The 72,089-nt window shown below is 38.8% G+C and overlaps 1 protein-coding gene across 1 annotated transcript; it reads left to right on the top strand.

Moving 5' to 3' along the window:
* Nucleotides 1-16,183: 16,183 nt before the first annotated feature.
* Nucleotides 16,184-32,614, top strand: MXRA5 (matrix remodeling associated 5). The gene is made up of 6 exons (XM_040056448.2): nt 16,184-16,371; nt 18,565-18,694; nt 19,003-19,393; nt 22,039-27,012; nt 27,644-28,544; nt 30,072-32,614. Exons 1-6 carry the CDS (start codon nt 16,184-16,186, stop codon nt 31,981-31,983), a joined length of 8,496 nt encoding a protein of 2,831 aa, XP_039912382.1. The 3' UTR covers nt 31,984-32,614.
* The last annotated feature ends 39,475 nt before the right edge of the window (nt 32,615-72,089 follow it).

Here is a 72,089-nt window from a genome sequence, read left to right as displayed (position 1 = left end):
AATTTCAGTGAAGGAGGGGGGAAAGAAGGAGAACACACCCTTCACAGCAAATTTTGGCTGTAACCAATTTGCTTTGATTATCAGATCCTCTATACAAAATAGCTACCAAGCCAGGTCAGTTTTGGGCAATAATAATTTACCACAGACCCTGTTGCCACAGACCCACATCCCAGAGATGTGATGCCACTAGAACATGCTTCTAGTAGAAAAACACACAGCATTGTATGCTGACTATATCTAACATTCTTAGGCAAATCCAGTCTTTCCAGTCTTCTAAAAAACTATATCCTGGAATAGACAAGGTTTAATGTTTGGTACTGGTGCACCCGTTCAGGAATTTCATCTCAGTCTAATTCTCCTAGAAGGAGAATATTTGGCAGAAAAGTCATGACTGTGTGCTCAAATAGACTGAGGAAAAATAAATCATTTTATTTTCATTTTATTTTCACATTCTATTTTACTTTTGGCAGCATCTATTTTTGCAGATAATCCCTGTTCTCTGGCGCTCCCTATCAAATAAACAAGACGTAGCTGGCATCATTGGTGAAACTGAATAACAGAGTAAGTTTCAAAGTCTGCACATGAAGAAGGGAGGTTGCTGTAGGATAGGACAGGACAGAACAGGATAAGGCAGCAAAGGCAAGGCAAGTCATACTCTGTTCTTTAATGTTAGTTAGATGTCCATTTCCAGCATTATTGTAATATACATTCTACCTTCCATTTGCAGCAAAAACTAAATTGCTTAGTTAATTTCCTTCATATGAAATGCATTTCTATTGAAAAAATAATTGGCAGGTTCATTGCTATGAATCTGACTCACCTAAGTGGCTGAAAATTATGCCACTAACTTGAGTTGGACAGGACCAGATTCTTATTAACATGTGCTTTCTTACGGACTCACTGCATTTAAATTGTAAGTGCCACCTATAAAATTGTTCTGAGGGCATTTTGTGATGCCGTGTCACACTATTGCATATAAATTGGTACAAAAGTTATACTGAAGAGCAATATCAGGAAACAGTAATAATGTGTACCTAATAAAATCTGACTGTATGCTAGGGAACTGCTTTCTCATTATGAGACTAGTTTTTCCTCACAGGAAAACGAAAAAAGTCCAGAAAGTGGCCTAACCACAATGCAGTTCTCAAGAAAGTCATAACACAGGGAGTTCATATACTTTGGAAGAACACAATATGTAATTCCACAACACTCTGCATCCCATCTAGATAATTTAACTCTCTGTCTGATGATCAAGGAATGACATGATAAATCACTAAGATGGCTGGTTGCTTTATGAAGTAGTTTATTTCTGGTGTATTACCTCTAGATACTTGGATGAAAAATATTTCTGACTGAAATTGGATTTTAAGCTTTCCCCGCAACTACTCATTTACATTCCTTTATTCCTTTCCTTTATATCCTGAGGTAATTGGGATTTCCTTTATTTTCCATACAGTTCTGTTTCCATACAGCACTGTTGCATGGCCCAGTGTTTCCAGATCCAGTGTACTTGCAACAGAGGAGCAAGACTTTGATCCATTCACCTCTTGAGCAGTGCATTGGACAGCAATCAAAGCTAGGTGCTTGCACATTAATATCACACAGAAGGTGAGTCTAGATCGGAAAAAAAATGTACAGGTTTTGCATCATAGTGCAGGTGCTGTCATTAGTGGGTACCGTGGAAGAGAGAATGTTAAATACCCCTGTGATATCATTCAACAGAAAATCATGAGAAGGTAACTACTTGGTGTATGTCAAAAGCTGATTCAGTTATTCTCTATGTTTCAGCAATGCTCAGTAAACACGCAGTGATATCCTTAAAGTTCACAACTCCTGATACGCAGCTTATATTTGGTTTCCATTAAATTTATGGACTATTGACATTTCCTATGCTGCCATCCCCTTAAAAAAGAGCATTAAATGTTAAAAAATCACAGCTGCACTCCTGTCATTTGGTTTTTTTTTATGTGCATGTGTTTGAATGTGGCTTCCTTCCCCTACACTTCCCCATTGCCCAGTTTCCTCTTAGATAATGTATACTTTCTACAATCATTAAACGGTACCTAACTAGACAGAAAAAGAGAAAAGGGGCAGATGGGACTGGATGCATCTGATCATTCATATTATACATATCTGTATTAAATGTTGAATTTAACCACCAGTACATCACACACATAAGAGCACTGCAACATTAAGCAATGAAGAGATCTACAGGGAGAAGTTCATTGAACAGATATTCCACAAACATGGGTTTGTTAATCATGCCTATTATATCTGAACCACATCCCCCTTTTTTAAAAAAGATTAAAAACAAGACAAAAGCAGAAGCTGGGAGCTATTCAGCCATAATAACCACAAACCCTTATTAAAGTGATGTGATCTGGGATGTACTGAAGCCATAACTGAATTTTTTTTTACTTTAATGGGGACAAGATTTCACCACCAAACATTCAGAAATCTGTAAGGGTTAAAAAAAAAAAAAAAAAAAAAAAAAAAAAAAAAAAAAAAAAAGTGAAGGCACTCAAGCTTCTTACACTTTGAGCATTAAATAACAGCAAACCATGATGCTAATCAGGTTTGACTTCCAAAATGTAGTGTCTATGGAAAGAAATTTGAACATTAAGGAATCCACAGTGAGGACTATTCAAATCAAAATATTTTATGATGCTTTAATTACTTTGGGTTTGGTTAAGATTTTGCCTTTTTTCTCAGGACTGTCAGCTGCAGTAGTGCTGGGTGCAGATAGCTCTCTCAGGATAAGGACCTGGAAATAGGGAATGACTGATCTTTTTTATATCACAATAATATTTTAAGTGTTCTAAACATTACAGTCTGTCTTTTCAGTTCTGAACCATATCTCTTGAATTAAAAAAATGGTACTTGACAAGGCAAGGAAATGGATTTACAAGTCCAAGAAAAAATACTGGGTTTTTTTTTCCATAAATTATCCAGTATCAATTTATAATAGCCAAAGGTTTTATATTGCAGGTGGGCTGCCATAGACCTGGTGAGATTTGGACCCTTAATTACTCTCAGAAGCCCCAGAATAAAAAACATGACATATTATCAAGTAAGCTGCAAAAAGCAAAGAAAGTTGGGTAGATCAGGCCTCTACAGACTTCCATGTTCTTGGCTCATAAATATCCCTCCAGGTGGTCTGCTGATGATCCTGTAGCTTGGAGAAGGGACTCTAAGGAGCCAGGCAGGGCTTTTTTTTTAATTCATGTCTTCATATGTCTAAATGCATCTTCATTCCTGCAGTTTCAACAAATAAACATGTTCCATGAAAGCAATATTTCCTCAAAAAATTTCCAGTCAGTTGGAATGCTGTTTTCATGCTACAATGCAAAATCATATGCACAACTGTTATCCTACCCCTGTACATGTCTTTCTCCTCCATTTCTGTGCTCTTTTTCCAATTTGGTGAGTTTAAACTCATAGTAGAATATACTCAGGTTTTATATTCTGTTTATTCTTCTTGAATATTATTCTGTTTGACTCTTCACTGTCTGTCTCCAAACTTGTTAATCCAGTGTTTTGCCATAAAAAATTCTACAGACTTGGAATTTTGGTTATATTTTAGTAAGATTCTTAGTTTCAACACCCCTGTACTACACTACCATCTAACAGTAGTGTATTTTAATGTTATTTCCTTTACATTCACTGTACTGTCTAAAAATATATCTGTATTAAGGTGACTTGCAAGATAGTCTAACAGAAGTTCAACTAAGATGGCATGCAAGAGGCCATGTCCATTTTTTTGTACTGCCACTCATATGTACCTTGGGCATCAGACATCTGTAAAATGGAAATACCAGAAGCTTTATAAAAATCTTTGAAAATAGTTTTTTAATATTTTTTCAATTGTTCATAACAACTACGTTATTACTTTTCAATCCTGTGCTTCATTAAACTACAGAGGTGTCTAAATTACTTCTATAAAAGCTATTTGTGAGCAACATATCTATTGCTGGTTGGCCAAAATTCTTCCCCAGCTTTCAGAACATCCATGAGAAAATTGTCAAGATTTCAGAATGTGAAAATGTTAATTGGCTCAGTTGTTTAGAGCATGGTGCTAATAACACCATTCTTGTGGGTTCAATCCCCACATGGGCCATTCGCTTGAGAGTTAGGCTTGATGATCCTTGTGGGTCCCTTCCAAGTCAGAATGTCCTGTGATTCTGTGAAAAACTGAATAGAACAAGGAAAAATAATGTGTTCATTAATTCACAAAACAACTTCATTCAGACAGCCTCAGTTTGTTTTCCAACTTAGAGCAGACTGTTTAATACCTACATCATAGAATTTGCATTTCTGTTAGAATCAAAGACAAGCAAACACCTAAAATATCAGCTGTGAAAGAAAATCCACAGCTTCAGACATCGATGGTGTGAAGCTCCCAATCCAAAAATGCTGTGTATCTGGTTTTCAAAGAAAGCTGAAATCCAAAGATTCCCTTAGTTCAAAGTGGAAATTATCCTTAAAAAAATGAGTTTAACATTTATCTGAATATCTAAATATGACTTAAAAGCCTTAGCCAAATTTTTTTTCACTATGGAGACACCATAACACATCTAACCTTCTCATAAATTTTAATATGCCAGAGACTATTTGATCCCTGGGAGGCAGCATGGAATTCCTTCCAGTCACAAAAATGGGAGAGCACTAACGCTAGGCATCCCTGCTCCAAGCATGAAACTTTGATATCAGGTCAAAATTCATCAATTCTTTATTAGCTCTTCCTTAAAAATCAAATTCATTAGAAAGTAGCAGTTCTTATGAAAATCTTAAAATACAACAAGCCTGTTTGGCAGTGAGGGCTCCTTATAACTGACTTCTATATTTTATATTCACAAAATATGGAGTTGTTTGACTTCACACCTAAAACTCATTAGGCCCACAGGTCAAGCCCATTCCTCTCTTCAAAATTCTTTTACTAGCTGTCTAGTTTTTATACTCTCTGTTGGGCTGAACAATTTACTCCCCCCATGCTGGTCTGCTAAACTCAAGAAGTCATTCACTTTCTTTTAAGGAACTCAGGGAGCTTGATACACTCAATTGTTGATAGCTGGTTATCTAAACCAAAGGTCACTCCAGTCCTAGTGTTGGGAAAAAGTCAGTTTCTTTGCAACATCAGAGGTCAGCCTTATCTTGCATTATTTGTTGAAATTCAGTCACATTGTTCTTGCCCATCTTCTCTGAGCCTTCTCTCATTTTATGGATTTATTGGTCAGCCAAACTCAGAAAGGTGACTTAAAATCTTTTTTATATTATTGTTTCAGTAGCTAGAGATTATATAATACAGTGATACCAGAAAGCTCCTTCTATGCTCCAGGTGCATCTTAGTGTGTGCCAAGAGGAAGAAATTCAGCAGGCCAAGTGGGCTTCACCACCTTAACTACCACTGGTAAGAAGCAAGATCTGATTAAAAGAGACCTCACTGCCTGCAGGGCTAATTTTGTACCCTTGGCAAAAAGCCAGCTCCATGCCCCTGGGTTGTTTAGGCTCTACAATCCATAAAAGATCTTGACAAGCTTTTGACAAAATTTTCACATTCCCCAAGTGCAGAGAAGTTATTCTTCATGCAGTCTTCAAACAAGCTGACACAAGAGAAGCCTGCTGGGGTTGGCTCAGTTTATCTGTAATGAGCCGAAAAAGACAGAAGCCAATATTCCACTCTATAACTGGAATCAGCAGCTTATCGCATTAACTATTCACAATGTAGCTGCTATGCTTGAGGAAGCTGGATAATTCTCCCTTTCTTTAGGTGAAAACATTTCACTCGAGCATTGTGAGGCTGCAATTTACCCTCAGTGCAAGCCTGCTATGAAGTAATTACTTTACTATTTGGAAAAAACCTCTTGACCACTTAAGAGTTTTTATGGTATTTTTAGCTAAAGATGATTCTATCATTCCAAAACACAGTGTGATGATTTCCATTTGCTAGTCAAAGGTATTTAAAATCTTTACAATGTCTGAAAGCATGGATGAAGTTCTCAAGGCACATCTGTAAGTTCAAAAAGCCACATTGAAATCAAACTAGCAATAAGTGTTTCTTGACTGATATCTCAGATGCCAAATTGTATTCTGGAAGCATTTTTATAACAAGATTCTGAGCTTTGAAATACGTTTTTAGGTTTATAACAGAAACAATTACAAAAGCAAGGCCAAGTCCCTGCATCTGGATTCAATGGTTGCACCATTGGTCTTGGAAGTTCCAAATCTAAGTCTGTGCAAATAAATGTTAAGAACTTCAGTAGTGTAGATACAGTGGAGGTATATTTCTTTTTCTTTAAGAAAATAAAATGGTAGTAATAAGCAGGAAATCTTTTTAAATGTATTTACCTTTCCAGTAGGAAAAAATATATTTCATTTTTCATAACACATTTCTGAAAGGATTAACCTAGTACTTTCAACTCAGCTCTACATCTGTGTTAAACCCTCTCCTAGATATGGCCTCCAAGTGTCACTTGTAGGAGAAAGCCTAGATTTTGTTGTCTGCTTATCAGAGCAGCCATATGAAAAACACTGATTTCTAATATTCTGACCACTGGATTTCATTTAGCTATTCAGATCACACAGATCTGTCTAATGCTGCACTACTAAAAACATTATAAAACTGAGTAAGATACAGCAAAACATAATCTAAATCTGCACTTATCTGTCCTGACATGCTGAGCATTAGGAAAACATACTTTCTCTTTGATCACATGCTGTAATGCTACTTACACAGCTCAGATATAAAACAATTACATTCTGCAAATCTATACGTGAGTAAATTAAAAAAGCTGTTCATTGATAAAATCCTCTAACCGCTAAGATGATACATTGTTTTTTGCTGGGTTTTGTTCAATTCTTATAGAGGGCATTAAGGTATCCATGGCCTATAGAAATACTGAAATGATGGAGCAGAACACATTATTTCTCCAGGGTCTGTGGATGTTTTGTTAACACTCCTAGAGTTTTGGTAATTAGCTGGCACCAACTATACAAAGCCTATTTCAGTATAGTTAGTGCTGAAATACATTCAGGTGTCAAGTCACCTGGACATTGACTTTAGCATTCAAGGTTTGCCTTCAGCTATGCAAAATCCAGTGACTCTGAAGTGATGCAGAAATACAGTGTGAGAAGACCAAGAAGGGAAGCGTTTCCAAAGGCAGAGATAGATAAAAATGGAGCTGGAATAGCTGTCTGATGAAAGAGGGAAAACATCTCTGATTAGTGCTGCTGAGGACCTTGTTAAGTTTCTGGACATAGTTGTACATCAGGATAGCCTGTTTTATTAGGAGATTAAGTTCATTCGTCTAAGAGTCACATGTGCTTCCTAGTGAGGTAACAAGGACTAAGTACACATTGCAGTGCTTCAAGTGTGAACCAAGAAAAGTGTAACAAATCTTGGAGCTTAAAAGGAAGAGCAAAGTATTTGAGTCTAAGTTTCATTGGCAGAAGGGACACGAACAGCTGAGCAGCAGTTTGGCAGCATTCTTAGGACAGAATCTGTTCTTCAACTTGAAATGTTGTTTTTCAGTATAAAATGAACAACACTGGCTGAGAAGGTTAAAATTGAGGAAGTGGAGGAACTTTTTGTAATTTTCAATGCCAAATAATATAGTGCAAACCACAATAAAGTGAGGGAGACTCAAGTGGAGAATGTTTACTGCCCACTGCTACAGATTTTTTTTTTTTTTTTTTTTTTTTTTTTTTTTTTAATACTTCAATAAAAGTTGAATTCTTAGCTGAGGAAATAAAGCAAATGAAATAAAGTTCTCGTCACCTCTTTTATTTCAGCTCTTTTTTTTTAAAGAAGGAAATACTTTTCTTTCTTTGGCTAATTCTTTAGCTGACAACATAAAGAAGAAAATTTGGCTCTTCATTTCAAAGATGTGGAAGTGGCATAGAAAATGCCTAACACCAGTTTCCATGTTATTACTTTCAGGTTATTAACAGTCTGATAGAGGTATCTTATGCAGTCAAAAGAAAAACTTCTTCACAACATCTCGCTGGGAAAACAGAAATAAAATGAGTGGAATAAAGAGATATTGGCACAGAGTCAAAGGAAACTAAACCTATTTCTTCTAGTGGTATCTCTCATTACAGATTGCAGTAGATTCTTTCATTCATCCTTTCAAACACAGTACCTCCTCATTCCTTCATTTGTTAATACTTTAAGAGGCTACACCATTTCCTGCCCTTTTGCTTTGTCATTTAGAACAAAGGTAAAGCAACACTGCCTCTCTCGAGGTAACAAGAGGAACAAACTTGCCCCATGGGTTTTCATCCAAGTCACCTCTCAGATAAGTCAGGCACAAATGGGCTACACTGGTCTGGGGGAAACTGAAGAGCCCTGTGTAGCTGTGGCAGTGTATACAACACTTGTCTGTCCTGCACTCAAAAGTCTCCGGATGCAAGTCAATCCAGAGATGTGTGATGGGCAGAAGTGTTAGCCCAGCGCTGTGCTCAAGCAAACAAACTCTGGGGAAAGGCAGACATGGGATCAAGCTAACACAGCTATACAATCCCCGTCTGGAGCTGCCCTGCAGACACAGCCAGTGGGCTCCAGCCACCCACCAGACATGCCCAAAGGCGGTGGAAGCAAGGACAGCTGTGTGACATTTTTGTTTGCACTGGCACAAGAAACAGTTCTGTTTTGCTGATGGCAGCTGAGGGCCCACCAAGGCTGTGGCAGCCCCTAACACCATCTGTTACTAACTCCCTGCCTCCTCTGTTGCCTGTGTTTTCTGCATACCTCAGTGAGTCTTGGCCTATCATTGCTTTCCCTCCCATACTGCTGACCCTCATTTTTTCTTCATTTCTTGCTAATCAGCACTTACTCCAATTAGTTTGTGACATAACTTGTCAGGCATTATAGTTCAAACACATGAAAGATCAAAAGTAAATAAAGGAAATACTGACACTGGCAGTAGACCCAGCATGCTGTCCCAATACAAATACTCAGCGCCTGAAGACAAGTAGTGAACAAGTCATGACAGCACACGGGTATTATTTCTGTAAGTTAACAGTTTGTTTTTCTGCATCATTAAGTTGAATGCAATCCACCAACTTTTCTAGAAGTCTTCATTTTTCTGATGGAAGTTAAACAAAGTACTAATTCATCTGCAAAAATTTATTCCCCCATTTGTTGCCAAGTGGCAAAAGTAATAGTTAATTTATTACCAGCTCCAACAGAAGGCATTCAAAAACTGCTTCTTTTTCGTGTGTGTCACTCATTGGCCTTTCAGTTTTCTGGGCTCTTTCTGCTCTTTTGGAGACAGCTGTCAGGAAAGTCAACCTGTCCATCAGGTTTATTCATCAGCAAGATTGTGATATCTATTCCTCTCTTTGTTGACCCATAGCAAATAAAAGAATCAGTTTCAATCTCAAAATATTTGTCCTGTTTAATAAACAGAATCTCAGTGCTCTCTCTCCTTACTGTATGAGGCTGCTTGACAAGAGAAACTGAGAGAGAATCCCAACTCATCACTGTGAGAAGGATGGCACTGGACAGAGATACTAGGGGAGGAAAGAAGACTGGAAGTTTAATTCCACATACAGCTATTCTTTCAGCAAGAACCATGGGATAAAGCAGTACACTTTGATATACCGAGAAGCAGAAGCTGGGGCAAGAATAATCATAAAATATTAGAATAGATTGAATTGAAAGGGACCTAAAAGACCATCCTTCTACAGGCCATTTTACTCAGAGACCCATAAAACCTGGCCTTAAAATCACAGAAAAGAATCATCAAATCATCAGGGTTGAGAAAGACCTCCAAGATCATCAAGTCCAGCTGAACACCACTATGCCAAATAAACCATAGCACTAAGTGCCATGTCCAGTAATTTCTGGTAGTCTTCCACAGATTGTGGCTCTATCACCTCCCTGGGCAGCCTGTTCCAATGTTCCTTATGTCCAGCTGGGTGCTGAGCCACTCTGCCTCCAGCCTGTAGTGCTGCATGGAGTTGTTGTGCCTTGAACACTTTCAGGAATGGAACATCAACAGCTTCTCTGGGCAACCTGTTCCAGTGCATCATCACACCCACAGTGAAGAATTTCATCCTAATATTCAGTCTAAATCTACTATCTCTCAGCTTAAACCTACTAAGAGCAGCTAAACCATGGGGTGGGGGGGGGTGGAATTAAAACAAAACAAAAAAATGAAGGAAAAAAAAAAAAACAAACAAAAAAACCAAAACAAAGGGAAAAAAAAAAACCACAAACAAACAAAACAAAACCAAAAAAACACCACCAAAGGGGAAAACATGAACGCAAGGAGGAGATAAGTTCTCTGAAGAGGGGTACGATACAGAGAAGAGCCCTTGCAAAGGGCAGCAACATACTGGCACTGCAGCTGCAAAGAGAAAAACAGATAGCTAGCTCCTAGAAGACCCAAAACTTCATTTCTGAGAGAACAGTCATGCTACAATAGTTTGCCAAAACCCTTTTTTGATGTTGGCTCTTACTGAAGGTAGAAGGTAACTTCTCAGCCTGTGAGCTAACTGACCACAATGAGAGCACTGGTGGTGGAATTTTCCCTCAAACACTGCCAATCTGAACAAAGTGAAGGCATTTCATAATTACTGAAGTTCAGTGAAAATAAGGAAGACAGCTCTCTCTAATAATAGCCTTTCTCAAACTTTCATGTTTGACTTACCCTTACAGCTGCCTCCCAGTCCTGTCAAAAGCCTGTCATTTGCTGCCACCTACAACAAACAAGGTCTTGTTCATGTGAACAGCCTTTTACATTCAGACTAAGTTTCAGAAATGGCTGTATTAGAAACCCACTTGGTGTTCCCTACAGCTTGGTTTCCCTTGTTTCTTTGAAATATTTTCCTACCATTTTGTAAATTCTGTGTAAACAGCAGGTACCACAGCTGAAATGGCAAATATCAGTGACATGGATGATTTCCTTCACCATTTATTTTCTCTGCCGGTCCCTATACATAGTGTAAAAACTTGAAACAGTTTTTAAAGATGTTTTTGAACCATTTACTGTACCAGATACCAGACAACCTAGCATCAGAGAAATTATGCTGCTGCAGCAGCTATCTGGATAACCAGTAAATGCCTCCTCTTGAAATATAGCTGAAACCTCAAAAAACTAAAAAAATTGCTGTGACCACGGGGCTGTCCAAGCACATGTAGCATCTACAAGTTCTGTATCACAGACAATATTTACTGGTAACTCCCTAACTGTAAGTACTAATCAATTTAAAAAATCCTGTGCTTAATACCTTTCATTCCCATAATTTCCATTTAAAAAACTGTAAAACTGTGCAATAAAGTAAATATATATATTAGAACTGGATGTGCTTTGTTGTCAAAGTAGTGTTCTTTTACCCTGTGAATGTTGATGCATTTATTGCTAATACAGGGTTGATACAATATGGCTTGGTATTGGCTTTCCTTGGCTGAAAATATTATGCTGAAGACAGTCAACATCAGTTAGTGGTGTGATTTATAAATGTCTGCAATATTTTATTCTGGCATTTATTTAAGAGCAGCTTATATGATGCTGTGTTTTAAATTTGTGACCAAAGCAGTGTGGAAAACACAAGGATGCTTTATCTTACTGCTGATCAAGGCTGGTGTGGTATTTGGGTGTTTTCTGCTTCTCACACTGTCCTGCTAAGAGAGCAGGCTGGGAATGCACAAGCAGCTGGTAGGGGACACAGCTGGGCCTGCTCCTTGGATCAGTCCCCAACTGATCCCATGGATATCCACCACATGCATGGAAAGCTGGGATAAGGAGACGAAAAGGGGGGATCTTTGCCTTCACATGTCACTTTTGTTCATGATGAAGACCAGCTTTCCTGGAGGTGGCAGAACACCTGCCTGCCCATGGGAAGCAGTGAATGAATTCCTTGTTTTGTTTTTCTTGTGCTTCACCTATCAAAGTGTCTTTATCTCAACCCATGATTTTTCAAACTTTTCCCCTTCCAATTCCCTCCCCCATATCAAACTGGGTAAGGGAGAGGCTGTGTGGAGCTAAGCTGCCCACCACAACACAAAAAAGGTTCTGCAGCTAAAAGGAGAGATAATGAGCTTTTCTTTTGAAAGCAAAATTTTATTTGCATTTGGAATGCATTTGGAAGATATGACTTGTCCAGATTCTGACTAGCTTATTGCTAACAGTTGAAGAGGTTTCCGCACCAACCCTTTTGACAATCACACCTCTCACAGGTTTTAAAGTCGAAAATGGTTAATCCATTTGGATTCTGATTATTTCCATTAATTTGGTGATGATCCACTTGCTACACTTTACAGCCATGAACATAATACCATTCATTATATTTATTTACCCTGGAGATGGAATTTGAAAGGTCCATACCAAAACTCAGAGGAGTTCTTAATGACTCAAGATGCATCTGTGCTTATTTCTTGTGCAAATTTTTTGTGCTTTGAAAGACTGAGTTCTTTGGCTTTTTAGAACAGATGAGAGAAACTGCAGCGTTGCCTATCTAGGGAACAGAAAATTGTGCATATCCAAATACCACACAGTGGAACCAATTAGACACTAGTGCATGGTCTCCTGAATCACGCATTTTTCACTGGACTAGAGATAGGCTTTCTTTTGTGTAGTAAAAAAAAAAAAAAAAAAATTTGCTAATACCAGAGAGAAATTGAGAAGAGGGATGTCAATGATTTAATGACTTTAAACAAAAGTTTGTTTCTCTGGTGGATTTTAAAAGTAAAAGGCAATTAATGACCAGGTCTGCATTCAGTCTGGTTAATTACTGGCTCCTGTCTTTTCCTCTTTTGTTGTAATTTCCTCTTCCTCGTATTTCCGTACTGAGATTTTCTGTTCGCATGCATTTATTGGAGTGTCTGTCCTTGAGTTTGATTGCAGAGACCAAATTCCCACATACAGACAGGATACAGGTCTCCGCAGCAGAATTGTGCCAGTATGAAGTATATGGATTAATGTCAGGTTGGTTCTTTGTGTTGGGATGGGAGACCTATATCAAAGAACTATAGAATCTTTAAGGCTGGAAAAGATCTCAAAATCATCGAGTCCAACTATTAACCCTGCACTGCTAAACCCACCACTAAACCATGTCTCTAAGCACCGTATCACTATGGGAAGAGAAAGAAACCCAAACTGGTCGGCGCAGTATAGGGATTATGTGCCGAACTCCTGTGTATACGTGTGTGTGAACGCACGAGATGCGTAGCCGCACATCTGAGTGCTTCAGCAGTGTAGACGTGCCCAGGTCCCAGACACAAACTTTCCGTAAGCTTCAGGTCCCGAACCCACGCGAAGCGGCAGCTGCCGCGACCCCTGTCCGCCGGCTCCAGAGCCCATTTTACCCACCCCCCGCCCCCGGCGCGGGCCCGCCCGCAGCCGCCCCCTCCCCGGAGGAGCCGCCCACCCCGCAAGAGGAGCCGCGGCGCCGCGCCCTGCCCCTGCACAGCGCGCGGCGCGGGGAGGCGGGCGGAGAGCGGCGTCCCGGTACCCGCGTCCCTCGTCCCCATGCGGCGGCGGGCGGCGGGACGCTGCCGCCGCGGGAAGAGCTGCGCGCCCAGGCAGCCCGTCCGGCGGCGCGGAGCCGCCCGCATCGCCCGCCCGCCCGCCGGCCCACGGAGGTCCCGCAGTGCCCGGCGCGACGCGCTGGGCTCCCGCCGGGGCTGAGGGCTTGCGGCGTCCCGACTTTCGGCGGGGTCGCGGGACGCCCGGAGAAGGGGAGCGCTCGGAGACAATAGCGGTCAACACAAACCGGCACCCGGCGGTGCCTGCCCGGCTGCCGCGCATCGCTTATGCTTGTTCGGGGGGAACCCAGCCGCGGCGGCGGATCCCGCAGGATGACGGGCGATGAGGAGTCCTAAGTCGGCGTCGAGGCGGGCCACCGCAGGCGGCGATGAGCCTCGGCGAGCCGGTGCCGGAGGGGAGGCCGGGGTCCAGGTGACCGCCGGCCCCGCGCCGCTGGCCGTCCGGAGCGCCCCGGAGCATCGGGAGCGGCGGGCAGCGCCTGCTGAGAGCGCCTCGCCCGGCCGCAGGTAAGGAGCAGCGCACGGCCGCCGCTACCGGAGCGCGGAGCGGGTTGGGTTTGGGGGTTCCACCGCAGCACTGCGCGGGGGCGGGGAGGCGGGTAGTCTGCGCGGCTGCCCGGCCGGCGCTCGGCGGGCGTCCCGCAACCCGTGCCGCCGTGTGTCGGCGCCCGCCCTTAGCCTGAGCGCTCCCGTCGCCCCGTCCGGCGGGGACATTCTTCTCTAATGGGAAGCATCTGTCCTCCGGTACCGCAGAAAGAAACACGGAGGCGAGGGGGACTACGGCTCCCCCGCAGCCCCCTCCGCCGCAGCCGCAGCTGGCAAGAGGCCCGGGCCGCGCAGACCGACCGCCCCTCACGCCGACCTCGCCGCCAGGCGCCGGGCGGGCAGCGCCGCCACTCGGGCCCCGCCGCGCCCCGCCTCCCGGGGGCGGGCCCGCAGCCCATTGGCCGGCACGCTGCGCGGGCGGTGGAGACGGCCAATGGCGATGGCGCGGCCGAGAGCGCCCCCGTGCGGCGGGGCGGGGCGGTGCGCTGAGAGCCGCTCCGGCAGATCCCGGTGCATCCCGGAGGAGCGGCTCCGGCCGGGCGCGGGCAGGGCTCGGCTGTGCCTCCGTCTGACACGGGCACAGCGCGGTAAGTCCCGCCGGCCGGCCCTTCCCCAGCCCCTCACAAGTCACTGCAGTCTCCTCTTGACCTCAGTGAGCATGTCATGAAAGGGACCTTTCACAAAAGGAATCAAAATGAGTAGGCTGATTTTTAGAAGGAATTTTCTTTAAGGAGAATAAAAGGAAAACAGCACCTGAAAATTCTTAAACAAATTACAAGCTATTTGACTCATAAAGAATGCTAAGGGTCTCGTTAACTTGACCACGGATATTTGGGAGAATTCTTCATCCCAGCAAGCCTGTCCTTTGAACTGTAATGGTTTGCACATGGTAATCTTAGGGAAAATAATTTGCATCTTGTTGCTTGCAGACCTAGGAAGATCTTCCTTTTATGCTACAAGCAAATAACTAATGGAACTAATAATACTTTGTACAAGTGAATGCCTTTCTGTCATTGTCACAGTGTTGTGCAAAACCAAAAATATTAAATTTCTGTTCCTAATAGCAGCCGGTATTCTTGTATGGCATTAATTTGAAAAACTTTCAAACTCTTCTGCTGGTAGGAATAAGAATAGGAATGTTTTAAACATGTTTGTCCAGAATTAGGTGCTTAATCAGTAATAAGACATTGCATAAATTATTTGATTTTCAGAAATTACTAGTGGTCAAGGTCAATAACAGTTGTGTTTTCTCGTCTGCACTTCTTTAAATGACTCTCCATGGTTCTAGCCATGCAGACTAAGACACACAATTCCGAAAATCTGAACTTGAGTATTGGTAGACATATAATGAACTTTTCCTCTGAGGTCTGTGCTTATGTTTTTTAAACAAATTGTCTAGTTTTATAATTTCTGATCAGTCATAATACCTATTTGGTTTAGATTGCAATGTAAGAGTATATCCAACATTACAGAGCAACCCATGGCAAAGGATGTCAGAGAACTATGGCCAACCAATTCTTTCTTTCACTTTCAATCATTTCCCATATCTATTATGAATGAGACTCATTGAGCCACATTTTACCCTACCAAAAGTTATTAGCCTGTCTAAAAATTAGGCAGCTAGGTGAGGCAAGTTTGCCAATTTGGGACATAATGAAGCTCAATTGTACTATTTTTAGTTATCTAATGAGGTACATACCTGATATTATTCATCTTCAAGTGAGTATGGCTTGGTAGCTTTTTCTTCTTTCATTGACTGCAGAGGGAGCCCTGGCAATTTGCTTGAGCTGGATATGTGCCTAAAATTTTCTAGTTTTTCTGTGAGATGAGTACTGTACTTGATGTACAGGATAAGCCTATAAAATTTATTACCATAGGGAGATAGCATAACTTTTTTAGAATAGGTATTTAGTAGAAGTGAGTAATGGGGGAAAAATTGACACTGAAGTAGAAATTGACATGGAATAAAGAAAATGGCTTTCCAATTGATCTTGGCCTCTAGACAATGCAGGCAATCACTAGGTATATAAAGGGTTTAAAATATATAAAGAGTATATAAAAGTTTTAAAAAATCATAATTTCTTCTCTCTTTTCTTCCTCCCTGCCCCACAACAATGCAGGAGGAGCCAGGCGAGGGGAGGTGACAAGATGGGGGAGTGGCTGTCAGCTGGAGCGCTGTCCGTGGTGCTGATGCTGGGACTGGGGCTGCCTCTGGGCTCCCTGGGCTGCCCCCAGCCCTGCGCCTGCTACCTCCCCACCGAGGTCCACTGCACCTTCCGCTCCCTGGCAGCTGTGCCGGCACGCATCCCTAAACACGTGGAAAGAATCAACTTCGGGTTCGTATGGCAGCTTGGAGTAAACAGTTTTATGCTTTTAGTGCAGAAGCCCGGAGTGCTTCGCGCAGGTGTGGCAAACCAGGACCTCTGTGTGTATATGTTCTTAAGTATAATCACAGAGATTAGTACTTACCTGTCAGTGCTGTATTTCAAACACTGCCGCTGCTGGAATGGAGAAATTAGCTTAGCCTTTTTTGTTTCAAACAAAAGTTACTATTATTTTCAAATAAATATTTATACCATGGTGTGAGTTCTTTTTTGGCAAATAGAACATATAGTCATTTAGCCTAGAGGGTATAAAAAAAAAAAGATAGTTAAATAAATCTGTTATGAGAGTGCTACAGAATATGGAATTTTATACCTGATGTAAAAAAAATAATTCTATGAGGTAACCCAGTAGCATTTTGGAGAACAATGAGATATATCATATCTTAAATGAATACAGTGGAAAGAAATTTAATCCATTGCCTTTGGAGTTGTGGTTTTGTTGCAGTTTTTTTCAAGCAACTAAGCACAATATAAGCATGTTTTAGGAACAGATTGCTCAGACTCCAGCTCACTTCCCTCTACCAGGATATTGCCAACTCACATCTGTCAGATTTTGACACAAGAAGGCAGAAACTGTTGGTGGGCTTCATATCACAGAGGTACCGTGTTTGGGTCACTGTGTGACACAGAACGGTGCAAGAGTCGCAGTCCTCTTCTGCTTGGTGTCAGGGCTCCCCCACTACCCATGATAAACACACCCAGGCGACCTCAAGGCCTGTAAATTTTTTATTCACCTAAAGCCTAATTTTAGTGTCAAAATGCTCTTGTGCTCAGAAAAGCTGTGTTAAAGAAATATATTCTCCAATCCCTGAATTGCTTTTGAAGATGGAATGTAGGCTTCTAAGTTACTGAGGTGTTTGGGCTGTTTTTTTAGTAAAGTACATTATTTGATATACCATTAGCATAAAAGACATTTCCTCTCTTCATATTTTATCAGTACAAATGACGTTTTCTGAGTTGTGTCATTTCCCAGGAAGAAGCAGTCTTAAATGTCTGTTGTTGCACTTTCACTTTGAAAGAGTGCTTTTATCATATAACTATTTTAAGTCCTATGCAGTTGGAAGGTGAAGATTATTATTCTAATTGAAAATTATTTAGGAGAAAATTTATTTAAACACGTTCATTTTTTTTTTGAAGGACTGATTTTGAAATAAAGAATTTTAATAAGATGTCTGCTATAAGCTTAGGGGATATGCAGAACGACTGAAATAATACACTGTTATTAATTTTTTAACAAATTAAGTCATTATATAGATAACAGGGTTAAGATTCAAAAGTATTTTCTGCATATTCAAAGTATTTTAATTTCATGTTGTGTCTTCCCTTGCTTTCTAGAAAATATTATTAAATTGGGAAAATCTCTAAAATTCTATGCTCGGTTTTAAGACTTCATGCCTAAATTAGATAATGCATTTAATTTTCTGTATACATATGAAAAACGCAAATACAGAGCTAGGCCACCAAATGTAAGTCTTCCAAATTGGCAAATAAAGCCTGGTTTGATTGTCCAAAGCAAAACTGATTTAGTTTCAGAGAGTAGATTTTTCTGTAATCCTTATCTAAGAGGAGTTTCAAGGCTCAAATAATGTAATTGGAAGGTCAGTTCCTAGATCTTATGTATTCAGTTAATGCAGCCAATTATATTAAGTAATTGTAACAGTAAGTGAAGCAGGATGTGACTTACTGCTTCTTGTGCTGTTTGGGAGATAACCCATTTTTAATGTTTACTCTCCAAATCTCTGTTTATTTATTTTTAAATGCTGCTTTGGCAACACTGCAGCCTGTCTAGTTTGCCAGGCTCCATAGCATCATGGTTTGGCTACAGGCCATTGACTTATTTCCATTCTATAAACTGAACTGCATGGAAAAACATACTGACAACTATTAGAACTTAGATGCCTATTTATTACTTTTATTCCTAATTTATGGCTAAAGTGCCACAAAGTAAGTTAAAAGAAATCTTAATGTAAACATGGCCTAAATATGCTTGGGCCTTGTAAGTCTTTCAGTAACTTCTGGCCTTTTGACAATGCATTAAGGTCCCTCCAGTTTTTCCTGAAAGTTAGGTTATACTAATTTTATATTTGCAGTCCATGACCATCAGTGTATAAATTGTAACTGCATGTGTGATTTTTTTTTCCCCAGGTTCAACAGTATACAGCTGATATACGAAAACTCCTTTGCAGGACTTACGAAATTGGAATTGCTCATGATACATGGAAATGACATTCAGAATATTCCTAATGGTGCTTTGAAAGATCTTGTGTCTCTACAGGTAATGCTTAGGTTTTCCTAAATTTCAAAATTAAACTTCCATGAATAACAGAAAACAAATATAAGTGATCTTTATTAAGCCTTTTTAGGATTAACATGCCATTTTCCCCCAAAATACTTTGGTTATCTATTAACTATGCCTGTGTCTAACTTGATAATGCTAACTAATGCTCAATTTTATTCTGCCTCTGACCAGCATATCATTTTTCAGTAGTGCAAGAGATTTGAATGTGGGAGAAAAAAATTTGCTTCATTGATATTCTATTTAGATTTTTTTTTGTTATGTTTTGTTTTGTTTTTTTTGTTTAGGTTTTCAAAATTAGTTACAACAAATTGAAAGCCATAACTGGCCAAACTCTCCAAGGACTTTCAAGCTTAATGAGACTGCACATGGACCACAACAGAATTCAGTTTATTCATCCAAATGCTTTTAATGGTTTAACCTCCCTAAGACTTGTCCACCTCGAAGGAAATTTGCTCCAGCAGCTTCATCCCAATACCTTTTCAACATTTATGGTCCTTGATTATTTCAAATTGTCAACAGTAAGACATCTCTACCTATCTGAGAATACTCTTAGGACCTTGCCTGCAGGGATGTTTCAAGGTATGCCACTGCTGGAAAATCTTTACCTTCATGGAAATCCATGGGCCTGTGATTGCAATTTGAAGTGGCTCCTTGAATGGAATGAAGTTTCTGGAGGTAGGAGCATAATCTACCAGTGTTTATTGAACTCATAATGTTGAAATTTTTTTCCGCTTCTCTGTGTGGATGGTTTTGTTATTTCCTGAATATTATTACCTATATGATGTCTGTGTGCAGTATTAAATTCTGTTACTGTTCAATAAATGTGTGTATTTAAAAAACACTGTAAAAAGAATGCAGTTTTGTTTCATTAGATAAAAAATATGTATTTAACAGCAAAGAAATTAGCCATTACATTTGGGATAATGGAAGAGGTAGTGAAGTTTATACCTGGAAAGGGGTATTAGCCTTTTACTGCATTTGTTTGCGCAGCAGTACACCTTTGGCTAAGGGCTGCAAATTGTCCTCAACCAACAAAGCTACTGACTATATGCTCTCATAGAAGGTAGTAACATTGGATTTGAACTTGTCTGTCTAAAGATGGAAGGAAATCAGGTTACCAGATTCCTAGTTAAGCCCTCTAATTTTGAATCTATTAACATTAAGACTGTAGTATGCATTCTTCATGTCCATCCATGTTTCTTCATTGACCACAACTTCCTTTTATGATGGAGCAAATCTAATTTAAGTATTTTCAAGTACTTGCAATGTATTTATTTTCAACCATGTAAATTTTTTCATAAATTAGACTCTCTATCTTCATTCAAGCTTGAAGATGAGGAAAGTATTACAATTCTGGTCTGGAACGCTTCTGATTTTTTGCAGAAGCGAAAAAGAGTTTTATAATGCCTCTGTGTAAGGAATACACTAAATGAGGAGAGGTTTGAGTGTCAGTTTAAAGTCTAGGTATCTCAGTTCAGCAGAGGAACTGATGTCACACCAAAGCTACTGCTAAAATATTAAGACGGAATTGGCATTTAATTGTAGCTGAAGATGTCTCAAATGAGTGAAGGAGTCACAAGGTTTACATAATGATTCTGGAGCACATATGATGAATGATGGTGGGTCTTGTCGTCTCAGAATACATAATTCATTGCAATTTTGCACATGACTGTAGGACAGTGCTTTTTAAGAATGTGTGATGCTTGAATGAGTAATATAAATCTTCTGGACTAAACAGAACTTGAGTCATCTAAATGAAATACTGTATTTCACTAGCCTATATTTTAATATTCTTACATTCTGTTCCTGATCCAAATTGTGTGTGTATGTGTAATGGGTGTACTTAAGTTTTACTGTAAGGTATAATAATGAGATATTAGCTGAACGTTCCTTCCTTAGTGCAGTGTTTGGCTTGTTAGCATTTTTATTCAGTTAGGTTATCTCTTTACACTAAAACAGTAGTGATTTTTGGAGGGAGGAATAATTTATCCCTGCCTTTTTCATGCATGACAGATTTTGTATCTGTATGTGACTATAACATTAGCTTCTTTGGGAATTCTGTCCAGAAAGAGTTATTCAATTTCTTCAGACCAGTGTAGCCAATGCCAAGTTGATTGTGGGCCAGTTTTTCCTTATCTTTGAAACATCCTGTTTCAATCTGCAGGTGATAAACTGTATATATGTATATGTGTATTCCATTTGTAACGCCTTTTCAAGAAAATTGATTTTCAGACTAACAAAGGATATATTTTCAGTTTAAACAATGGTATGAAAATTTGCTGTGCATTTTCCTTTCTCCTGATATTTTACCTTATAACCCACCAATATATTGTTCATTCATTCAGAGATCACCCATTCTTCAGGATGATACTTATGCCTAGAATAACTGTAATATGTTTTATTTATTTTATGCTTCCAAACTAAGGTAACATTTGACATTCAAGTGAGCAGAACAATGTAATAAATATATGATTGTTACTTTGCAGACAAGAGTCTGCATTGACAGAAAAGAGGACTCAAGACTGTAATTTCCTAGTCTAGCTTTCCCTCTCTGATTTAGCTTTTTTTATATTATTACAAAGTTTACAGTTGTTTCAGAGGTCAGGGAAGAAGTGGCACCTTTTTTTTTTTTTTTTTTTTTTTTTTTTTTCCCTGCTGATGAATAGCTTGTAAGTGCAAGAACTAATCAGCCTGTTTTGGTAGCTACAGTAAAATGTTTTGTGTACTGCCAATACAGTTCTTAATCAATAGAGGGAAAAAAATAAATATAAAAACAAAAAACAACAACAACACAAAAAAAAAAAGGAAAAAAACCAACAAAAAAAAAAAAAAAAAAAAAAAAAAAACACCCAAACCACAACAACCCTTCCTGGATTATTTAATGAGGGAGTCCAGCATTTCTCTGGTGAATGCTGTATTTTTTGAAAGCTGAAAGGTCCCACTCCTCTTCATATTAGATCCACAAGTTAGGCTGTCACTGTACAAATGCAGACTTTTTGAACAGAGTAGTTTGTTACTGATTTAAATGTTGCCCTGCACACTTCAGTTTCTAGGCATTTAATTCAGATGCAGTGAATCTGAATTTTAGACGGATAGAGTATTCAGTTCTCTCTTTAAAATCAGAAGAAATCATTGTCAGATTGAGAATCGAGTGCCCATTCAGCTGTAAAACAAAGAGGTGCCATTCTATAAGTCTTGTGTGTCATGTGACATAATGCAATCCTCATGAAGTTTATTTCATACTTCTGAGAGTTGTCTAAGTCTAGAACAGAGTTTTTTGGCTTATTTATCTATTTTTTTTTTCTTTTTTTTTTTTTTAGGTGTTTTAAAATGCAAAAAGGACAAAGCCTATGAAGGGGGACAGCTGTGTGCTAAGTGCAGCAGCCCAAAACAACTACAGAAAGAAGATATTCAAAACTTGAAAGATATCTCCTGTAGGAAGCCTGTCATTCAGTCTTCACTGAGGCAAAATAGCAGTACTCAAGATGAGGAAGATGATGACAGTTACGAACTCCCTCTGGAAGAACTTCAGTCCTCGCCATGGAATATTTCACTAAATATGACTGATGAGCATGGCAATGTAGTCCACCTGAACTGTGAAATCAAAAAGCCAACAGGTTCTACCAAAATTCAGTGGAATCAAATCCAGACTCAGGAGATAGATATAAATGCCACAATTGCACTGGATTTTGAATGTCCAATGAATCGAGAAAACTATGAAAAACTATGGAAGCTTATAGCTTACTACAGTGAAGTACCTGTCAAATTAGAGAGGGAACTTATGCTCAGAAAAGAGCCTAAAATAAGCTATCAGTACAGGCAAGGCTCAGATTATGATGCTCTTTACTACACAGGTGTAAAAGCTCAAATACTGGCTGAGCCTTCCTGGGTCATGCAGCCTCTTATAAATATCCAATTAAATAGGCGCCAGAGTACAGGGAAAAAAGTGGTGCTATCTTTTTTTACTGTGTTTTCTCAGAAAATTCATACCAAAACCACCAGGCAGCAGAGAAACTGGGTAATGATAGAGCAAAGTCAGAGCACAAGGACAGCACAGAGCGTGGTGGAAGGGTCAGAGTGTCAGCTGAGCTGCAGTGTGAAAGCTTCTGAGAGCCCCTCCATTCAGTGGCTTTTTCCAGATGGAACGAAACTGCAGGCACCTTTTAATGAGAAAGACAGTAGGTTTTTCATTCTTAGTAGTGGCCAACTAATAATCAAAGCAGTGAGTTACACTGATGGAGGTGTGTACCACTGCATTGCCCAAGTGAGAGATGATGTGGACATAATGGCTTACAGAGTTGTTGTGCAGCCTGCAGCTATTCAAGTAGGTGATTCAGATGTAGCGAGAGTTGAAAAAAATGTTGGAGATCCAATAGCTTTGCCATGCAGTGCAGTTGCCATCCCAGACCCGCAGTTGAGCTGGATACTTCCAAACAGTCAGGTACTCAATGAGTTATCAAACTCTTCAAAAGGCTATATGCTGCCCAATGGTACTTTGCTTATTCCAAGGAGCCATGTCACTGATAGTGGCCATTACAGATGTGTGGCTGTCAATCAGCAGGGATCAGATCAGTTTGTTGTAAGGGTCACAGTAAACAAAATGGTTTCTGACAGGTCATTTAAACGAATAAAACTAAAGAAGCGCCCAGGCTCAAAAGGTTTGTCAAAAACAAGAGGGCGGGTCATAGATGATGGAGAGGGATCAGGGGCGGGAGGGGTGGAGGAGTTCCCACGAAGAAAGAACCGTCTAAAAGACTGGGAAATACCTTTTAAACAAAAAAATGACCAAGTGCCAGAGAGTCAAATTAAAAAGGGGAAGAAGGGCAGAAGGAAAATGAAAATCTGGAAGAGTACTGATGAAACTCAAGACAGCAATGTTGCAGAAGGCCGGAGAGTATTTGAATCTCGAAGGAGAATTAATGTGGCAAGCAAACAGATTAATCCACAGCATTGGGCTGACATTTTGGCAAAGGTCCGTGGGAGGAATCTTCCTAGAACAACAACAGCTACAACCATCTCTGTAACAACTTCACTGCCATCAGTCATGCAGGAAACTACTCCTGCCCCTTATCCCTTAGCCAGCCCTCTGCCTTCAGAGACAGGAGCTGATGTGGTAGATTCCTCTGCTGATGCATCACCTGTGGGTGAAGATGAGCAATTCCCAGTCACTGTTTCACAGAACATGGAAGTGTTTTCGGTCCAGTCTGTATTAATAAGGTCAGAAACTGAACCGTTCTCCAACCACGGAGCTTTACAAACACCTGCAAGTACAGACACTGTAGAAATTGCTTTATCAGGTCCATATTTGACTCCTGTCTCTGCAACTCCACAACTTCAAGGGGAGCAGCATCTTGATGTCAGGACAGATGATTCAGTTGCCCTTACTGAAGAGCCTCTAGCCGAACAAATTGTGACAAACTTTCCTAATGTTCAGAGCAGTTTATTCACTGTGAAAAATATAGATAAAACTGTATCTTCTATATCTGAAGAAAATTCTGCTTTTGCTGAGCTACCACTTGATACTACTCTCCTTGCTGAGTCTCAGACTGTGGATCTTCATAGCACCTTGGAGACAAGCATGAAGTTAAATGAAGTGGGTCCAGTAAGAGTTGACACCATAACTTCGGTACCTTCTCAGTTTGATGAGATCATCTCAACAGATTCTGTAGGCACTACTGCTGTTCCCTTACCTACTTTTCCATTTGCTAGAGAAGAGAGCAGTGATGCAAGATACCAGCTCAAAAAAATATCCACAACTCATACGGCAGACTTAAGTAACAGTTTTCCAGCTGTCACACCCATCAGGGTTCAGAGCAAAGAAGAACCTGAAACTCATAGGAATACAGTGACTCAAGAAAACATGTCCAGCAGTTATGCAGACAGTTCTCAGACAGAGGAACATAGAAACCTGGCTATTCCAAAACAAGATCCCATATTCATTTTGCATAGTGCTTATGCTCCTCAGAAAACAGTGGAGGGGTTAGAAACGGCTTCTTCCATCAGTAGATTGACCACTGTGGCCACTACAACAGCTCCATATAGAAAGACCATGCCTTCATTTATTACTCAGCACGGTAGAAAAAGGCCTTATGGAAGAAGGAGAAGGCCAAACAGAATCCGACAAAGACCAAAGCCTTTGCCCCATGTTGTTTTAACCACAGAGGCAACACCTGTAATTCCAAGGACATCCGAAATTGAAGCTGTTACCAAAACCTCTTCTGCAATTCTTGAAAGTCCTGATCTCAAAAACATCAAAATACAGGCCAGGAAGGAGGAGCATATGGAATCCACTCTTTCCTTAATTCCTGATTCAGGTGTCACAGAGAAAATTACAAAAATCAGAGATGTGATCTCAACTTTCACTTTTAGGCCTACTACTTCTTCACCTGAAGCTAAACACATGACACACCCTACTACCCCTGAAACTTTGGAACTTCCAGTGACTGCACCCATCACAATTTTATCATCATATGCTGTACACGATGCACTTCCCACAAAAGAGTCAAGTGTACCTCTGAAACCAGAGCAAAGTGAAGTGCCAGCATACCACTCATTAGACAATGACTCTGCAGAGAAGGACATGAAAGCAGATTCTAAAACTGTGGATCATGAGGCAGAACAATCAAGGACAACAACTTCTCCTGCATATAGGGGCAGCTCAATACTATCAACAAAACCAAAGTCTCAAGAAGAGGCTAACCTATTTGATTTAGAAGTTGTGGCTAATGAAACAACTGCCAGAACATTCCAGCTGGTATATCCCACTATGAGTGGCTTAAGTATTCCTGTTGGCACAGTCGAAGTTTTTAAGGACCTCTCAGTTTCAAAAGAGCCATGGAAGCCCACAGTATCTATAGAAATGCCAGCAAAAGCTGAGCCACCTCAGCAACATGAGATAATTACTTTATCCTCTTCTTTCAGCTCTGCAGAAACTCAGACTATTCCAGTTAGAGAGACAAAGAAATCTGTTACTTCCCAGGCTGGGACAGAGCCATCTTTCTTGGATAGAAAGGAATCTATGTTACATGTGTTTCATCATTCGCAAACAACTGAAAAGCCTCCCATTACATCCACTGTTTTTATTCCATTTATAAAACTTGTCACTCTTCCCCCTTCCATTTCAAGCACTTCACAGCCTTCTCTTCATTATCCCACCAAGGAGAGTAATGCCTTCAATAAAGAAAGGTTCTCACAAGCAAAACAAGTTGGAGCAGATGGTGACAAAATAGTGATCACCTCAAAACACAATGTTCACCCAACTCCTTCCTCAAATGAAAACAGGATTAGCATACAGTCAAAAGAGAAGCAATTCGAAGAGTTGTATAGTAGCAAGTCAAACAACAGTTTACTGCTAAATCCAAATATTCCCCATCCACCTGCTGGAATGATACCAAGCATCAACCAAAGACTACCTGTTGTGCCTCCAAAGCACATTCCAGTAAGAGGCACAGTGAAGCTTCCTGTAACGCAGGGACCACTTCGCTATTTTATAACACATCAGCCTCTTCACTACACAAACAAACCAGAAATAACAGCATATGCAGCACACACCACCCAGGACAGAAAAACTTTTGCTTCCCAGAGAGAAACAACTACCCCAACACAAGCCTCTCCATTTAACAAAACAAATCTTTTAACTGAAAGCAAGTTCAGTAATCAGGGTCAGAACAGATACAATATTAATTCAAGATTTTTTGGAAATAACCATGTTCCAGATAACAGAGGCACAGCAGGAAAACTACCAAGTCAAGTGATCCCCTATTATCCTGGTTCCAGAATACCATTCCTGTTCAACAGAACAAGGATATTCCCTCACTTAAATATGCATCCTAAACCAGATGTTTCTAGTCAACTAGTGCCAAAAGACACAAATGAGAAGAAGGTTGTTCAGGTGCTACCTACTGGGATTACAGTGCAGAAAGCTACAGCTGTTCTAGTGCCTCCAATGCCACATGCCACAACAACCACATCACCACCAGTGACTTTAAAGATCACCCCTCCAGTCTTTCTCTCTCAGCACACAAAACCACAAATAACCACTACAGTTCATCCTTTTAAAAGTGTCCATCATCGTCATCAAAAATTTCTGTCTCTTCCTTACATGGGAGGCATTATGCCACACAATTCGACTGTAATTCAGTCTTCCACTAATTTTAGGGTACATGGAGAAAGACCTAAAATTATCACAAAAGCATCTCAGAGCATATCCATCCTTGCTGAAACTGATGCTTTTGTCCCTTGTGATGCAGTTGGGGAACCCAAGCCTTTTATTACTTGGACAAAAGTCTCTACAGGTAAGACAGAGAAAAATGTGTTCTCCCACACGGTTTGTAGGGGTATTGCACGGAAACGCAACATGATCACAGGAGTAATTCAAAATACTGAAAAATAGTTCTTGTCACTTAGTAATCATTGTAGAGAAAATCATTAAGTGCAACTAATCATTACGAGTAATAATAGATTTGGAGTGTTTCTTGTAGTAAAAGAAAACCTCTACCATTTAATTAATTTGTTTTTGAAGAGTAATTTTTGGCTGTGAAAAGCAGCCAACTCTGCTTATTCACAGCAGTTAGAATTTATTATGGCAATACTTGTGAGTATGGGTTTGTTAACACTGCTACCTTAAATATTGATGCATGTATCATCTCCATATGCAAAAGGAACAGAAAAGTTGCATAAAGATTTAACAGGGATCCTGAAACATAAGGCCTTCAAAAATTTCCACACTGTCTGCATTTGCAAGGTAGTGGTTAGTTCTGCAATAGAAACAAGGACTAATTTGAGCAATGGAGAGTATCAGAAGATGTCATATGGGCCCTCTGAAGTTGTAATTGGTGTTGACTAAACCTAGAATCTCACTTAAGACTTCTTTATGCATTATGCATTTTAAACCCTTTGACTTTCTCTTTCCTCTCACCTTCACAGGAGCTCTAATGACAGCCAACAGCAAGTTACAAAGGTTTGAAGTCTGGAAAAATGGTACTCTCCTTATCCGAAATGCCCAGCTTCAGGATCGTGGACAGTATTTATGCACAGCTCAGAACCTGCATGGTGTAGATAAAATGATTGTTGTGCTCACAGTTGTAGCCCACCAGCCCAAAATTTTACTTTCCCGTTATCGAGATGTCACGGTCTACTTTGGAGAGACCATAGCAATGGAATGTCAGGCTAGTGGGACTCCAAGCCCATTAATTTCATGGATTTTCCCAGATAGGAAGATTTTGCAGACAGTTACAACCACAGAAAGCAGGATAATGCTTCATGAAAATCGAACCTTGTCTATCAAGCAAGCAACTTTTTCAGACCGAGGAGTTTACAAATGTGTAGCAAGCAATGCTGCAGGAGCTGACAGCATTGCTGTGAGGCTGCACATTGCAGCCTTACCCCCCATCATCCAGCAGGACAAGCAAGAGAACATTTCCTTGCCCCTTGGCAGCAGTATTAACATCCACTGCACTGCTAAAGCAGCACCTTCTCCCAACATCCGCTGGGTGGTGTTTGATGGCACACAAATCCGACCTTCTCAGTTTGTCAATGGGAATTTATTTGTTTTTCCCAATGGGACCCTCTATATTCGTAACGTCTCCCCCAAGGACAGTGGGAGCTACGAATGCATTGCTGCTAACATGGTGGGAGCTGCCAGGAGAACAGTACAACTCCATGTGAAGAAGCACGCATCTAATGCCAAGATCACTGGGAGCTCTCCTCAGAGAACAGATGTAACATACGGTGGCATCCTGCATTTGGACTGCAGTGCTTCTGGTGACCCTTGGCCTCGGATATTATGGAGGTTGCCTTCAAAAAGGATGATTGATTCACTTCACAGGTAAATTACTATTTGGGGTGTTGCAGGTAAATTGCAGTATAGATTAACTTAGAGAAAAGCCCAGTCATATATGTAGAAGTTTCATTCCTGACTTCTGCGGGTTTTGAATGATCCACTCAATCCTTAAGAAGGAATTTGAAATTATATCAAAAGAAAGTCAAGTTATATCTTAGCATAATTTTCTTGAAAGCAGTATTACTCTTGAAAAGTTAGCTTCAAGTTTTTAGGATAAGCTGCCAGTCTTTGTCTTTTGCAGCCACTTGTAAACACAGTAAAAAGTCCAGATATACAGCTTGTGTACTGCTTGTTCCAATAGCAGTGCTTAGTCTGAGTAATATTGCACAGGTGTCTGCTTTTCCCCAGGAGAAAAGGAATCACTGAACTTTATCTCTTAGGCAAATCATTACACACACTAAATACAGGGGAAAAAAAATCAATTTATAATTATTGAAAAAATCACAATCATTTTATTGTCATGTATAAATGAATGTTACCACACAATAATGTAAACCTGGTTGCATATAAATACCTGAAACAATACATTCTCCAATGTTTGCAATATCAAGTAAAATATCACTTCTACAAACGTATAACTGTCCTAACACTTGGCTGAAAACAAATTTCTGTTCTATAAATTGTTCATAGCTCACCTTTGAGCACTATAAACAGATGAGAAATGCACTGTAATTAAAATGCATAAATGCGTAATTTGGCACAACTTTCTTCACAACTGAACATAGTAATAATTTCTTATATTGACAAAAAAATATATTTACGCAACCTGTAGATAGCACAAAATCCAGATTGCATTTTATGCCTTATAGTGGTAGCAAAAAAATTCTGTATTTCTTTTTCATTTTCCTTCATGACTTTTATGTGGACTGCTTTTCAAATACTGGAGATCTTCTGTGGGAAGAAATCTGTGGCTGCTGAAGAAGTTGGTTTTGACCACAATATACCAATTCCATAGTGAAATGGAAAGGACTAATAGCTTTTATAGCATACTGGAATTTTTTTTTTTTTTCCTTATTTCAAAGCTTAGCAACATTTTGCTTCATTTTGACTCTTCTAAAGGTTTAATATTTATACTCAAGGCCAGAGGAAGTTCCTCATCATTATTTGCTTTTAGCTGAAGACCCAGGTACCAGATTCCATTATGGTCCATATAGCCATGTATGCATGATATCATTCAGGGATCTTATATTTCAATGTTATAGAATAATGTACATGTAGTCAGAAGAGTCAAAACCACCATAATTTGGTATTTAGTGGATGTCTATGTTGTGGTGAGCAATGGTCATTTAATGGTCAGAAACAGCATTATAGCCAGTAAATACAGAAATACTTGTTTACAAGTGAGTAGAATTAATTTTTTCCATTTTCCTCTCCTATTCCTTTTTTTTTTTTTTTTTTTTTTTTTTTAAATACTGTTGAGTTGTTATTTCCCCCCTATAGATTTCTCTCAGTAGTTAATACTCAAGGTGTGATTTTGTAGCTCATGTTAGGTTCTTTTTTCTTTCCTTACAGCACTTTGGAGACTAGAATCAAAGTATATAGCAATGGGACTTTGGTTGTTCATTCAGTTACGGACAAAGACGCAGGAGACTATTTGTGTGTAGCCCGCAATAAGATAGGGGATGACTATGTCGTCCTCAAAGTGAATGTGATGATGAAACCAGCAAAAATAGAACATAAGAATGAGAATAACCACAGGGTCAAGTACGGAGGGGACCTGAAAGTTGACTGTGTAGCCACAGGTCTGCCAAACCCAGAGATCTCCTGGGGCCTTCCGGATGGCAGCATGATCAATACTTTCATGCAGTCGGATGACAGCGGCAGCCGGACGAAGCGATATGTGGTCTTTGATAATGGAACCCTGTATTTCAATGATGTTGGACTGAGAGAGGAAGGGGACTACACCTGCTATGCTGAAAACCAGATTGGGAAGGATGAAATGAAAGTGCGGGTCAAAGTGGTGGCAGAGCCTGCAACTATCAGGAACAAAACATACATCACTATTAATGTTCCTTATGGTGATGTTGTCACAGTAGCATGTGAAGCCAAAGGAGAACCCCCTCCCAAAGTGACCTGGCTTTCCCCAACCAACAGGCCTATTCCTGCCCTGTCTGACAAATACCAGATTTACAGAGATGGCACCCTCCTCATCCAAAAAGCCCAAAGGTCTGACAGTGGTAACTATACTTGTGTAGCACGGAACAGTGCTGGAGAGGATCGGAAGATTGTTTGGATCCATGTTGATGTTCAGCCTCCCAGAATCAATGGGCATCTCAGTGCAATAACATCTGTGAGGGAGACAGCCATCAGAGACAGCCGAAAACTTATTGACTGCAAAGCTGAGGGCATTCCTGCTCCACGTGTCTTATGGGCTTTTCCAGAAGGAGTAATCTTACCGGCTCCCTACTATGGGAGCAGGATCACTGTGCATCGCAATGGTACGCTGGACATCAGAGGGGTGAGGCAGACAGACGCCGTGCAGCTCGTGTGCATTGCTCGGAACGAAGGCGGAGAGGCGAGACTGCTTGTGCAGCTCCTGATCACAGACCGTTTGGAGAAACCCTCCTTCAGAGACCCTGTCAGTGAAAGGATCACTGCCATTGCTGGGCACAGCATCAATCTGAACTGCTCAGTGCAGGGGAACCCCAAACCCAGCACAAGCTGGATCCTTCCCAACGGTTCTGAAGTGCTGAGTGGCAGTCGCCTGCACAGATTTTACCATAAGAGGGATGGGATCTTACACATCAGCAGCTTATCTGCTGGGGATGCTGGGACTTACCGCTGTACAGCCAGAAACCCCGGAGGTTATGTGGAACGAGTAGTCTTCCTGAAGGTGGGACTCAGGCCAGAAATTAGCAACCAGTACAATAACCTGGTGAGCATCATCAATGGAGAAACTCTGCAGCTTCATTGCATCACCCAGGCAAACCACCGGGCGCAGATCTCCTGGACACTGCCCAATGGTATGGTTATGGATGCCCCCCAGGCTGTGGGCCGCTTTTCCCTGATGGAGAATGGCTCACTGACAGTGCGTGAGGCTTCTGTATTTGACAGGGGCACTTACCTGTGCAAAGTCTCAACAGAGTATGGCACTTCTGTTATGACTGTGCCTGTCATTGTGATCGCCTATCCTCCTCGGATCACCAGTGAGCCAGCACCTGTCATTTATGCCAGACTTGGAAATTCAGTTAAACTGAACTGCATGGCCATTGGGATTCCTAAAGCAGAAATAACATGGGAGCTTCCAGATAAATCACATCTGACAACAGGAGCTCAATCCCGTCTATATGGAAACAAATTCCTCCATCCTCAGGGGTCATTAGTCATCCAGCAGTCCACTCAAAGGGATGCGGGCTTCTATAAATGCACTGCTAAAAATATACTAGGCAGTGATTCCAAAACAACATACATACACATATTCTAACATTAAAATAAGTGCTTTTGACTGGATATTGGTGTTCAAGTCACTGCCAAATGAGTGCAATGCAGAAAGTTGTGCTTGCAACAATGGCTAAGGAGAGGAAAAAAAGGAATTAATCTGCATTTCTTTTGTACTCAATATGGTAGTAAATCTGGAATTGAAAAGACTAACATTGAAAAAAGTCTTCAAATTGTTAAGACAGTGTAATGTTTTTCATGCTATCCAATAGCATCTGAGACCTAAAGTACTTTATTTTCAATAGTTGAAAGCAATTTCTTGTTCTAACAAGCACCTTAAAAGTACCAAAGAAGTATTAACTGTTAATAAGTGAGCTGCAGTGATACAAGTACTTTAGTGAATCATAATTTTTTTTATACCCTGCAGTGCCTTTACATAATCTAGGCTTATAGAATATGATTATTAACTTTTCTGTTCATGCTTCTATCAGCTCTTCAAAGTCAAAGACTAAATTAGCAAATAAGAGTGATCTATTTTAATAAAAATACATGCAGAGATTAGCTGCCTTGACATATGAACGTACATTTGCCAGCTACTAAGGACGCTATGGTCAATTAATTCATTATATATTTTATATGTATTTTTTAATCTGACTATGAGACTAGAAAGAGTAACAATGAACTTGGTCTCATTTTATAAATTATTGGTCTTTACAAGACTCTGATACATAACATTGTTTTATAATATTAAGGTCAATATACTGTACATTTTATAATAAAACAATATTTTCCAAAGAATGTATTCACTGGTTTTCTCTTTTTTTGGAAAATAAGGAACTCCAAACAGTGGGAGGATGGAGTTAGGTGATAAAACTGAAGTAATGTAGTGTTATATCTACTTGTATTTGAACCAGTTTCTGTTTGATTAATTTATAGATGTTTTAAGAAAGACAAATTATTATGATTGCTTATCTTTTTAAGTGATTTATTAACAGAAATTTATGTATATTTCAGCATATATTTACAATCTCAATACTTCTTCTGCAGTCAAGGATTGTTTACTGGATAATGTGCATAATTTTATTAAGATTTATCTCTTGTGCTATAGCGATATTTGCTACAAGGTGCTGAATGTGCCCATGTTTTAACAAACTATAACAATCAGAATTTTGCAGATGTTAACTTAGCTTTAAACATATGGATTCTCTCAGATATTCCTGAATTCCTAAAGTTCTGCTTGTTCATAAAACTTATGCTCATGTTTCAGAATATGGGTAGAATAAAAGCTTTATTTTCTCTGTTGAACAAAACATGTCGGTAATGTAAAGTATCTTGATAATATTTACATTTTGCAAAAGCTAAAGGCAAAGATTTCCTTGCCCCACAAGTTTATCCAGTTTAGAAATCATAATGGTAAACAGAATGGAACTACTTAAAGTAAAAAGTATTTGATTAGAACAAGAATATAAAATTAATTGAGAAGGGCATTGCTGAAGATAAAAGGGTTACAATTTATATTATAGAATATTTTATAAAACTTATTTTCCAAAAATTCAGTGCAGGCTAAAAATCTGTAGTTTGTACACAACCTTATTAAAGTTGTGGATATGTTGCCTAATTAAATAGCACTTAATTATGTCTCTTTTATGGTTTAAACCCTTGGGCACTAAATCACCAAGCAGTGCTCAAGGGGAAGCCTGTCCCTAAATACCTGGCAGGGATGTAGCTGCTTGTGAGAGTAGTTAATGAAGAAAGAAAAGAGGCATTTAAGATTTTTAACTAGATTGTCCATGTGGTACTTTCTAATCTGGCTATTTTCCGTGAACATATCAGATATATCTTTAGATATTTTAATATTATAGTAGTTTTCCAATTTGGAAAATGGTCATACAGTAAATAATAATAATAATAATAGTACCTCTTGTAAAAGAGTCTGAAGTCAGCGTTTGGCATTGTAGTAGGAGTCAAGCACTTTTAATCATTTTTCCACCCTTCACTTAGCAGTTATGTGAATTTAGAGATATTCTTGGGTGCTGAATTACTTCTGTATATTCCTATTAAGTAGATTTCTTTTTATGTTAAGGGAAGGAAATAGAATCCAAACCCAAATTCAAACATTTGATCTTTTAGGATCAAACAAAGCATCTGATCATATTTTATTCCTCAGTCCAGAATTTTCATAGCTGCCAATGGAAGTTTTGGAGGCTAAGAAACGATAGATTTGGCTCTAGACATTTTCTTAAGTCAAAACTTGCAGGCCTGCAAAATTCCTTTAAAAGTGGACCTAACATTTTTTAATGTGTTATAATTTCCATTATGTTTGCCTTTATCCCTTTTATGAAAATATACTCTCAATGAGAGTATAAAATAAAATTTTCTTTCAAAATAAATGTAACTACAATTTAAAAACATCAAATTAATGCTTTTTACACTCAAGCAGTGTTCGGCCGTAAGTTGTGTCTGTCATAGTCTTTCTCTGCTAATATGCCAGTTGTCCAGGATATCTATCTTGAGTCCCTTTTGTAGAAATAAAAATGTTCACAGGGATAGTAAGCCTGTTCTAGGACTTACATTCTTGGGCCTGAGTATACGTGTCATTCCATCTCCTGAATCATCCATCAAATGAAGGCAGTTGTAGGACACTGAATTTAAATCATAATTCCTTCCTTTATTTCAAGGTATTTCTTGCAAGTTGTATTAAATAAATCAATGAAAAATTCACATTACATCAAGGGTGCAACACATCTTTTTTTTTTCTTCAAAAGTCTTCACTCATTCTTCAGACCAAGCAGGACCCATGCATTTAAAGGCAGTGTAGTTTGATCTTTTCTGATTTGGGGAATGCTGGGAAAATAAGTCCTTGCTCATGGTTTGAGATTGTTTCTAAGTTTTTACTTGATCAGTCAAAGCAGGTTCTAGATAGTTTCCATGGGGAAGAAAATAATTCCTTGCTTTTGCTTTGTAAATGGAGAAGAAAGGTTTGTTTATCTTCTATTTGGAGAAGCAGAATTACAAGATGTCTTATTAAAACTGTGCAGATTGAAAATTACTGCAGTTGTAGATATATTTTTTTGCAATGGCCTTCACAAAAACAGGTTCACTATGACCATATCCAGAACTCAACTAGCAACTAGTAACAAAAATGGGTGTAGGAATATAGACCAGAAAAGCAATAAACAAGGAATTTAACAGGGTATTCATGTCTAGATTTAATAAAATTCTTAAAACACTAGAGTTCACTTGCATGTTTTAGTGATTATCTTCAAAAGCTTGTGAAGTCCAATTGTGGTACATGAAGACTGGAAAAAAATACCAAAGCTGTAGTTGAGAAAACATGGAATAGCAAAACTCTGGTATTAAGAGAGGTACTTTGTGTAACTCATTACTAAACAATAAATTTGAGAGTGTCTGTAGAATAATGGTGATAGGAGGGAGCTGCTCTGTGTGTTTCTGTAACAAATCATATAACAACAATCTAGTTGCCTTCTCACACAAGTAGTTAGTCCAGAGTATGGGAAGAGAGGATTGATATAGTATGTCTTACTTTAGCAGCTTTTTGGTTTATTTGTTTGTTTTACGTAGCCATATGTGATGTCCTCATGTCCAAACTAAAGAAATGTGATTTATCTTTTGTAGCTGGGAAGGTAGATATTACAGAGAAGTCATGAGTAACTGTTTCTCAATTAGGAGAACATGTCAACTGAATCCAGCTAAGGTCTGGAGACTTCCCACATTTGTTAATGGCTATCAGTTTTAAAGATGACATTTCAAAAATATGCAAATATTCTGAAACTGAAAAATATTGAAGTACATAGGACCAAATTACAATTCTGAGGGTTCTTTCCAAATGGGCAAAAATGATTGGAAATAAAAAATAATCACTCTCCCCACACTAATAAATACAAATGTTATTCAAAAGGAATATTTATGTTATGTTGTGTTATTTATGTATATGTTATACAAATACAAATTATATTCAAAAGGAAGACAATGAATACAGAATTCAGAATTCCTGAATACCATAAAAAGTGAAGAAAGTGTAGGAGTTGTACAAGTTAATAACATGACATTCCAAACAAAACCTTTTCACTTTGAAATCTGTTCAAGAGGCTTGTGTGAATGAACATAATGGACATACTCTTTGCAGTCAGGCTCAAATACAAATAAATTGGAAAGAATCCAAGGAAATAGTTTAGAAAAGATAACCTATAATGCTAGTTGAAATAAGATGAGCTTGTTCTGCCTAAGGGGGAAAAAATAATAATAATAAAAAAATCCAAATATTAAATACAACAGTTAAGAAACTGTGTAATCTTTATAGAAACAGTGATGAGTTGTTTTTCAGGCTCACTGAGGTGAGTATGAGAAACTTACTCGGAGCAAACTCTAAGCTAGATATTAAGAAAACAAACTGTAAGAAGAGTTGAACAATGTGTTATTTTTCTTGAGAAAATTTTGAAATTCCCATCTTTGGAGACAGTTTAAAAAAGTTTAGTCTGATAACTGCAACAGGTAATCAACATCCTGGTCCAATAAAATGAGAAATCTTGCGGTTTCTTTACATTTAGGGGGGGGGTTTAATACATTTATTTGGGATTTCATTACATTTCTATCTTTCCTAGATTTTCATATTAATTGGATGCATTTGTAAAATATTTTTTTGCTATCTTTAGTCTGGACTTGTGATTTTTATCTATGTAATCTTCATGATAATCTATGGGGTTGTTAACCATTTAGTACATAACATATATGCAAACATGACAAATAGGTCCACTGTAACAACAACTTATGGTGGAAATCTCGTGGAGAGGTTTCTAGAAGCAGCTATGTCCTAGGATCTTTTTCTCATTCAAATAGTTTGGTTTACAAAGGCATCTCACGCCACATCATTCACAGGTTTGCGCAGAGCAGAAATAAGGAACTGCAAGGACTTTATATATTTCTTTTACCTAGCCTGGGTTTTATTTATGTGTGTGTTTTCAAAAATACATCTACAGTCTTTCAATGCAGCTAGCTACCATGAAAATATCCTAAAAGCTGTATGAGCATATGTACAGCTTTTAATATAATTTCCTCTCTTTTATTGTTTGCAAATTGACCAAAGCAGGTTTTGAATGATAAAAGGCAGTGTAAATCCTCACAGAGAACCCATTAATCACCGCTCAATCATGTTTCCTGAAAAAGATGATAAGACAGAAGCCACTGCACACAGTGGAGAAGCACATGAAGTAGACTGTGGAGGATTATCATCCTGAGGAAGAAATAGTGGTTTGTTAGAGCTGTTGCAATTTCTTGATGTCTAAAGTTAAAATTTTCTTTGTTTGTCCCAAAGGTGTGTATACTTTTTGCATCTATTTCTGTTTGTCTAACAAAAGTACTGTATTTTCCTGAAAACCTTTTCTTGCTGGTTCAGTCCGTTAGAAGAAATCCTAGTAGCTTTTGTGATTAACTGAGTTAGAATCTCACCTGCCATAAATCAGTTGAACCTGGCTCAAGAGCCACCCATTCTGTGAGCATCCTCAACTTTTCAATTGGAAGGAAGTTGAGTTGAGGTGATCTAATAGTGAGAGAAAGAGAGTGCAAGCAATAAAGAGTGGTAATTGAGTACACTCCTATTTTTCAAGTCTCTTTATTACATGGGAAGTTCTGAGCCTCTGCTTACTCTTTTGAATAAGCAAATTTCTTCGCCTGGGAGGTAGACCTCTCATATTTCTTTCTTTCCCATATGTAAAACCCACTGCTACTTTCATATATGGTGAGAGTGATGCTTCTGACATATGGGGTAATGCAACAAGAAAGATGCTTTAGTGTTGGACTGTGGATGTTATGACATTGAACTGCAGCTGTGTACCACCTACTAAGCACTTCTTTGAATGTGGGACCTCCACAAAGGGAAATACATGTTGGCAGCAGTACTGTTGCTTCTCCCCTTCCCTGTGACCCCATTCATCAAGCACAGCTGGCCGTTGTATCAAAGAATTCTCAGACTGGCCACATCTGATGTGCCAGATCACTGAGTGGTTAAAAGGCATAAATATATGATGTCTCACAGCTGCCAGGAGTGGAGATGGCAGCTAGCAGTGTGATTCTTGACAAGTGAGGGGTAGCATGACATGAGATGGATATTCAGATTATAAAATATAAAAGAATAAGTGGTGCTGTCACACCTAAGTACCTCCTGTGGTGCTCTGTATCATTCAAAGCACACCTGATATCATATGTATATCCCATAATCCCTGAATCAACAACACATGTATGGGTTTCACTGTTACCTTTATTCCCAGTGTTAGTTAAAAAAATAATTCAGGCACTGACTCAAAACTAGATTTTTTTTTTCCTTTCTTCTAGCACAAAGGGTCAATGGATTAAGCTGCTGTATTCGCCTACTGAGAACTACTCTGTGCTTTTATGAGCTTCTCTGGAATATTAAAATAACTGACATAATGAGGAGCATTTTAATAAACCCCTATTTACTAACCTGAGAGAAAAAAAAAAGAAAAAAAAAGGCAAAAACAAACAAACAAAAAAAGGGTAATCAGGGATGACAAATGCATGCAGCTCCTGCAAAACTAGCAAACGAAACATCTTAAATCAATGGGAAAGTTCCTGGACTCCAAATTGTCTAGACAAAGAAAGTCTTAACTGTTTCTTAACCGAATCATCTTTTTCAGTAAAGTGAGCTTGGGAACTGATAAGCAAATTAAAAATTTGAGTATTTTGAAAGAGCAGAGGAAAAGTACAGCAACTGGGACTTGAATAAGTGTTGCAAAGGGCCTTTCTTATATAAAAGTATAGGTTCTTATATAAAAATGGAGGAGTATATCTAATTGTATACTTCTATAAAGCTAACATCTTGTCAAAGTATTTTGGTTTTTTTACAGTGTGCAAAAAAGGCATTAATATCCTGTTCAGTTGGTTTTAAAAATTCTGCTAATATCTTGGTTAAAATCTGAATAAAATTTATTACTAGGCAGGCCTAGTGGCAATATTACTGTGCTGTTATTACAGCATGTGTACATAAAAAAATATATTTAGTTATAAGAAAACTATAACCGGAATTTTATGCCACACTCTTTGTATTGTAAGCTGCAACACTGATATAATTAAAATTTATTTCTCTTCATCTTTAGGCCTGTCATCTGTAACACAATAGGGGGGCAGTGGGTGTGTGGATAAGAAGATTGCTTACAGTGCAGTTACGCAAGGTGATCTATTAGAAAGCTGCCAAAAAAAACCCCAACCCCAAACCCACACTCTCCTTTTCCTGTTTCAGCAGTGAATTTCCCCATGATCTATTTATACCTGTTCTTTTATGAATGTGTACTATGTCTTGTGCCAGTTCAATTCATTAATTTGCTAAAAAAATAATCAGGAGGGGTGGGAGACACATGGAGTGTATAGTTTTCTGCCTGGTCCATAAGCTGAACTGGCTCATCCAGGTTATTAGTGAGAAGTACATGAGCAAGAAAGCGAATATGCAGCAATGTGAAATGAAGCAAGGAAAAGCAGGATCACCTTCTCCAATAGCAGTAAACTGTTAAGCTTACCCTGACATTTCTCTTATACCTAAATTGTTCAATGTGCATGATTGTGTACAGCCTTGTGAATGTTTTTGTGGAACATACGTGAGTGTACCTTCATAACTGCATGTAATGATGCTGGCCAGGAGATCACTGCAGCTGGGGAGCTGGTGACCCACATCACAACTAACCTGAGCAGGCGCAGACCTGTGCAGAACTTGCAGTGCTGTGTGACACATACAACATGACCCCCAGACTCATCTTGCGCTGCTCACATCCCTTGACTGTAAAATAAACTCACATAGTAATTCTAAAAGGGAAGCCTGCAGGAGGCTCCCACTCAGTGCCAGTGATTACCCTGCCTGCATGGCCTTGCCTTGATCTCACAGTGTAAGTTCACACATGCATATCTTCTTTCTTTGACAGTAGAAATGATGAGCAGAGTTTGCTTTCAAAAAACAGTTCTAATTACCGAACTGGAGCAACTCTACCATGGATGGGCTCTGCCCAGGGTCTGCCTCATCCTGATCAGAGGCCCTTTTTGGTATTGCACAACTCAGAGTTTCCAGAACCTGAAGGGAAGAAAGGTTATCTATACGTCTCTTTATAATGCTAGCTCTAATTAATGCTGATTTAAATACCCTTCACCGAATGCCTTTCTTTCTGCAATCATGATGAACCAGTACCTCCTGGTGCAATGCACAGCGTATTCATTCCTCTCAATTGCATGATAGCTGTGTATTCTAATAATCGTTCTAGAGGAGAAGTATTTTTCTTTATGAAAGGTAGAATTGGTAAGAAAGCGAAAATTTAGGCAGAATCTCTTATACAAAAATTTTTATTGTTTTTTAGAAACTGACTTAATATGCATTCTCCAGTCTGTAAAGGAGGAGCTCTTTCAACTGAATTTCTGGGTGCTTTCTAAGACCAGAGGAATTTGCGCAGAATTTTCTCTGTGTGCTGGACATCTTGAGGACTTGCCCTCAAATGGACCATATCCTCAACTTTCTCATAACCTTTCACAACAAAAGGAACATTAATCTATTCCCTAGTCACCTCAGCACACTGACAGACAATTATGCTTCGTAACGGCCATGAAGACAACAATAATGAGAAAAGCAAGAGTCTCATTCCTTTTCCCCTCATTAATGAACATTTTGTGTACCCTGGGAAGCACTGTAAGACACACACTTACAACAAAGGTCTGCTTGGCCCCATGAACTTATGCTATATGTCATGCTGTTCCATTAATCATATTGTTTTGACTCATATAAATGGATTCTTGCTGTGTCAAGAGAAAGACATGCAAAGGGTTAAAAGTGGAGGAGGCATGAGGTGACCTTCTGTTATATGACCACACATGACCAAAATTATCTGCAAGAAAAGGTTTGAGGGACTGAATTTTGCGTTTTCTTTATTGTGAATTTTTTTGGTATTTCAGAATTCACTTTGGAATGTATTTGGGATATGTTGTGCCAAACCTTTAAAACAAAATATATCCTGTTACAGTTTTTTCCTTCAGCCTTCAGTTCCATTCTTAAGCTGTTGGACAATGTTTCAGAGTATTCAGCTAACCGAGTTCAACTTTTAGAAAAGACTTATTATTAAAATAAAAAAAAAAGTTCTGGTGATTCATTCAACATGACAGTGAATATGAGGGAGATTCCCAGCTCACAAAAAATAAAGCAAATAAGAAACAGACTGCTTTTGCATAATCACATGCAGCAAATGGTGACAGGCTTAATATTTGCTAGTTAAGGGAATCAGAAAAGTTGTGGTTTTTTCTCTCTGATTAACCTCACATAAAACATGGTAACAGATGGGTACATAACATTTGAAAATATAGGAAACAAAACTACTTGATCATGGGAGATTTACTCAGCAGATTATCTTGAGCCATTCCTCATTAGAGATATCTTCATACAGGCTGATGTAGCCAATCAGCCAAATTCAATTACTGAAGAGTTGAACTGTGCTTCCTGACATTGCATGGGGTTCCACCAAATGGAGGAAAACAAAAACTTGCACTAATTAGAGATGTCAGACCACTCGGGAGAGCAAAATGTAACTCAGGGTAATTTCATATACTGAGTCATACAGACACTGTCCCACCCTTGCTACAACCTCTCTGAAATTTAACTGTAGTTTATAAACATACATATGCAGCAAGGTATTAATAATTACAGGCTGAAATGCAAAATTTTGGTCCCAGGTATGGGGAACAAAAAGGCTAAAATCTGCTTCCCGTTTAACAATGTCCAACTGATTTGTGCCATCTCCCTGTCTCAGCTGTTCTGTGAGTTTAAGTGCCCATGGAAATAAAATGGGAGTTGATATGCTGTTACTTATGGTCAGTTTCTGATAGCCTGGGTCATAGTGGCTTACTCCAAAAGTAATCCCATGACATGCTGTTCATTGTGGCTGTCTGTATCATAATTTGCTTTCGATCTTCACTTAGGCCAAACAGCCAAATAGAAACTCCACTATTGTACCATTGTATCAAGTTAATTAAAAATTAAGTGTAACATTTTGTACATACATCTGCTTTCTCCAAAGGTGCAGATCCTTATATGTGTACCTGTGTTTGTGTATCTTTCCTTCTTTCTTTAGCTAGATATGTATATCTTTGTGCATGCATATATTTTATGTTTCCATACTTTTTCCATACATATTTTCTCTTTGCATATATGCGTATATCTGGATGTGCAGGTATAAATTTTTGTTTAAGTACACTCTGGCCTTTCTCTGTAAATAAAGGATGAAAATAAATTGTAGAGAGAACAAATTGATTGTGTCCAAATTTGTTTGGCCTGGTAAGAAAAAAACACATGCTTTTTCTTTACTGAGCACAAAGTACTCTACTGTCATGTGGAATGAAATCTTAGATTTGAGGAAGACCAACCAGTGCTCCACAAGTCTGAAATATCACACTTAAGCTAGCTGAGGGAACACTTTTTATGATTTTGGAAGTACAAAGATATTCCACCTCACTACGAGGCTCAGTTATTGCTTTTCCTGGCAGGGAAATAATCTTCCAACTCAGTCTTTTTTTCACTCTTCTCAGCCAGCATGAGATGCTTTGGAAATTGGTGACCCAGCTGCAGATGCTACAGTGAAACAGCAAATTTTGCAGTGCTTTGATCATCTCAGGAACTCTGGAAATCTTTTATCTTATATTCTGCCAGCATGATCCAGAGAAGATACTAGCAGTAGCAAGCAATACCTAGCATCTGCTAATTGGATATGAATGAGATTTACATTCTAAATAAAGAAAATAGATTTTAAAAATTCTGTTGTGATTTTCCTTGGCTTAATAATAACACAAATGAGCAGGAGGATTACACTACATATTTGAAAATATGTATATTAGAATGGTATTGATGAAACTTTTAATTTTATGTTTTCTTAGTCTTGCAACATTCTCTTAGAAGTTTTCAAGACTGCCAAAATCTATATCCAGCGCAGCAAGGGAGAAACAGTGTCTGCTGAACTCAAGCATGCTTGGATGGTACTGGATATTTATACAACACTGCCTATTTAACCTTTCCCTCTACTTTTGTACTAATCTGCAAGACATGCTGAGAAAGATAATATGCAAGATTACAAGATACAACAGGCAAGACATGCAGAAGTTATCAAAAGAACTATTGCTGTTATGGGCAGGCTGATAGAGAATAGAGGCAAGTGAATAAATACTGCTTTGTTTCATGTTGGTATAATCCTTTTGACTTTGATGAGATTAGATAGTTAAAAATTAGGAAAGATTTTAGTTTGTGTTCAGTTCTGATGCATGAACATAGCTCAATCCTTGGTAATGATTTCTCCATTGAAGAAAAATTAATATGACACAGAAACCTAAGGGATCTCAGATATCAGGTAGCAAGATATTTTTGGGGTGGTTGATGGTTACTTTTTGTTATGATTATTATAGTATCAAGACTATCCTCCCAGCTTTTAGTTCAGGAAATGTATGAAACAATCATTATATTTGGCACCAATTTTCAAATCACAGGACAGCAGCTGGCAAGTCTTTGTGTAAGAACAGTAAATTAAAAACAAGTACTGAAAATTTTGGAAAGAATTTTACGAAATAGAGAACTGAACGTAGAAGATGGACAAGAATAGCAACAGAAACCACTGGATTGTTTAAACCAAGTTAAACTTTGAAAGATTTGTTTGCACAGTAGTTCAAAACTGAACTGAACTGAACTGTCCAAATAGCCTGTTCTTGCCAATGTCTGATTATTTTACTTCATGTGTTCATTAGATTAGAACAATACTCAGACATATTAGAACAATACTCAGACACTGAGTCTTATTTCTACATTAGCTGCAAGAAGAGACTGAAAGAGTTTAAATAGAGACTATCAACTAAGTAATTCTGCAACTGTGACTTTTTTAATTTTGGAAGATCACAGGTGGGGTATTGTGTTATAGGTATAGCAAGTAGTAATGTCTAAATTAAGACTGTCCAACTCAATGGAAACATGAAAATCTTCAGCTTGCAGATATTTATAACTTGGTCAAACTAATTGCTGGATTTAAATTTTCCATGCCTGTTCTTTATTTATGATTCAGGATTTATGGTGTGTTCAGTTTTTTGTATTTTTTTCTTTGTAATTCTGAAAGGGTATTGCTGAAAAAGGCTGTCGTTTCCAAAAATGAAGCTAAGGAAAAACTTTCCGCCAATATCACAAACACTTTCCAACTATTTCATTGAAGCATTTGGTGAAGGCTATGATGTTTGGAAGAAAATAATTCTAGGATCAAAGGAGGTGTGTGTGTGTGTGATGATTTAAATCTCAATCTCAGATGGTTCCTTCTTACCCCAAATGACGCGTATATGGATAGAACATCATATTGGTTAATGTGACTCCCAGCAAGAAACTGCTGCAAACTAAATTCTCAGTGGTGCCCCCACATCCTGTAAGGATTACAGACTCCATCTTGGGGAATAAGAACCTAAAATTAAGTTGCCACATGTACAGATGTTCAGCATCTTTCAGAATAGGCTGGGCTTCTTCACTGTGCTGAAATAAACCTCAAGTTAAATTGAATAAGGATTTGATCTTCTTATGAAATATGGCAAAATTTTATAATGAAGAACTGAATTATAAGAGAAGGAAAAAACCACCACCACCATCAAAACTAACAAAACCCAAACATCCACACAGGAAAGCAAGATGAATCCATGCTGGCACAGAAACGCAGTTTTTAAATTACTTGACTTTGATGAATGTAGCTTTATTGAGATCAACTTTCTGGTTAAGAGATCATCACATTAAAAAAAATCAAACAATCTAAAAGTAAAATAGAGATATAAGTATGAGAAAATCATAGCCTTTGAAAAAATGTCCTACATCTATATGGGAATGAAGGTACATGTTATTCAATAATTTTACTCACAGCAGTTCTGGAAACCTCAAACTGGGACAACAAGATGAAATAAAGTCCTTAGGTTCCCAAATTGTTCGCTAATTAATTGTAGACACATATTGTCATGTTGTAAAATTCTGGGTAAGCATGATATGCCTTGAGAACATATTCAATTTTTTTCAGACATTTGAGAAATTATTATTTTGGCAGGATGTCTCTTTTTGATGATTTTATGTCTCCTTTCAGAAAAATGCAACCAACTATATGTCAACTGAGATCTTCCTTTGCCCCACTTTGATTTCCAGTGAGTTTGAGGGCTCAGAAATAAAGAACTACTAGGGTGATCAAATACCTCCTGCTTTATAAAATAATGTGCAATTAAAAAAAAAAAAAAAAAAAAAAAAAAAATCATTGTCTAGACTTACCTGCTGGGATTCACTGCAGTGAAAATCATGGTTCTGTCTCCTGGTCTTCCAGCTCAGACATCTGCCAGGGATCCCTGTGAGCTCACACATCCAGGCCTCCTTTCTATAAAAAAAGACTTGAATATGGAGCAGAATGGTGGGTGACATGCCAATATCTTTCCTCAGTATGAATAACGGATACTGGGAAATTGGAATGCTTCCTAGGCTCAGTAATATAAATAAATGTATTCATTGTCCAATAGACTAAGAAAAATATATTGTCCTTTCCGGTTTGTCTGGTTTCTTGTTTTTGTTTTAATGTTTGTTTGTTTGGTTGGTTGTTGTCGTTGTTTATTTCTTGACCTAAGATAAGATCATGTTGTAAAAAGGGGTGTTACCCCTGTCAATCAAATTACATGTTGCATGTTACCGCAGTCATTCAAATTACACTTTTTTCTAGGATTTCTAATGTAGCGTCTCAGTTAAGTATCTTTACCACACAGCAATGGTGTGTGGTAAAGGGGTCAGTATGAATGGGGTCAGTAATTACTGAATTGGGCTTGTATTCTCACCAATTGGTTTAAGAACAGTCAAGAAATATTGCTGGCCATATGCGAACCAGTTGATTTTTTCTTTGAGGTCTTGCTGTCTTTGGGACTTGGATGTAATCACCTAGTTTACCACCCCTGAGATGATATTAGACACAGGCAGCCAGAGGCTGAAATGACATGATGTTCTCAGTGTATGGCCTCACTTGTATACTTAAAACATGAATTTGTTTATGTTGTATAGCTTCCTGAGCATTTGTCACCTTAGCAGTTCAGCCCTGCTGTCAGCACTTTTGAAGTATTTGCTTTTTTATACACTGTGGATGCCTATGGGCTTTTCCTCCACTTATTTTTCATTGAGACAATCCTTGGAGCTTTCATTTAAATTTGTTTTGATTTCTCCTACTGTACCTGATGAAAGTGGTGTCATCTTTGGTAGCCATTGATTTTGTTTACCGCCATAAAAATGTCCTTAACATTGCATGTCAAGGGGATTTATGTACTTTTTACAAAACTTTTCTCTCCTTCCACAATATAAGAAAGGATTTTAATAATGAGTATAGTCAATGACAGGTTCTCTTCTGCTATGAACAAGAATTCATTATATAGACATATATTAGGGTTTAAAATGCTATCACAAGTAAAGGTAAACAGAATGTATGTTGTTCATCCACAGCAATAAGGAAAGATTCTTTTTTTCATTTTCTGGGCTTTTGTCTTCAGCCTAGTTCTGAACTAAAAAAAAATCAGATTATTATCCTTAGGAAAAACAATTGAGTTATTAGCTCATAACTCTAGGTAGGTGTCTAGTCAACCATTGCAAAGACACGTTTAAGTGCTTTTCTGGATTGAGGCCCTAAGCATTTTTCAAGTCATCTGCCAGGACTGCATTTAATACACTGCAGTGTGATAGCCTTACTAGGCTGAGCTATCCTTCCCTGATTTGGAAAAAAATCCCTTTCTTTACAGATTTCCTTGGCAGAGTCAAACTTTTCAGTTCTTACCTCTAAGTATCTCTAGGAGAACTAGCAGTTTGCATCAGGCTATGTTATCATTTCACCAATCAGGCTGACTGACAATAGACTTCTCCTCTCTTGAATTTGTTTCCTATCACTCCAGAATAAAAAGCAAATTTGGTGAAGGAAATGAGATATTTTTTATTTAAAAGAGAAAAGACATATAAATGCAAGCAAAATCAGAGCCAGCTTAAAGCTTAATTAAATTTTACATCTTTACCTATTAAGGCACACTTTCTCAAACTGCAGAGTAGATCTACTGAAGGATTTAATATACAGTCCTAACTTATATTTTGCATTACTTCATTACTAGCCTGCAGCTGAGAGGATGAAAATTTGTTATCAGGATAAATATTTGATCTATATTTGAGAAAACAGTTTTTCCCTAGCTGACAGAAATTCTGTGCAAAGCAAACTCAACATGAGATATTCTGTGCAGTTACAGTCTATCTCAATTCTTGTCCCAAATCAAAGCCCTGCTGGCTCTGAGGACAAATAGTCATTGAAGTTTACACAAAGCCTAAGGAAAAAAATGAGATGGGTAAGCATGGTATCCTTGCATCCATCTTCCCTTGTCTCCTGCTCCCTCTCCTTCTTTTACTCTTCAGTGAAAACATCTGTAATTAATCAAGGGAATTTTCTGTCTCACAAATAGGAGGCTTGGTTCAGTATTTCTCTCTTGCAAAATAGGATTATAACTATACCTTACAAGGGCTCTGATTCAGGTCTGCTTGGAAACGGTGACTTTGTGTCTCTCTTAGAGCTACTGTAGTTGATATTACACAAGCTAGATATTTAGGGATCTCAATTAGAACAGGTTTTACTGCAACATCCTAAAATGTGTACTACTCACTTTTCAACTGGATTTTGCTCCTGCTGTCTTATGGGGAGGATGTTTCAATATTCTCATGGTTAGAAAGCTACTAACATCTATCCCATTATATGATTTTCATCATGACTCCAACAAGTTTATGTGTGAGTTTCTCTTTTCAAGATTATTCTTTATATAACTCATGTTGGATATTATTAATAAAGATTTTTTTTTCATCTCCAAATGCTTCCTTTGAAAGTTTTTAGGCTTTCAAGGGACCTATTCAATTTGATTTTTCACTATTTCCTTTCCTTAAACTTTTTATTTCCTTAAAAAGAAGATTTCTTTCATCAGTAATTTGCACTTTGTTGCCTCATTTGATAGAATTCTTCCTTATATCTATATTCTTTCTTAATTAGCTTTTAAGACAGTTCTGTCAAAAATTCTTCCTCAGCAAAGTTTTCCTGTGATTTGAATATGACTTCAAATAGAGGAGTTTGGTGGGTTTCTCTTGGGTTTTTTTTTTCAAGTCATTGGTGCACAAATGGGGATGTACCCCATACAGGTTCCTGATTTTTATCTTTTGGTCAATTTCAGTAAGTATTCTCACAGTTTACCAAGGCTTAATTAAAAAAAAAAAAAAAAAAATTGAATGTGAGATTATTTATACAAAATTATTTTAAATACTGAATGTCAAATATTTAAATGTTTATTATTGAAGCTTAGATATTTTGTAATTGGGGAGGCTTTTTTTTTTTTTTTTAAATTACTTTTGGGGTTTTGTTCCACTTAAATTCAATTGTCTTTTTTTAGGTTCCCATCCAAAATTACTTTGTACACTGTTTCTGTACAGTGTCTTCACTACTTTCCAACAAATCTCAAACAGCTTCATTTCTTTCCAGATGTATAAGTGATGAAGATATTATTTCCTTCACAAACATTACTATTATCATTTGCTTCTGAGAAATTGATGTTTTCTGTAATTGCATAAATCTCAATAGTATTTCCCTAGCAATAGCTGAGAAACACACTGACTTCCAACCCAGAGGAAGTAAAGCAAATTCCCATATCAAGCTTTGTTTATACTCAACTTTGAGCCAATTGTTTAGTTTTCCATGTTTTCTGTTAATATCCCCAGATAAGATGCATGACATAAACGTTATTTTTTACATTTTTTGTATTTTTAAAGATTTTCTTGTGACTTACATTCCATGAAGAGAGAACCTATATTGACTATTAATTTTGTTTGGTTTAGTTTTAAATCCTGAAGTATCTAAGATATTACTGACTCTTTGATTTCTTTATAAATATCTCTTCATCAAAAGAAATGATGAAATTTTTTCTTTAAAAGGAGATAACGCTCATAAAGTGAGCAAACTTCCTGGCTCTGGCATAAATTTCACATTCTTTCTACCTTCTACTTCTTCCTGCTAGATGTAGATTATGCTTTCCTCTTGTTCTTGCACAAGATATCCTAAACATCAGCATCTTTTTCCTTGGGGTCCTGTCTCTGGTACCCTTACGTCACAGCTCTGCTTTCTTTCTTATGGCAGTAGATATCTTCTTTCTCTGCTTTACATCTACATTTTCCATTTCCTTCCTGTATCCATTAGTATTACCAGAACCTTTCTACCACTCAGTTCCCCACTGTAACTTCTGTGCCCTCATCATCCCATGCTCACATACATCAGTGTGATTGTTCAGGTAACAGAGCCTTCTGCTCCTCTCATTCAAGAGACGGCTGCAAATCCTTCTGGCCATCTCATTCATCAGACTTCTTCCAATCCAGTTTCATTTTTCAGATGTCTATTCCATATGCTCTGTTAATGTAAAATGTGCAAATGTTGCTCAGAAGATTCTCATATATGCTTGACACCAGCATCTAGCCCCTTTTGCTGTCTCTTTATTCTTCAGGATCTCTCACTGCTGCTCATGACTATCACCTTTGAAAAAGTGGGAACTGAATGTTTAAGACTGTGTTTCCTGCTTTCAGGATGCTGGTGTTTTTGTTTGAGTCTTTCCCATTGGGTAGTCCTGTTGTCTGAAGAGCTTTGAAATTAATGACAAAGCAATAGTAATGCCAGAGGGCTCCATTCAAGTGCTGAGCCTCAGAATCTCTAAAGACAAAACCCCCAAGAAGACAACAAAATCATAAACTGCACAAACTGCATCCCTTGTAAACTGCATCGTTTACATCATCCCTTGTAAAATTTGGGTGGACAATTGATTCATTGCCAAGATAACAACAAACACTGTTGTCTTTCCCCTTCAAAAGGAGATTTTACATAATTTTTTTATATTTTCTCTGTGTGCAGGAGAGAAACATCTATGATTATTGCTTACGCAAATATTTTACATGCTAATACTTGAAGTCAACAACAATACTTCCATCTTGCCTTGCTTTCCCTATCCACTGAAGTCAACATCATAACTTCTATTGCTAACATCATTATGAGCATATTTTCTCCAGAACCTAGGGATTACATATAAGTTTTACATATAAGGTTACATATAACCAGTCTGATTACATATAAGTTTGTGTCACACATCATGGCCACAGGGTACAGATCACTCATCCAAGGCAAATGTGACCAGAAGATTTGAATATGCTTAGGCTAACATTTTAAACTGTATCAGGGATCATCTGTTCATGCACATCTAGATCCAAGCTGGGACAAAAGCATGCAACTAGCTTAAGCTCTTTATCAGACACTGTAGATAATTTGACAGTGCATAAATGTTGGCATGTGCTTACACCATGACCTGGATTGTATTTGTGCTAGAGGGTTGTGCAGGGTGAGGGGGAGCACAGACTGGGAAACTCCAGTCTGTTTATGCAAGGAGGAGAAACTTCAGTGGGTGGGAAGGAGGATATTGTCCCTAGTCCTAAGCCATATTGGCCCAATTCAACAGTCTTCCCGGAGTGGTTTGGCACACCACATTTTTCTCTCTCAGTGTTTTTGGGAACTAGGAAATACTCCCAAAAAAGAAAGACAGCAGCAGTCAGCAGCTGGAAACAGCTGTCTCTCACAAATGTATCTCAGTAATATACTGGCTGCTGGCTCTGCTGAATATCATTCAGAACTAGTTTCCCTTTGGTCCCACTGCCTTTGTTGATGACCCTGCTCTATTTCAGAGTTTTGCTCAGAATAAAGCATGTAGGGGTAGAGATGCACTGAAGGAGAAGTGGATCAAGTATTTCATACCTTCCTTCATGTGTTTTGTAAGGAGGGACAGAAAGTTACGCCTCTCTAGCACTAAAGTCTCTAACTGCAAATGATGGGTCAAGACAAATCCCAGAGGAAGGAATTATAGAGGGAAAGAATCAAATCTCATGTTTGGAGTGAGACTCAGAAAGCATGGTTGTCTTCATCAGAATCTGATGATTGCTTTAGTAAAAGTATATTCCTGGCTTTGGCAATTTTTTAAATTTATAGAGTTTCTAGTTAACTCACACAGGGCTTTGATTCTGTATTCAGGATAACTCTATTTGTGCATGGAAGTCTGCTTGCTTGATATAGAAATGTAGATGAAAGTGAACTTGACTGCACTTTTTTGTGCATCCCAGAAGTATTTGACTATTCTGACTAGTCAACAACCATCAGAAAACATAAATGAATTATGATAAAACGCTTTTCTGTCAGCATTTCTTTGTAGGTTTTTCTGGCCATGGAAGCCTATTTTTGCTGTGGGAAATAGGAAAATAAATCTCTAATTTTTTTGTAATTTAAATATTTTGGAAAAAATGTTTTACATATCTCAGTGTCCATCATATATAAGACCAATTTCTTACTGCATGCATATCTTTTGTATTAGGTGAATTTAATTAACACTTCACATATTTGAATTTGATAAGTTACCTTAAAAATCATATGGTGATTGTAGAATTTCATTTGGTGTGAGTAATAAGTTTGGTATGTACAATAAATCAGGCAATTCCCTACTTTCCTCACAAGAGCTAGTAAAGTCACTCCATATTCCGGCTTTCACCAGTGGACTGGCTGCCATATACTGAGCCAGTGTGCTTGCCACCACTTTGATAGGACCATCAGTTGGTGGATTTCAGCTGGTAATGTTTTAGGGCTGAGTTAGACACGTGGAGCAGAAGATTTTAACCAAATATTAAATAGGCCTCTTCCCTCTCGCTCACCCCCAGCCAATAATTTAAAACATTTTGTCAGTTTGGGGTTAGACAAAAGAGAGAGAGACAGAGATGTTCGTTTCAGTTTTATACAGGACTGAATAGTTAATTGAACTGACATGGTGCACAGCTCGAGCGTATGCATGGCAATCACACGAGCTCCACTGACCCTGGCCTTTCATGTGCTACAGTGAATTCTGAAATTAGGCTAGGGTCTGAGGCACTAGATCAAAAACCCTTATCCTAGCTCCCTGTGAGAGTTAGTTTGGATTTGACCCAAGGTACAGCTCCAGCTGTCCTTCCCTATTCCCAGCAGACCGGAAACACAGAAATCTCAGTTAATCTAGACTAAGCACAATGAAAATACTACTGTATCATAGTTATATATGGAAAGCTTTCTCTTTGCAAAGACACCTACTTTATTAATCAAACAAGATCAGGTAGTCTTGTATGAAACATTTCTCTGTTGTCTATAAAGTGTCTTTGTCTTCTGCAGAGATGTATATTAAACATATCCACATAGACTCTCTCCTTGAAGCTGTAGTATGTAAAGGAACAATTTTATAATATATTTAAGGCAAATTACCTGTTAAACTTTTCTTTGGCTTTTTGCACCTTTTCGTGCAATCAGAAAAAGAAACATTTCAAATTCTGTTCATAATGGTAAAAACCCCATTCTGTCATTCTAAAATTATCTGGGTCTATGGCAAGTATTACCATGTGTAGGAGGAAACATCAACCACAGCCAGAGTCAGTACAACAATATCTGAGGTGGGGTGGTATGTCCGGTTGTGTCCCCGCTCCGGGTGGGAGCTGACCCCCAGCTAGCTCGGGTCAACACAGACACAAAGTTTCCAGTTCGTTTCGGCTTCTCGGCTTGGCAGCTGGACCCAAAGGTGACAGTCAATAGCAGCAGAAGAGAAAAGGCTGGCTCTCAGCTTAGCAGGTTAAAGGATGTTTATTAGCAGAGATCTCCAAGCTCCGAGGCGAGCGGCTCGGAGCTTCCAGGCTGAGAACCCCGCGGCTGAGAGAGCTTCTAGGTGGAGAACCCAGCGGCTGAGAGCTTCCAGGCTGAGAACCTGGCGGCTGAGAGAGTTTGCTCCTCCCTCCCACCCCCTATAAGCGGGGGAGGGTCCCAGGGAGGATACAAAAAAGACCACAAATCAGGGGTTTCAGGGGGTAACAAGGTGTGCCCACTCCCAAGCTTCAGACCACTAAAATCCAGAGCCAAAGGAATTCCCCCCAGGCTGCCTATCACCTGAAGCTCTCTCACGGAGATTTCACAATCTGGGAGGGACCCCGGGAGTGATAGGCAAGCTGCCCCAGAGAGGGGGGTTGGGGCAGAGGGGATGTTACATGTCATGTGAGGTATGGGATGATTGACACAAAATACCTTAATATACAGACAACACAAAAGGGATACAGAATTGGGGATACAGTGAAACGAACCATAACATAAACTTCTTACAAAAATCTAATAAAACAGTTCTGCACCACCACAGTGTGGTGTCTGGACAGATGGAATAAACCACAAAAAGAAGAGGCAAGGAACTAAACATTGTAGGAGAGGCTGCTCTAGCAGCAATCAAGTCTGTCAGGAATCCATGTCTTTCAAAGAAACTGGTTGCAAGATTCAACAGGAAATAAAAAAAATAAAAAGACACATGGATACTACAGATAAACATTCAAAACAAACTTTACAACCCTGGGAAATTTCCTTGTCTCAGAAGTCTAAGGACACAGCCCTATTCCTATTTTCAAATGAAAAAAAACAGCGCTTCCACCTTAGATAAGCTGCAGAGTATGCATCTCACCACCTGCCACAACTGCCTGCTGGACAGTTGCCACAGTGCAATTGTTGTCCTACCTGTGGAGCAGGGAAACACCGTGTGTTTCCCAATGGGTTTTCCATACAATATATTCCATCACTGAGTGCCCCACTATAGATGTGATCCCTCTGTTTCCAGCTGTTCTGCAGTTCCACCCTTGCTTCCAGGGCTTAATAACTCCATCTCAAAAAAAGGCTTCACAGGCTCGGTTTTAGCAAATAAAATCTCAACACAAGTAAACATTGCAACGTGAACTTTAAATAATCATCATGTTTATTTTCCATTATTTGGATGAGGTATTTATTGTTGCTATTTTTCTAAAGCAGCAAGTCAGAATTTTAAATTGTGAGCTTTACTTTTACAAAAGGACCAGTGTTAAAGACATAAAAAGTATGAGCTCTTCTCATGTAGAGTATTAATTTCCTTTTATTTATTTCGGGACTTATTATGTACATTGCTATCTGAACAAAGAGTTTTCTCCTGTTCTGAAGTTACATTCTGTTAGGGTTAGTCACAACAGCAGCAATATGACACGAAAACACATGTAGATTACATGTTACTGCATGTAGATTTGAATATATATACACATTTCTCCCCTTCTCTAAAATTTGTTTTGTTGCCCTAATTATCATCAAACTGTCTATATTACAGCATTCCCATGTGTATTGTGGCCATGTCTCTATTGTCTCTTGACCCTTGAATTGCTGCCTAGAGAAAAAAAAAAAAAAAAGTACATTTCACAATCCAATAAATGTTTCATAAAAGTCAGGGCAAGATATTATAGCTTTATAGTTATTCTTTTGGTGGGTTTTTGTTTGTTTGTTTGTTCGTTATTTTAATATAATCTCTTACAATTCTCTTCAAACACTGATCTTATATTCACATATAATTCAGAAAGATACTTTTGTCTGTTCAAAAGAAATCTCATTGAATTAATAAATTAAAAGGATATATTTATGACACCTCAGTTTATAGAGAATGAATGTCTGATGCATATATTGAAGCATTCATATTTTTTTCCATAAAATACTTTTTTTTTTTTTTAGACATGTAAGGAAAATTGTACAGAGCTTACAAGAAACATGCAGAGAGCCCAGTTTACAAGAGAAGGTAGTGACATGGTTTCAAACTGAAAGAGAGTATGTTTAGATTAGATATCAGAAAAAAAAAAAAAAAATCATTACTGTGAGGATGGTGAGGCACTGGAACAGGTTGTCCAAAGAAATTGTGGACACTCCATCTCCAGAAGGTCAGGTTGGAAAAGGCTCTGAACAACCTGGTCTAGTGAAAGTTGTCCACGGCATGGGGGTTGGAACTGGATTATCTTTAAAATCCTTAAATGTTTTCTGCATTTAACAGTAATTTATCAATAAACTGCAATTTTTACTGTAAAAAGATTAGGTAAACAAAACTATTGATCAATTGTTCTGTTTACTGGTTTGTTTCAACTTAAAATTTCATCCTATACCTATAGATATCCTCTGAGTAAGGCCCTAGATATTTTGTCTCCATTGCCACAGGGTTTTGGTTTCGCTCCCTGACTAGTAGAGCCAAGCTCTACAGCTGTTCCACCCACAGTGAATTTTGGTTCCCTGTTTATTGGAACACATTTTGAGACAAAACCATGACTTACAGATTTGGAATCTGCTGTCTGAGAACATTTATTTGAACAAAAGTTTTCTCAGATTATTCTCAAATGTTAGTGTGCAACAAAACTCTCAATACAGACTGAAGCCACACCTAGAATCTACTTAGGCTGAAACGCTTCTAAAGAATTCTTTGTGCTATTTCACCACTTCTAATCCAACATACTGTGTTTTTTCTCTCTTTTTTATGTACTTCCTTAATTTATATGTTTTATTAACATGGTTCATCTTAAAATAGTTTCCCTCTTTGAACCATTTTGGGTTTTGCTATTTAGATCAGCCAAGTTTAAATGCATTAAAAAGAAATCACAGCAAATGTGAGGAGAAAGGTGTAACTTTTAGACTCAGGTTTGTATGATGATGCAGTTTGGAAGGGAATCACATACATCTTTCCTAGATAGTATCCTGTCTATTTCAGCTATTTTGTATTACATCAGCCTAGGTTACATTATGGCAGTCACGTAAAAAGGGGTGGAAAGATTTCCTGCACTTCATGCAGGCAGCAGCCTACTGTTGTGTTTCATGGACTACATGTCCCATATCACTGAGGATAATTTCATTTAAAATAAATTTAATTAAAATTTAAATTAGCAACAAGACATAAGAGCTTATTTAACCAACATCTGGATGGCATAAAGATGAGAGGAATTTTTTCCCTTTAACAGAAATGCTTAATGTCATCAGTATATAGAAAAAACCAGCTTCAAATTTTCCTCTTTTTTTTAAATTCAGATTGTAGATTTTCAAATTCTCAATAAAAAGCATTCAATGCTTTAGGTTTCAGTTTATTTTTCAGCATTCCTTCCCTCAATGGGGAACATAGAAGTATTTAAGATAAGTTATTCTCAAATTTTTAAAGAATATTTTAGATATATGTATAACAATGAAACACCCTGTGTTTCCTCAAGCTGTCTTTCAACTCATTAAATTTTTTTGAGTTTTATTTCCAGTATATTTGCTTTGAACAAGATGTACTCAGTGCTAAGTACATCCAGATTATCCCCACCAGCATAAAGTATAAATAACAGCTATTAGCATAGCTGCTTGGTGTTATTTTTAAGAGGTTGAGACTCATGTTTGATAAAGTATTTTACTTTAATAGTTTATTGTGGTTTTTTTTGTTTTCTTTTTTAATTTTGTCCTCAGGACAAGTTAAGATTTGCAATTTTTTTCCATTTTTAACTCCATGCTTCTATTAATTAATTTTACACTCCATTTCTTATGAATCTTTGCTCAACAGACAAACATATATCCAAATTCCACTACTTGGGAAAAGGCTGTTACCATGAATATGATATTCATGTATAGTTCTGGCTGGCTAAGCATCCAAGGGCGGACGAAGGCTAGAATGACCTTAGGGGTACATTGAAAGCATAATCATATACTGCATAGAGCATCCGCCATACCACAGTCCCCATCTGGGTATTTTTTATGTGCCATCAAAAAAAAAAAAAAAAAAAAAAAAAAAAAAAAAAAAAAAAAAAAAAATCAGTTCCATGCAGTCACAGAACACAGATATGATGTCCAGAGTAATGAACATGATATTGCCAGCTACTCTGTCAGGGGAATAGGTGGATTATAAAGTTTTATTTCAAACCAGATGTCATGGATTTCCTCTCAAAACTTATATTCTGCTGTCAAAAACAAAGAAGTGGAAATCAGTGGTCACATAGACGATAGGCTTAAATTCAATAGTCTCCATGACCTGAAATGTACTTGTGAAATTTGCATGTATTTTAATTTTTTCTTCTGAAAATAAAAATGAGGAAACCACAAAATTTCTTTGTCTGAGATGACAGTGTGGAATAAGGGCAGCTATATCTGAAGGATGCTTATTTTTAATGAGTGCATACCTGCCAATGTGTTAAAGCCAAATTTCAAGGGACCAAGCTTAAAGAGAGGAGGTCTGCACAAGATGTTTAAGATGTGTATTCTTCTTGAGCTTCTTTTAATGTGTTGAAGCAGCTTTCTTCACATCCCCAGTATCATTAAAGATCATTTGAGAAATTTTAACAATTTTAAACAATAAGAGATTTCTTATTTTTTAATGGGAAGGGAAAAACTTTCAGTCTGAGTGGAGCACCATTCCACAATACTCAAACATTAACACCAGAGAAAAATGGACACATCCTGAATTATTCATCCAAGCACTTGCATCTGCAAAACTGCCCTGAAAGCTTCACAACTAATGATGACAATGGTGTCCATGGATTCCTTTTTCCAACTTTTCTGGAAGTAGAGCCAGAAATTCCATGGTGATCCGATGTTTATATACCTACACTAACTCATCCAGGAGCCACTTCACAAGAAAGAAAAAGAAAGACAGCTCAGCATGAAAGGGAAGCATAGGACTTACAATGCAGACTTTATAATTTTTTTTTTTATATTGATGTAAATGTTTTCTTTGGCAAAAAACAATAAATTATTATTATTAATCTTCTCCCTCCTTTTGGTCTAAACCACATTCTTTAGGAGTGAGTAATTATTCTTTTAGTAAAAGGTAAACTGGAAATTTATTTGTCTTATGGAAGCAACATGAGAGATCAGATGTGAAAGACAAATGAGTATACAAGAGTCCAAGAAGTGTAAACAATGCTTTTTGAAACAAGTAGAAATACTGTGAGCAATACTACCAGTAACAATACAAAAATTTTAAAACAACTGTTCATTTCTAAACAGTTTATGTGTCTTGAGCCAACTCCATTCCTTGTATATACATACTCACACAGACTTGTTCTAAAAAATAGTAAAGGCATTGCATGGAAATGCCACAGCAGACTCCTGAGCAGGACAATTATGCAGTACAGTTTTGACTCCATCTGCTAACTTTTTGACTAGAGATATGATCATAACTTTTTTTTTTTTTTTGACATGAAAATATCTTCAGAGCAAATGTTCTATGCGGTCAGTTAACAAATGTTAACCAGATCACTAAAAACAAACAAACAAACAAACAAAAAAACAACAAAAAAACCACAAACAAACAAACAAAAATAAACAAACCAACAAAAACCCCAATGTAGGTCTGTTAATTAAGTAACAAATAGCGCATGTCACTTTATGGCAACATGCTACATGCCAAGCCAGAAATTTTATCACTTTTCAGACTAATTTAAAAAGAAATTATGCACATTTATACCAAGATGGAGGATTTAATCACAGTATACAAAGTCACACAATGAAGTTCAAATATGCGTAAGGATCCTATTCACGTGGCTCTTTATCCAAATTCTTTTATAGAGGTAGTGTTATGATCACAGCTTCTTCAGAAATTTCCTGGGCCTGGTCAGTGATCCACTGACCCCTGAATGGTTCTACTCTAGCTGTGTGCATGGTAACAAAAACAGCAGTAAACTTGGCTGTGACATGAGGTGAATGGATCATAGAGAAGACCTATAAAATTCACTGTATACCAAAAATGAATTGTGGTGGTGCGAGAGTTGTTTTACCAAGTTCTTAAGTGTTTTATGTAAGCAGATTTGTATTTTTATAAAAAGTTTTATGTAATGATTCATTCCATGTACCCCCTGTTTTCCCCAATAGTTCCCCCCCCATGCTGGTTATATAACCATTCAGTTATGTGCCAATCACCCTACCCTACACCCGTTCCTGTCAATGTCTCTCTCTCCCCTTGGGCGCCCTGTCTATCATTCCGGGGCCCTTCCCTGGATTCTGGAAAGCTCCAGGGAGGGCGTCTGGTGCCTGGGAAATCCCCTACTCCCAGCCTGTGACTGGTTCCCCTGTTCCATGGTTCCACCCCCGGTTCCACCCCTAGTTATTTTGATTGGTCATTGAATTGTTACCACCCCTTGATCCTCCCCCATCTATAAGGTCATGCACAACCCTTGTTTGGGGCTCTCCTGAGCAGCCGCAGTCAGGTGTGGAGTTCCCGTCAGGTTTCCCACTTAATAAAGCCAGTTTACCCTGCTCAGGGAGTCCTCCTTCTTGCCGTCACCGTGGTTGCCGGAACATCTCGTTCTACGCTGGGTGTGGGGAACCAAGTACCCACAGGGAGGAGGTGGTTAGTGCAACTAGCTGCCCCAACGCAGAGCGCGTGAGCCACGGTGAGGAACACTGAGCTAGCCCATGGGCCAGCCCTTCCAGTCACACGCAGGACACCACGACAGTGAATGGATGTGAATCTGGATTTTCAGCTGGGCTGAGTAAATTTGTCCGCCAAAAGACAGTTCTTAAATATTTATTTTAACTCTAAGACAAAGAAGGCCTATAATTACAAGCAGAGAATACTAAAATGCAACCAAGTTACTGCTCTAGTGGAAGCAAAAGTAAAATTCCATTAATGTAACCTATAGAACCTCTAGAACTATGGAATACATATTGGTAATTAGTACATATGCCTAAAATAATAGCTGACAGATTGAAAATATGTGAAGTTACAGCTGTAACTGACTTCTTTGTACTGGGATAAGAAACTCTTAGGTAAGAGATTGGGAAGAAGATAAATGATCCAACATTAAATAGGAAAAAAACCCCTCTTTCCCTACACTGATAGCAAGATGGACTGATCTGTCTGTAAATATAACAGAAAAACTCTCACTGATACAAGCAAGGATAGGTCTCAAGTGGAAAAAAAAAAAAATTAGTATCTCTTCATTGTTTGGGAGTTAAAGCAAGTCACTTAGTCAAATGATATGCTTTTGAAATAATAATATTAGGGCCCAAGATGCCCCTAAGAACCTGGTCCTTGGCACTCACCCCAGTCCCACGAACTGCGCTTACAACCTAGGGCAACAATCCCTAGAGAAATAGAACTTAAGCTGTCCCAGTTGATATTGAGTCTTCCTCTTTCTCTGTTGGAAAAGACTTGAAGGCAGTTATGTATGGCCTAAAAATAGCATAGAGAGCATTTTTAGTGACATCAGATATCTGCCTTGCTAGAGTTCACAGAGATGGCTAGGTAAGAACAATATTCACTTTAGAATTAGCCATTTTTTTTCCATTGTCATATTATTTCTTAATGTAAGCCAGTCCTCTAGCTCTGTGGCAAAATAAAATAAAATATCCAGATCTGAACAGCCTCAGTGTTCTCGGGCTGAAAAAATCTATACTACTGAGAGGAATTGTACCTTTCTTTCAACTTCAGATAGTTTTTAACTGAAAGTGCCTATGCATCTCCAAGAAAACACTGTTGCAAATAAGAATGTCTGTGGGAGTGGTAGGGATCACTAACCTGAATAAGAAGCCCACAGAGCAGTGCAGACATACCCATAATCTCAGGACAGTGTCTATGCTTTAATATGCAGCAACAGAATCATAGATCTCCTTGCTGGTCTATTAAATCCACTTCTTTAATAACAATCTCAAAAATAGAGCTAAAATGACTACAGAATTTATATTACATGGATTAAACTGATTAATTGATGTTTTTAAATAGGTCATTGGACAAAATTACACTTAAGTTAAATTTTGTCATCAAAAGTGTTTGAATTTGGTCAAGGAAGACCAAAATCCATTGTAGAATTACTATCACCAGAACTCTGGTACATCTGAATAAAAGGCAAAACCAGTGAGAAATGCACTCTAACCTTTCCCTTCTCTCCCACCCCTTGAAACCTTGTTCTGTGTTGTTTGCTGCACAGACCAGTCTAGAACCTCACTCTTTAGCAGTGCATAAAGAGACTTAATAAGTAACATGGGCAGTAGCACAGTGGAATGTCAATGAGGATTTAGCTTAATGCACAACATCCTAGGCCTATCCAGTCTACACACTGCTCCCAGACTAAGCCTATTACACTGTGGTATATCTGGCTTAAAAAACCAAACCAAAACAAACCAGACCAAAACAGGAGCACATAGCATTCCATCAGCTTTTTTCATTGCAGCAAACTGCTGAAAGTTTGTATGTGCATGAATGAAAGGGGAAATTTCTTAACTCTGTCAAGAATTTTCAAAGGTGAAATTCTAGTCTTCTTTTCACAACTTCATTTTTGTGGGAAGAAAATGTCTTTCTCTCTGTGCCTCTTTCTGCCAGACCTTTTAATCCACTGAAAACCAGGTATGAGAGGAATATTTAAAAATTTTTGTTCTAATATGGAAATGAAACCTTACAGGTATTTTGAAACTTCTATCTTGAAGAAAAAAAAAAAAAACAAACTCTAATGTTTTTTGAAGTTGCTATGGATTGCTTGACTTTTGTTTTTATTTCACTCTGCTCTACCTTGCAAGGACACAAGAACTGATGGATTTTCTTCATTCAAGAGGCCAGATTTTCCTACTTCAAAATAAGCAAGAAATCTTAGTTTGTCTCATTCTTTCTAGGGTATGGTTTTGTGTGTCTGGTTCTGTCCCCGCTCCGGGCGGGAGCTGACCTCCAGCTAGCTCTGGTCAACACAGCCACAGAATGTTCCCAGTTTGGATGGGCACGCAGGCTATTACCTGCTGGGTCAGCTTCTCGGCAGCTGGACTCAATAGTGTCGTAACAGCAACGGCAGCAGAAGAGAAAAGGCTGGCACTCAGCTTAGCAGGTTAAAAGGTGTTTATTCAGGCCAGCTGCGGAAGTCCACAGCTGGTCCAACCTCAGTCCAGTGAGATGCTGAGAGGTTGAGAGGCTTTGAATCTCCCTCCTCCCCCTTATAAGCGGGAGAGGGGTTCAAAGGAGGATACAACAAGACAACAAATCAGGGGATCCAGGGGGTAACAAGGTGTGCCCGCCCCCAAGCCCTGGACCACTAAAATCCACAGCTAAAGGAATTCCACCCAGGGGACCTATCACCTGAAGCCCTCTCCCTGAGATTTCGCAATCCGGGAGGGACCCCTGGAGTGATAGACAGGCTGCCCCAGAGCGAGGAGGGTGGGAGGACTGACACAAAACACCTTGTTATACAGAAAACACAAAAAGGGTTACAACATTGGGGATACAGTGAAATGAACCATAACATAAACTTCTTATAAAAACCTAATAAAAAAGTTCTGCACCACCACAGTTTTGCATTTTAAATATTAACCAGCACAAATGATCATATGTAAGACTCCACATGCTATGATCTTCTGTGATGTACCCAAGCCAAATTTATACAACGTAATGGGACTAGAAAGGCTGAAAAGTGCTGTTAGCAGCCTTTACCTTTCCCAACTTTTTTGAAAAGGGTTTTCTGATGAGATTCACTCAACTGGCTAGACTTAAAGCACCATTCTTCCTTTTCAGTTAATACAGGAGTTTCTTACTACCAGGTCTTGTCTGGGTCATATTACCTGAATTAATCCTCTCCTTACAAGGGAGACAGCAGGGGTGATTTGGTTCCTAATATCTGCCGTTCAAATAGGCACCTACACATGGGTGAGCTGAACCCAGACCCCAGCAAGTAATGTGGTGGAGAATTGCTCATCTAGCAGAAGTCTGTAGTCATTGCATATTTAAAAAAAAACTCCTAGAATTAACTTAACCTACTAGATCATTTTATTCTGCAACTTTTTAAGATCATAAGTTAGCTTTTTTTCACTTTTCCTTTTTAATTATTTTACAGTGAAACAAACTCCTATTATACATTTGTGTATGTGAGTTTGTTGTTGACTTCAAGGTGCATATAAACTCGTTGGGGTTTGAGCAAAGCATTTTGCTTAGTAGATTTTGCTTTTGTTGGGAGGTTGAGGGAGACAAGAATAGAAGGGGAAACCTAGTAAAATGTACAATATATCTGATGACATAAAAATCTAAAAATTGTAATCAATGGACAAACAAGATGGACTAAATTCTGTACAAGAGTTGGAGATAGAAAATCACCTTCCCATCTGCTCTTTCATGTCCATAACAAACTGGAGATGTGTAACAAAGGAAACATCTGGGTTAGAAAATAAAATTCCCAAATTACCTCACCACAATTCAGTAGTTAATGAAACACTAGGCTCTCCTCAGTGTTGGAACAAATTAATAATTTCCATCTAAATTGTGGGATAATATTTTCTCAACTGAATGGAATGTTTTACAACATTTATTTGTTTTATTTGCATTTATTCCCTTTATCAAGCTAAACTTTTATTCAGATTAAATAGTAAATGCAAGTTAATTTCACAGTGTGCTTCATGGAAGTTCACTTAAACAACTACAGATAATAAGATATAATTTTAAAATACTAAAATGATAATAAGATATAATATAATAAGATATAATTTTAAAATACTAAAATTTTTAAATGGTAATGTGTTTCTGTATGTTATTTGTTTTCATATTGGATTTCATTTTGATATTGGGTTTTATTTTATAACAGTTTGTTCTGTACTCCCCTGTTCTCTTGGAAAATGTTATATCCCAAGGTTTGTCCCTGCCCCCCTTCCCTGTCCACCCTCCCACACTCCTCCCAGTCCCCTACTATGGGCCCTGTCTGTCATTCAGCTGTTCCACCCAGGTTCTGAAGAGTTCGAGTAAAAGACATCGAATGATAAGGCAAGAGCAGAGGAGGTTCCTCCCTTTATGTTCTCATTGGTATCTTTGAATGTCCCTCCAACCCTGTTCCACTCCCACCTTATCCCACATTGGGTGTTGGTTTGTCCCCTCCTTTAGCCCCTCCCCTGCGTATAATCCCAGAGCACATGGCCGGCTGCACGACTTAGTCAGGGTTGCAGGAGCACGGCAGAGGACCAGACAGGACCGAACAAAGACTGGAATAAAGCTTTAGATTCGCCCCCTGATCAAGTCTGGCTGCTTTCCTCCACCGCTGATGGGGTCACTCTCTCTCATGATAAAGAGAAAAGCCCCTCACCGCTCTCCAGGTTTTTAGGACCGAAGGGGATCTTCCTGTCTGTCGCTGTCTTGGGCTAGCCTGGGCAAAATGGAGCCAGTATCTACCATAGAGACAAGTGACAGCAATGCTTGAGAGTGTACATGGCAGTTCCTTACCTGTTGTAGTCTGTTTAGAGAATCACAGAATCACAAAATGGGTCAGTTTGGATGGGAAGGGTCATTTCATCCAACTTTCCTGCTCAAGCAGGATCATCCCAGAACACCTGGCACAGGATTGTATTCAGATGGTTCTTAAATATCTCCAGTGAAAGAGACTCCACAATCTCTCTGGGCAACCTGTTCCAGTCATGGTCACTGCACAATAAGGAAGTTCTTCTTTATGATTAATCTTCCCATGCCTCAGTTTCTGCTCATTGCTGTTTGTCTTGCTTGGCACTGCTGAGAAGAATCTGGCTCCATTCTCTTGACACCCTTCCTTCAGATACTTCTATACTGATTCTTCTTTATGGATCAGGTCCTCTCTCAGTTCTTTCTTCTTGAGGCTGAACAGGCTCAGTTTCCTCAGTCTTTCTTCCTAAGATAGATATGCCCCTCCCCTAATCATCTTTTTTGCCTTCGTAGTGGTTTCACATTCACTAAATTTTGGTCTTGGTACTTACTCTTTCTGCGGGAGAGAGACTAGGAGAAAAACAAAGCAGGCTTCACCTTAAAATTAACAAAGAGTTTATTAACATACACTAAAAGAATAGAAAAAAAGAAAGTTGAAAAAAAAAAAATACTAAAACAGAATGAAACTTCAAAAAACACTCTCCCTTCCCCTTACAAACTGTTCATTTTCTTACAAAACAACATAAAGAGACAAAACTTGTAATTTTCAGTCAGTTTCACTGTCTGACAATAGTCTTTCATCAATTCATTAGGGGAAGAGTATCTTTTCGAGTCATGGATCCCACTGACAACTTAGAACAGTTCTCTTGTGGGATTTTTAACTGTCACAAAAACAACCGCCCGGAGAAACCTGCCCTTGTGACCCTCCCAGGAGCAGTTTCCCAAGCTGCTTATGGGTCATGGGTCTTAGACTTTTGCATACTGGGGTGTCACCTTTTAAAGATGAATAACTCCAAAGCAAAGAATTCTTCACCTCAAGGCACAGAGATATCTTCTCACTTCTTCACTGGCACAGGGGGCTTCTCATCTTTATCTCTGTTCAAGCATCTTGTAGGATATTACTTAGTTTATCACAAACACCTTTGCTTAAATCTACACACAAATTAAAACAATCATCTCCCCAAATGCATATTGATGCGGTGTCCGTCCTCGCGCTTGCCAGCGCAGCCGCAGGCCAGCTCAGTTTATGCACTGCAGCAATGTGGAAGGGTGGGGGCAGCAAGTCGGGCGAGCCGCCTCCTCCCCGTGGGTTCTCAATTCCCCCACGCCAGCGACGAGCGGATCGATGGAGAACGCAACCGCAGCGGCCGAAGAAAGGGCGACTCCTCTAGGCAGGGTATAACGGTGTTTATTGCAGGGAGAGGGAGCACGGAGCTCGGCACTCTCTGACCCCCTGCCCAGAAGAGCCCCGGGAGCAGGTGTGCACGAGCTTAAAAACAGGGGAGGGGACCGGGGTGGCGACAACCGGTCAGCCAATTACAATAATGAGGGGTATAACTGGGGGTATAAACCTCATAACTGGGGGCCAACCAAAAAACGAAGAGAGGGGATTGCCAGGGCCCCAGCCTATCACTCGACCCTCTCCCTGGAGCTTTCTAGAATCCAGGGAAGGGTCCTGGGGTGACAGACAGGGCGCCCAAGGGGAGAGAGAGGAGATTGACAATTGGGTATAAAAGGGGGAAGAGATGATGGACTTTCTCTAACTCCGGGCAGACAGGTTACAACCAATACTAAAAACAGGGGGGTACAAGGAACAAACCATTACAGAAAACTCAATATAAATTACATTAAATAGATAAAACAAACGCACACCACCACAGCATATCTTTCCCATGATTTAAAGGAATGACCTAAATATAGAGTTCATTTCAATGGCTCAAGTAAGAATAGAACAACCAACTCTTCAAACCTCTGTCCCAATAGCCTTTTCACTCTTGCTCTACTGACTTCATGCTGTTTTTTCTTTATGTTCACTTTGTCCTTTCTTACTCTCTCAGAGAAGGGCTGAGCTCTGGAAGCTTCATGTTGCTAAGAAAGAGTTAAATCTGCCCAGAGTCTTTGTCTCTCCTTCTGTAGCTCATGGTATTAGATGTTCAAGGCTGAGCTGATGAGGGAGGAAGAACTCACAGAAACATCAGAGATCAGAGCACCCGGGCAGTCCAGAATACCAAAAAAAAACCCAGGCAGGATCATAAATGCCTTCTCAGCCCACCCCTTGGTGCAAACCGGGGTGGCTTCAGCCCAAATGATGCCCATAGCTCTTATCAGGGCCCAGCAGAGATCTCTCCCTGCTCCAGGTGTGTCTGGTTCTGTCTCCGCACCGGGCGGGAGCTGACCTCTGGCTAGCTCAGGTCAACACAGCCACAGAAGTTCCCAGTTCGGATGGGCACGCAGGCTATTACCTGCTGGTCGGCTTCTCAGCAGCTATACCAATAGTGTTGTGACAGCAAAGGCAGCAGAACAGAAAAGGCTGGCACTCAGCTTAGCAGGATAAAAGATGTTTATTAGCTCAAGAGCTGAGGAGCAGAGAGAGAGCTCCGGGTGAGAGCTGAGCGGCTGAGAGAGTTTGAATCTCCCTCCTACCCCTTATAAGCGGGGGAGGGGTTCCAGGGAGGATACAACAAGACAATAAATCAGGGGATTCAGGGGGTAACAAGGTGTGCCCACCCCCAAGCCTCGGACCACTAAAATCCACAGCTAAAGGAGTTCCCCCCAGGGGACCTATCACCTGAAGCCCTCTCCCTAAGATTTCACCATCCGGGAGGGCTCCTCAAAGTGACAGACAGGCTGCCCCAGGGAGGGGGGTGGGAGGACTGACACAAAACACCTTGTTATACAGAAAACACAAAAAGGGTTACAACACTGGGGATACAGTGAAATGAACCATAACATAAACTTCTTATAAAAACCTAATAAAACAGTTCTGCACCACCACATCCAGGGAAGTTTGGAGAAAGTAGCTGTTGCAAAACAGCAACCTCTCCTGCCCCCTCTTTCACCCGGGAGCCGATGGAATCTGGCCAGGCCTCAGGCCAGCTCCCCCCACAAAAGGGAGGAGCAGCAGGCCCAGCTCGATGTTACCTGTCTCTCTCTGGCCAAAGGAAGAAGAAAAAGGACCTACCTACAGGAAATCCAGGGGTTTTATATGGCACTTCCCAAAGTCACAGCTAACAATTTCAGTGGTCAGAATAGATGCCAATATTCCAACTAACTCTCTGATAGGTTGCTGTCTCTTCCAAAGAAGTTCCCAGGTCTTGACCTGGAGAATTATTCTACATTCTTCTATAGCTAAAAAACCAAACTGTACTTACCCATGACAGCCTTCTACTGCCCCTCCTCCAGGAGGAGGCTAGAGTTGGACACAGCACTCCAGATGTGGCCTCACCAGGGCTGAGTAGAGGGGCAGGATCATCTCCCTCAGCCTGCCGATGCCCCCCAGGATACCATTGGTCTTCCTGGCCGCAAGGGGACTGTTGGCTCATGGACAGTTTGTTGTCCGCCAGAACCCTTAAATTTATGAGACCTCCATCTGTCATGAAAATTCCTGCTGAATCTACTCCTAATCACTTGGAAACTATAGGAACCACAGTGCACTGTCTTACATCAACAGGAATATTTCCAATTTGGAAGCAGTATAGACAAAGTTAAATGGCCCCATTTGTTTCAAGTAAGCACAGTAAACAATGGGGTTAAACACAGAATACTCAAGTATCAATGACATAGAAAACAAATTCTCTTGAATGGCATAAATAGCATAACAAGAGCAAAACTCCCCAGCAGTAGCTGTTCTTAAATATTTGTTTCATACGATACACATATTCTGTTTGCTAATCACTGCTGAGATTTTTAGTTATGCTTGACTAGAATAATCATAGAATAATGAATAGAATAATAGTGCATTTTAAAAAAAAAATCACACCAGTAAATTTACCATTAGCAAATACCTCACTTCTGTGCTTTTTTAATAGAATAGTAAATTGCTTTACCATAGAAACTTTGCCAAATTTTTTTATCTAATTTATACCTAATTTCAGAAAAAAGACATATTTTTGCATTATTTCAGTGTGTTGCAGAGACTGCACAAAACCTGTTCTGTCTCTCATACCATCTACACCATCACAAACATTGCAGAAGGCTATTGAATCATTTAGCTCTAAGGGAGGTAATTAGTGTTTATCTGGGACCAAGATATTGATTTTCTGCTGATCTGATGTAGCCAGGCAGTGAGTGACCAGATGAGACACTTAATATCCAGTATAGTTCCAGATCAAGTTCTCTCTTTACAAGAGCAGTACTGAAAGAAAATTGTGAAGGTGATAATCATAATAGCCATCTTGGGAATGTATGCCTGGAAATTTTGCTTCATTTAGGGAACTGATCTATTGTCCTTATAATTAAAAAGCAGTTGCTTTAAAGACATTGAGGGAAGGCCTCTTTTTTGTACAGAATTTAATGCCAGATACTGTTGAGATTAAAGAGGTGGTGTTGGCATCTGGAGAATTTCATATGTGAATTAATTAGTGATAGTGAGTGCTTTTTTTTTCTTTTTTTTAATGTTAATATTTGAAGAGATACTTCGGTAGGTTATGTCTCAGCTGCAATGTGAGGAGACCTTGTAAAAGTAAAGAGATTTGTTAGATAACAAATTAGTCAAGGAAAGTACAACAGAAGACTGTAAATTACTTTTGAAAAATCATGACGTGTTGGAGTCCAGGGCATTCCTTTGGTTGCCCTGGAGGGTCAGGGACCTGGGCAGGGGGGTCTGGGACCCCAGCCCAGAGCCCAGAGCTCAGAGAGACACTGAATTTGATTTCAGTCCATGGGAGAGGCTTCTTGCACTGCAGGAAGCATTGCAGGCCACAAGAGTGTGAAAAATAGTAGTTTAGTATATCACAGGGTGAAAAAACAGTGGGTTTGGGATTTTTGGCATTGGAGTGAATGGGGCAAGATGGAGAATTTAGGGCGTTGTCTCCTTCTTCTTCCTTCTTGTTCCCTCACTCCATTTCTGCAGTGACGTTGGCACAAAGTAGTTAGTGAGGATTGGGTCAGAGTAAAGATGACCTTTTTAGTAATAGTGATAGACATTGGTAAGAAATAGTAAATAAAGAATACGTAGCAATTAGTATAAAAGATAAGGACAGCCCAGAGACAGGAGGAGTCGCCAGATGTCCGAGCCGTGGCAAACATCTTTTGGACACTGAGAAAATTGTAAGATAAGAACTAATAAATGAAGCATGTAACCTTGAAGACTCCGTCTTTTCCTGCGTTGGCACAGAGCTTTGCAGAGGGCCAGAACTCTAAAACCACCTGAATGCCGGGGAATTTAAACTCCAGGGAAAAGGAGCCCCCGATGATGACGTATTAAAAATATATTCCATATAAACTGTCAAGCTTAAAATTTTCTCTGATAACAATTAAATATCTATTTATATAATATAATTACCATATGCTTAGGTTTTTAGATTTCAAATCTTGAAACCAAGCACCCCACAGCAAGACAAATGCTCTGCTTGTGCACCTGACTTGCTAATAACAATAAAGCAAACAGACAGAAACCCACCAACATGTACATATAGGTTCATGTGCCTTTCCTTCCTTTGTATGTCCTCTGGCTATTTTGACTGCATAAAATCTTATATTATGCTCTTTGGAATATATTATTTAGACCTGAAACTGACTAATGTCTGTGGAATGAATTATCTAACTTAGTAGATATGTCATTACTTTTCCATCTTGTAGTCACCATATTTGTGCTTAATTAAATGTTTATACTGTGGCTTTGGAATAGATGAAATTTCTGGATTATGAATTAGTATCCATTTCATTAATAATTTTCCTTAACTCAGTTTTTTTATTCCTTTCTCCTGTCTTACGTGATCAAAACATCTTGTTAAAAGAATTTTACTAGACAAAAGTTCTTTCTTGAAAGAAATTCAGGGACAGGAAATGCTTGCTGGAGAATGAAGCTGAAGGAGGGTTTCTTGTTTTGCTCCAGAAGTCACTCTTGCCTATACCCATGCTGCTGAACTTGGTGTTTCCAGTCATGATCTAGGGCTGTTTCCTACTGTTTGGGGCTTGTATTAATTATTCTGTACATCTGTACCTCCCAAACAAAGGGCACAGATATGAATGTTTGTACAAAATGCAAAAGTCTACAAATATTTTAAATGTGTATTTGTATTGCTCTCAGTAGGTAGACTACTTTACACTTCTCCATAACTCTGCCCAAGCCAAAGGCAATAGGGATCAGACCACAAAGGATTCTTCTCCCACCCTCATGGAACTTTGACCCCTGAACTTTGCATTTTTCTCAAAATGACAGCATTCTCTGGTGAGCAATAACACAGATTACTTTCACTGAACTGTTACAAAACCACTTTCTAATCTCAGCCCTACAGTGAGTTAGTCATCTGAGTGTTGCAGATGATAAAAACCTTCTTGTAATATTACAATCGAGTCAAGCTGACCTGGTGCAAAAAGGAAATGAACAGAAACATATGCCTTATGTAATGGTTTCACATGTAATTAGTTTTCTATAGGTTGGATTTCAGCCACAATTTCATCATTTTCTCCATTTTTGTTGAATCCCTGTTGACATCTCAACAACTTTCCTCTATCACAGACAGATGCTTTTATCCTGCCTGGCTGGTGAAGTGGTATTAATAGTTTTCATGGGAGTTGCTGTATAGAAAAATGTGTGTACTGTTGACCACAAAAACAAATAAAAGACAATTTTCTTCAAAATCAGAGATGTGTCAGAATCAATCTGTGCAACATGGTGTGAGCCAAATTCACCCAGACTGGAATGACTTTGCTCAAGAGCAAAGAGAAGGTACAGTTCCTGGACCAGTGAGCTGCCCTGCTGTGACAGAATCCACTTTCAATGGGGGCAGCTGAGATTCAGTTTCTGCTTCTGCTTGGTCCATGTTATGAGATTTAGTTTAACTGAGCTACAAGACACTGATCTTATGATCACAGAACAATTTGTTAATTCTTGGGTAAGTGGGTTTCTCCCCTCTTTTCTTACCTGTTTTTCTGTTTTCCTCTTTTTCTCTCTCAACAATTTCAAGTTGGTGTTTTTCATTACGTAGATGAAGAACTGAACAAAAAAACTTCAATTGTAGAGAGAACTGTTCATAATTTTTTAAAGTCTAAAGATTTTCCTGCCAACTAGTTGACACTAAAATCAGAAGAAAAAAGGAGAGGCTCATCAAAGAGCTCCTAATATTCAATCTGTCTTTAATTTAATTATTATTAGTTCCATCACACAGGCCCAAACAAGTTTTAGAAATTTAAGGCAAGAACGGTGACTGTTAAATAATCAAATTCAAGGTTTTCTACACAGTGTCCCACAGATGTTTAAGGCAGTGCCAAACCATATTTACTGATCAGACCAGAAGAGAGTTATTGCTACAGAATCAGACAGAGCAGGGCTACGCCAGCTGCCATGTACTCAAACAATTTGCTGGGATGCCACAGCACCTTTACTTAAAGGCATTTTTAGTACGTGAAATAGCTTAGGCACCTCCTACAATGTTTTCAGTATGGAAGCAGTCACCATCTGAGGAGCCTACAAATTTTGCTTTCAGTAAAAGAGAAGAGATATTGATGCATAGAAAAGGTAAATTAGCCTGACACACTGAAAAAGGTGTAAAAAAGAATCAGTTAACAACTTCACTGTTTCTGTGTTACTATATAAAATGTAGGCATTAGAAACAGATCGCCTATCAAAATGGAGAATGTTTAAACATCAGCCAGAGACTGCAGTCTGACCGCACTACAGTTTAGTGGGAGGAACTACTCCTGTCATCTCTAAATCTGTGCAATATTTCAATTAGTTTTCAGTACTTTAATAAGTTCAATGTGAAAAATTAGTTTAAAAGTGGTTCTTTATTTCCTACCAGCTCATTCTGAAAAATCTTTTATTTTACAATATTTTAATTCTTTGAAGGCACTGGGCAGTATCAGTTTGGCTTAATTAATGGGATATTATTT

This window comes from Hirundo rustica, chromosome 2 (assembly GCF_015227805.2).
Source record: "Hirundo rustica isolate bHirRus1 chromosome 2, bHirRus1.pri.v3, whole genome shotgun sequence".
Lineage (NCBI taxonomy): Eukaryota > Metazoa > Chordata > Aves > Passeriformes > Hirundinidae > Hirundo > Hirundo rustica.
This window is presented reverse-complemented; position numbering and strand designations above follow the sequence as displayed.

What these genes read in the sequence shown, in the direction of transcription:
- MXRA5 (XM_040056448.2), top strand. Translation starts at nt 16,184, where the DNA reads ATGGGGGAGTGGCTGTCAGCTGGAGCGCTGTCCGTGGTGCTGATGCTG. An exon ending in GTGGAAAGAATCAACTTCGG is followed by an intron (nt 16,372 to 18,564) that starts GTTCGTATGGCA and finishes TTTTTTCCCCAG; the next exon opens with GTTCAACAGTATACAGCTGA. An exon ending in ATGGAATGAAGTTTCTGGAG is followed by an intron (nt 19,394 to 22,038) that starts GTAGGAGCATAA and finishes TTTTTTTTTTAG; the next exon opens with GTGTTTTAAAATGCAAAAAG.